The sequence below is a fragment of the Neltuma alba genome, unplaced genomic scaffold (assembly GCF_004799145.2).
Source record: "Neltuma alba isolate B1F8T4 unplaced genomic scaffold, ASM479914v2 tig00012805_pilon, whole genome shotgun sequence".
Lineage (NCBI taxonomy): Eukaryota > Viridiplantae > Streptophyta > Magnoliopsida > Fabales > Fabaceae > Neltuma > Neltuma alba.
Window position 1 is genome coordinate 57,217 of NW_021637202.1, and position 53,956 is coordinate 111,172.

Genomic DNA, 53,956 nt, shown 5'->3' on the forward strand with positions numbered 1-53,956 from the left:
GACGAAAATTGGGGGAAAAAATCTCAATAATGAGGCAAAATTTCTTGGTCATCATAAGGACCTGATGCAACTTTATCCTCAGTGGATGTAATATAATATAACTGAAGATAAGTTGCACATGGTTGGAAAAGAGTTGTCCCCACTCAAATTGATGAAATTAGATTTGAATGTAATAAAACATAACATGAAATGTTGTAAATGAAATTTTATTGTTGAAAATTAAGTTCTTCACTTGAAATCGATTTTGTTAGTAAAAATTATCAATTCTTTTGTCCCCCGTCAAGCATTTAATTAAGTTAAATTTTTTATTTTATACTTTTATCAAGTTCTAATTTTAGTCCATATACTTTTAACACATTTCATTTTTGTTCCTTACATTTAGTGGTATTAACAAAATTAACGATGTTAAACTCAAATCTAACTGTTTGTGAAATTATATGGATTAACATTTTGAACGACATAAAGTATACTTTGAAGATTCAGATTGAATGGTGGTATAATAAGGCCTTCAAGTGGAGGAAGACAAGCATGACTTCCAACAAATACCTTTTTGTTTTCAATGATCTTTTCTAAATATATAGATGGGTATTAATGACCAGTTTGTTTTATTTTTAAGGTTGTGTTCGTGATGAAAGATTCCTTATATATGGTAAGTCGAAGAAAACTGAAAAGTTGCACTTGTCCGTTGTTGTATTATGTGTACTTTTATGTGTCGCTTTGTTGTTTAATTAATTATATGAACCTTTTAAAGTTTTGATATTTTATGAATAATTGAGGAATCTTCAATGTTGTGCTATAGAACACCACATTTGTCCCTGCATTGAGCACAGTCACAGATCAGAGGAGGTTTCCTCCTCATCACGTCACAAAGCTTTATCCTTTTCGTCCAGAACAAATCTTACCTTTACCCTCTTGAAAGCTCAATTTGGTGTGTGTGTGTGTGTGTGTGAGAGAGAGAGAGAGAGAGAGAGAGAGAGAGAGATGGACGTTATATTATATTATAGAATTCGGCAATTTTCATGTCGACTTCATATTCCTGATGTGCATCAAACAACATGGACGGCCATTCGTTTCAGATCTTTGTCTTTGAAGCTCAACCACCAAACCAGTAATATACTTTACTATTTACTCTTCACATAGATATTTACATATATAAGCTCTGTGGGTGGCCCTCTTCGTGAAGATCAGGCTTTCAAGAAGGGTATCTTTGTTATAGACACGAGTTCAAAAAAAAGTCCAATCCTAAAATATTAACCCATTAAGATAAAAAATCTCTTAAATTTATAAATTATATTATACTTGTAAGACTTTCCAATACAAGACTCATAACAAAACATGTGTGTGTGTGTGTGGGGGGGGGGGGGGGGGTGTGATAGTTCAGAGAACCCATGATACAAAACTTGATAAAGTAGCCTAGACAGATAAATACTTTCTCCAATCCTTTTTCTTACAAAGACTGTGTTAACTATTTTTATAAGATTAAGACCGAAATTAGTTAAAAGTAGTTCAGTGTTAAAAGAATTTTGACATGGGAAAATGACAATTTTGCAGACCTACTTAAGAAGGCATTAATCATAAATGTAGATCCGTAATTATTAAAAAATGCAATGCAAGCACCATGATCTTTTTATTTGCAATTAAAAAACAAATGACGTTGTAAAATATGCCTTTATCACAATATTGCCCTCATGAAGTTTATATATGCATCCTCATTTGAGAATTTAAGAATAGTCTCATAAATTGAGACATCATCACTCGTGATTTAGGGTTTGCGAATTTAAGGGTGTATATATCCACACACACACACACACACACACACACACACACACATATAGCCTTGCTTGTAATTAATCTATGATTTAGGAACCATCTCCTATGTTTGAAAATTAAGCCGAGGATGAGGGAAGATCCTTTCATTAGCTAAATTAATTAAGCTTAAAGAAACAAGGACAGATTTTTGAAAATATATCATACTTAATTCTTTTGAAACTTAGAAAATTATTCTTAAAATTAATTCATTAGATGGGGTTGTTCAGCTAGTTAGAAGATTTTTAGTAAGTTATAGTTAAAACTATCAAACCAAATTAGATAACATTTAAAGAAATATGTTTTGGATAAAGAAAATAATTATGTGCATGGTGAAGAATATTCTTTATATATGAACACCCCCTCCATGAACAAATCTTTAGTTGTTTGACTTAAGCTTTTTCCTTCTCATTGCGTTACGCAAGGTTTGAAAAAGAAATACCCTAAAATTTAAGCATATATGACGCTTGATGATGAGACAATGACATAGCTTCGTCTGCTCAATTAATTGATTATAAGCAAAATATTAAAAATCAAACTGTTCGATAGTTTAAATTAGAGTTAACTTAAGTTGGCAAAAAAAATAAAATAGAGTTAACATGAATTTAGACTGATCATAATTAAAATAATATTTAAATAAAAATATTAATTTGTAAGTATGTAGAATATTCATAAATAAATCACAGATAATATACAAAAATAAAGTTATTAAATGATACTCCCTCTGTTCCTTATTATAAGAGACATTTGATGCTTATGGCATGTTCCTATATATAAGAGACACTTACAAGTTGTTTCTACTTTTTTGTGTTAATTTACTATTTTACCTATATTTATTATCTCCAACTCACACTCTCTTTCCCTCCCACTTCTCTTTCTTTTAATAATTTAATTGTTTTCTCTCATGCTCTCTCTCCTTATTAATGAGGGTATTTTTGGAAAAAAATTATACTTTTTACACATTAATTGTTCTTAACTAATTTTAACTGTTTTTTTGATCAACGTACTTCGGTTATTTGTCTCTTATAATAAGGAACGGAGGGAGTATCTTAAGAAGGGATCGTTCCTGCAATCCCCCTTTCTAGAAGTATGACTTTTGTTGTCGAAAACAAAACCACCGATATGATAGATCACTGTTTTTTCAAAACTCAAAGTAGTGATATTTCAGGCAAGGAAGTGTTTGGATATCCCGAAAAGTGCTTCTTAGAAGCACTTTTCCGTAAATCAAGATAAATTCTTCCACATATTTATCTCGTAGACCTTAAAATCACTTCTGAAACTATGATTTGGTTTTCATCCAAATACCCCCTTAATAAAAGGGGGGAAAAATCTAAGCAGTTAACCCGCCCAAACTTTTGAATTGACTCGTAAAGAGACTGGTTCACCCGTTTATTGGTCTAATATGTTAGTTCGGATTGAATTTCAATACTATGGTTATAAGAGTGTCTGGTTTTGGGCGGACATGTAATTAATTTTGACATGCATGTATCAGAGTGTTTGAAATGTTGAATATCTATGGTAAAAAAAATATATCGAATATCTTTCAAGAAAATTATGACTTTGACTTGTATAGTTGATTATACTTGAAAACTAAACGGATCTTGTTTCAAATTGAAATTTGAAAAATGTGCATTATCCTCTATGACATAATTAAAATGTGTGTTCTCCTTCCAAGCTCAAAATTTCAAATCTAATACAAAAATTAAGCTGGACGCAAGGTTGAGACCGACGCATCTAATGCCACTGATGACGGCACAACACTAATGTCGGTTCAAACTTTTGTTTAATATTTTAGGTTTGTATTGTTAATTAATTAGGTGACGTTTTTTTTTAATTTTAATTAAATTTAGGAATAATGAAATATATATTATATTGTTGATAAATAATGGCATGACTTGTGATAATTTCTACATTTTTACATTGATGAGTAGCCCATTGTTTTGAAGTTGTGGCTCAAATTTTCTTACATAATAAGTATATATAATGATGAATTCATAAATACTATAGACTATTAATAGCTATGTAATTAAGAAGACCATGACTTAATTAGCTTTAGTTCTCAGTAATATAGATATAGGCTTGGTTTCTGTTTGCTTCTAAATTAAAGTAATGAAATTAAATTATAGCCGAGAGTTATTAATCTTCACAAAAGTGGCTGGCGTCAGGTTTGGTTTATTCAACTTTTGTCTATTACAAAAATAAATGTGTATATTTAAGAGAATTTTTGTCCATTGCACCTTTATATCCTCAAAGTAGTGACCAAAATTGATTAGAATCCAGAATTGGATTGAAAACCGAACAATTTTCAAGGTTGATGGAAAATTACAAAAAAAAAAGGTAAAAAAGCATATTAAAAATAAAATTGACAATCTTCGGATCATTTGTAGCCATATGGTATTATTTCATTTAGAACTTCCAACATTATGATATCACTGTTATGTTGACAATTAGACTTATTATAAATATATCCATATGATTATTTTATTAACTATGAAAATTATAAACCACCGATATTTCTAGTTTGATATTTGGTTTGGTTTTTAAAATATCAAGTCGAGAAAATTATTCTATATATTGTAATCAAAATACTCTTGATCTTATAATAAATAAATGACGGCCAACTAAAACCAATGAATTTAAATTTTATAAACATTAAAAGGATGATACGCTTAAATACTATGATTAGGACCGGAGGTAATATTTTAAAAATATCTATCAGTACCTGAATTCCTGGCAATGTGAAACATGAAAGAGGAAGGCAAGTGCGTGGCTACTTTGTGATGCACATGACAGCGATAGATTTTTTTTAAATCAGTTTTGATATCAGAAGCTAAAGTCCACATAATTTATTTATTTATTAATATAAACAGAATAGGGAATGAGGAGGAATTAAAAAGGAACACTTGTAATTAAATTAAATAATGAAAGAGAGTGAGAGAAATGACTAAAATTAAATTGAATAATACTGATTATAAGAGACAAATAACTAAATTACGTTGATAAAAAAACAGTTAAAATTAGTTGAGGACAATTAATGTGTAAAAGTATAATGTTTTAACAACGCCCCTATTAATAAGGAGAGAGAGTATGAGAGATAATTAAATTATAAAAGAAAGAGAAGTGGAAGGGAGAGAGAATAGGTTGGAGACAAATAAATAGGAGTAAAATAGGAAATCAATACAAAACTAGAGACAACTTTTAAGTGTCTCTTATATATGAGAACATGCTATAAGCATCAAATGTCTCTTATAATAAGAAACGGAGGAGTAAATAATAAAGTAGAAAGAGGAAGGAGTGGATGGGAGGTGGAGTGGTTGGAATGGGTGGGACATGACAGCTGGGAAAAAAGGGAGGACTTGGACTTATTCAGGTGGGCCCCACCCTGTGGCCGCCCCGTCCCCCTCCCTCCACTACACGACAATTTCTCTCTTTTTGTTTCAAATCTCTCCACAGATCAACCCACTCCTTTCTTTTATGTTATCTTGTTTCTATTGCCTCCTTTCCTTCCCCACTTATATATATATATATATATATATATATATATATATTATATCTCATTTTTTTAATGGATAAGGAATATTAAGTGGTCCAACAAGGATGAATATTTTAAGTTTTTCTTAATACTATAATGATGTTATGTGAATTTTGACCCCAAAAATTTGTGAAAATTTCACATTAGCTGAAAAACCACAATTATAAATGGCTTATTAATACTTAAAAAATTATAAAAGCTAGAATTTTTAATTTTTATAAATTTTTTATATGAATTTCTGAAAATTTGATTCCTGGCTTCCATAGATCTCTTTGTGATCTCTCCCTCATTCCATCAATTCTAATTAATAATATACCCACATGGGACACAACCTTTTTTGTGTGGTCCAAATCACATGGAAGACGGCTTTTATTTAAGTAGAGAAAAAAATAATGCATAATAATTGAGTTTTGTGAATTAAAAACAAGAGCTATGCTAAAATAAAGCTATATATATCATTATAAATGTAATGATTATAAGAAATATTATGTATCATTGGAAACTTGAAACTATTCAGAATCAGTTTAAAAGTTAGATGGTAGTACCAGATATTAAATGCTCATATATAAATATAGTGATTATAAGAAATATAGAAGACCATATAACTTTAAATAAATTAAGAAAAAAAATGAGAAATAAGTAGAAGAGGAAAAATAGGAAAAAGGGTGTCAAATAAAACAAGAATTAGTAGACATCAAACACCAAAATAATTGCAAAAGCTAGCTTAATGAAAACAATCTTATAATTAGTAGCTAGCCTACCATAATGGGGACATCCCATTGCCTTTCGCCAACAATCTTTGATTCACATCTCAACTTTTGCGAAACCTAGTAAATGTTATTGTTCCAACCATCCTGACAGATTCATCAATTCAAAAAGACTTGTTTGTCGTTTAATTAATTGTTCACACCTTGTCGACTGTTGGATCATATTCAGCTAAGAAAAACTCTGGCCATGTGATTAATTTTCATTCACAATACTGAAATTCAATGAATCACTTAAGAAACACTTATTTGATCTTATTTATAAAACACTTTTAACATATTTTATTGAAAATGAAAAAAATTAAACCTCTTTAACTACTCAATCTTGAGATTTTATAATTTTTTTAACTCTATCTCTATTTAATATACTCCCTTCAGTCCACAATATAAGTTACTTTAACTAGTTCATCAATATTAAAAAATGGTGGTAAACTCATTTAATCTGCCACGCAAATTGAATTCTTTTCCAACTTTAGTCATATTAAATGAGGTTGTGAAGGAGAGAGAAAAATATAATGGGTTACGTTTAAGTATCAATTGTAGGGACAATATTGACAAATAAGCATTGATTACTCTCAAATGACTTATAGTATTTTGTACAAAATCATTTTTCTAGAAACAACTTACATTGTGGACCGGAGAAAGTATATACTTTAATGAGAATTCCTCTAACAAAATAACGGTTTACAGAATAATAAATTAGATATTCATATTACAAATTTTAATGATACAACTTATATTAAGGACCAAAAAATACTCCTTTTTTTTATCTCATAAATAGAAGAAGAAGAGTATCGAATCTTTTATCACTGAACTAATTACAACTAGGATTATTTATTTTTAATCGATTGTGAGATGGTATACTTTGCACAATATCTAATTGAGAATGAATAGCATAGGTTTGTTTTGACTTTAAATTGCATATATATAGATTACAAAGCGATGTAAAGATGAATGTTATAATTTCACGTATGTCATGCCAAACATTCATTAAGAGTTGGTGGCCCCTTGCAAAATGGCGAGATTGGCTCCTTCATAACATCCAAAATAAGCTTTCGGTGCCTTCCAAGAGATTTTTTTTTTTGGGAAAAAAATGTTCATTGAAATTAATTCTAAATGTGTGTGTAAACTTGTACGAGATTGATGCCAGAAAATGAATTATTCGAAGAATGATTCATTTATACATTTTCGAATTATAGTCTTCTTGTAACAGTTAATTAACGTACTTTTTTTTTTAACTTTTGGATTTACAAATTTAAAAAGTTTACTGTTGTCTAATTTAACTTTAATATATTACTATTATTATTTTAAATAGTGTGGCAAAGATGGAACTCGCATGAGCAAAGAAAGTGTTAAATTAAGACTGGTTGACAATTTGCACCACTTTATATAGTATAATCATAAATGACATGATATGATCAAATAAATGGTGTAAAAAGAATATACATATATATATTTATTCTATGAATATTATATACTCCTCAGGTACTGTTTATAGGATAGAGAGAAAAGAAAATTTTTAGTTCTATTTATAAGTCACTTCATTAAATTTTTATCGTGAATATACTATTTCATCATTCATTTATTATAGTGTAACTAATTATTTTTTTAAAAAAAATGTATATATTAAATAAGGGTAAAATTGAAAAATTATTATGTTTTAATAAAGAATTAATACATTTTAAGATTTCTTAGTCTGTCTAAAAGTATCTTATAAATAGGATAATAGGATCAGAAGAGTGAATATAAAGCGTGCATCACACGGAAAATTAATTTAACTTAAAAGCATCACCAGAAGATTCTTGAAATCAACGAATAAATAATTATGTTGCTCAAGATTAAAGGAAAAAAAGATTTAATAATGAATCTTAACGCGACTTTTGTGAACAATTAGGAACTTGTCAAGAGGCGTGGCGATTTTTTTTTTATAAATAAAACGACTTGTCAACTCTCAAGTCAGGAATCAAAAGTGCTAGCGTGCGTATCAGTTTTAACAAATAAAGAGTACCAAGCATTATATTGGTCCCCAGAAAACATCATTTAAAAAGAAGAAGAAGAAGAAGAAATGTTTAGTTGAGATTCACCTGTACAGCACATAATAAAATGTCTCTCACTATATATATATATATATATATATATATATATATTGTCCGTACAAGTTCTGGTATATGTCATTAATAAAGAGGAAAATTATACTCATTAGTCCCGCGTAAATCACAAAACAGTCCCAACAAATACTCAGTTGTGTGTGGAGCGATTGTAGTTTTTGACCTCAAAGCATTGGTATTATGGTCATTTTTTTAATATAAATATCTGACTAAGTTGAACTCGGGTAATTATCAGATGTAATTGTAATATTATGACAATTAAATACAGCAAATTATTCACACCAAGCCTTAGAGACTTCAGGGCCATTTGTGCTCTCGTGGGTTTTTTTTTTTTTTTTGCCTTAGAATATATATCCTTATGGGAATCTTCAATATAATTTTCTCGAAAGAGATATGCAAAAACTATATTATTCATTCCCATAAATAATTATTTTATAAAATTATTGTATAATATACATCAATATAGTAACATTGATTTCAATGCTCATTGAAACACTTGTTGTAAATTACAAAATAGGGTGAGATTGCACACGGATGGCATTTATCTTACTATGGAGTTTAATTTGTTTTAAATAAGTTTGGCACTCGTCCATGCTTTATTAATTTGTGAGTAAAATTTGTGCTGGTGACACAGTAGAAAGAATGGTCCACCTACACTATTCCAACTTACAGTGCCAAATATCAGTTTTGATGAATCCAAAAGTAAATTCTCTTTCGCCAAAAAGAAAAAAAAAATCTCTTTCCTAAAGGTCTTATAACCCCAGTGTCATGAAGCTTCTCTGTGAAGGGAGATTGCATGTTTGATTTTGTTTGCGCGTAATCGCAGAGCAGTTAGTACATGTCCTTTTAATTAGACAAAAAAGGTAACTTCTCTGTATAAAACTATTTACGCATTAACATTGATTTAAAGTTCTACTAACAAAAAAATTAATAAGAGTTGGTTCAGTTAATAAAAAATCGATTCATGACTCATAATGTCTTGAGTTCAAATCTTATTGTCAATATGAGAATGCTTTGTTAGTAGGCGATCTACAAGTACATGAAGGTATATGCTGACCCTAATAATAAGCCTTCAAGACCAAACTCAGCTGAACTTTTTGTTATCAAAAAAATTCTACGAAAAATTATAATTTAAAATTTTAAAAGATATACGCGCGTGTGTGTGAAGGGTGGGAAGTGTTGTGCGTCTATATGCATATGTGTGTTGTGTATGATTGTGGGGACTATAAATAGAGGTGGCCAACGAGAAGCAAAGCCACACATTGCGGTGGAAGTAGCTAGCTTTGTCTCAACCTCTCTTTCCTCTCTTTCTTCTGCTTCAGACTCTGAACCTTCTCTGCTGCTTCATAAACCAGCCATGATGACACCAGAAAGGGGCCTTTCTAGGGCTTTCAACGTCACGACCATAGACTCTTCTTCTTCATCAGATGAGACCTTAGTTCTGGCTCATGGCTTCGGCACAGATCAGTCTATCTGGGAAAAGATTGTGCCTCTCTTAACCCCTCACTATCGTCTCGTTCTCTTCGATTGGCCCTTCTCCGGCGCCGTCAACGACCCAACCCTATATAATCCTGAAAAATATGCCTCCTTTCAGGCTTTCGCCGACGATTTGATCCATCTCTTGTCGGAGATGGACCTCAAAGCCGTCACTTTCGCCGGCCACTCCATGTCCGCCATGATCGGTTGCATTGCCTCCGTTAAACAGCCTCACCTCTTCAAGAAGCTTATCCTCATTTGTGGTTCCCCAAGGTATCTTCTTCCTATTTTCTCTTATTTCTTCTTCTTCTTCATCTTCTACCCTCTCTCCCCCTTCCTCTGCGCGCGCGCGCGCGCACACACACACACAACTGGGTTGATTTATTTGGAAACATGGAGAAGCTTGGAGGGATTGTTTAACTTATTCTATTTGCATATTATAGCTAGTTCTTCGCACCAATCTGATGCATATAATATAGTCAGTTATCTTTTTTTCTGACTTTCCGGGGCTTGTTTCTTCTTTGTGTGCCTCCAACTGTTATTGACTCCAATTTCTTGGAAATTATTTTTCCCCTTTGATTGTGTTCTATCTTTCATTTTAGTACTTATAACTCAAAGCTTATTATTATCTTCATTTTTTAAAAAAAATATTAGTTGAATCTAATTCCTGTACAATCCTGGTCAACTCACTCAAACTTAGCACAGGAGATATATGTACATATGGCTTTATTTCATTTACTGTTTATTTTTTATTAGTATTGGACTACTGTAAAAAAATCATGTGAATAAAAGAATTTGAGTAAGTTCAATGATAAAAGCTGAATGAAAACTTTAGAAGTTATGAAGAATTAATAATAATTTTTAAAGAATATTTTTCTTTTTTTTTTAATAATTCTTTCCTTTGGTTAGTTATATGTCAAACAAGCTAATAATTTAGCTTTCAATCCATTATCACTGTATATATATTTTTTATAAATAATTCCCTCCTAGGCCCCAGCTGGCATCAAATCGATGTTCTCCATGTGTTCTCCTTTGTCTCTTTTCAATACAGCTGACGGTTTAAAACTGTAGAACTATAATAGTGAAAACTAATTATTTTATTTTTTGGGATGTTAAATTAGAAGAATATAGTAGGGTCATCTCCCAGAAAATTCCACAGAGGAACTGTACTATCAAGGAATCAATATGTTTAATAAATTTTAATAGAAGAAGAGAGATTAAGTGGAAAGTGGAAACGCACCTCATCCACTCCAGGCCAACAATTTTTTACTGTAGAGTAGTAAATTCTATATTACTAGAAGATTGATGATCTCTCTCTCTCTCTCTCTAACCACACACACGTGGGTGTGTGTAAAGGGACCAATCAATACATGTGGGTTTGGAACTTCGGATAGACTTCAAGGTTTTGCGTTTTCAACTTTGTTATTACTCCATCCGTCCCCTTTTCAACATTAGACTTCACCATGGGGATCAAAAAATTAATTAAAATTGGTTAAAGATAATAAAATGTAGAAATTAGAATTTTTTTCAAATACTTTTATTTATTATAGGAGAGAGTATGAGAAAGAAAATAAAAAATTATTATAATAAAAATAATTATGAAAAAGAGAGAATGTGTGATGGAAAGAGATGATGGTTTGGGACATGACATAATAAATATATTGATTATTAAAATAAGTAATAACTAATGGGAGAAAAATAGAAAATTTGTTGCAAAAAATTAAGATAACTTGTAAATATTATTTATATTTACTTATTTAGGAATAAAAGGAAGATGGTAGTTGTTGTTTATAAAAAGAGATGGACGAAGCATTTTTTAAGAAAATTTTTGTCTGGTATTATTAATTTAGATTCAAGCTTGGGATTTCAACTTGGGGGGGCTAATTTTCAACATTTTCCTCATTCTTCAAAATGGGATTTAAGATTTTATTTGAAAATATCGAGTCATTTTCATTTGAGGGTACGTAGTTAATTGAAATTATTCATTATTGAGGTAATGGATTGGTTGCGACCACAAAATACATGGAACATGCAGACAAATGAAACTGGGCTATTAGAATGAAGCCACACAAGTTCTCTCATTTTTAATTGTCAAAGCAAAACATCACTTTCCCCTTAATTTCTCTCCCTCTCCCACTCTCTCTTCCTTAATTTGCTGACTTGAATATGATATATACTTTAATTTTATCTTCGAAATTCTAATTTTAAAATTTTCTCCTCACATTCAACCACCAAGGCATCAATATTTAGTTTAGTTTAATTTGCGGGCCAACCTTTGCATAATATGCAAAAGCTTCACTAGTGTTCTTTAATAGCTTAACTAAGCTCCCTTGTGATTAGTGTCATATAAATAATAAATCTAATTATATGTGATAAATAATTTGACAGTAATTAATACAAATTCTTAATCATAAGAACAAAAAAACCCCTAAATTATAGAGAGATTGCTTCATTCCTATAATTAATTTCCGAGAAATTAATTATTACTTCATACATGCATGAAATATCAATATGTCATGATAGTTACAGACAATCTTCTATTTTTCCCCTAAAGCTCTTGAAGAGAATTCACTGTATTAAGTTTTCTCATAGATTTATTTCATATATATGTATATATATTCATTCTTGTTATATATAGGTATTTAAATACAGAGGGGTACGAAGGGGGTTTACGGAGAAAGACGTCAAGCAATTACGGAGAAAGACGTCAAGCAATTATTGTCATCCATAGAGACCAACTACGAGGATTGGGTTTCCAGCTTCTCGTCGGTGGCGATCGATCCGAACGACCCCGTTTCAAGGGACAAGTTTCAGAAGAGCTTGCTGAGTATGGGAGGCGAAGCGGCACTACCACTGGCAAAGACAGTGTTTCTGAGTGATAACAGAGAATGGCTTGAGAAGATTGAGATCCCGTGTACCATAGTGCAGCCCTCTTACGATATGGCCGTCCCACCCAGTGTGGGTTTGTACTTAGCCAAGAAAATCAAAGGCCAGTGTAATTTGGAAGTCATAGAAGCTGTGGGACATTTCCCTCAGCTAACTGCTCACCTTAAGCTAGTCGAAGTCCTGAAGGCTTCGTTAGGTTAGATTCTCTTTGCGTTGTTTTATATTTTGTGTGGGCAATTATTAGTCGTATGTTATTATGGTTATAGATGTTTCGGTTTTTGTTGTTTAATTTGTTGTGTTGTAGAAATATAGATCAGTTCATCATGTTTGGTTTTGGTTGTACTTCTGTGTTAGTGTGAAGAAAAATTTATCACTAGTTTTTGTGACTCCCCAGGATACATGTAGGGATTTGGAAATATCCTAAAAAATCGCTTCTTCACTTTACAAGACAAATTTTATTTATTTATTTCGGACTGCACAGAATCACTTAACATAAGATAAATCAAACACCCTAGCCAATTAGAGATAGATAATGCTATTTTATGCTTAACATGTTCATTAAAATTGGCTCATTGTATTTTAATGAAAAATTAGAATTAAGTTGGTAGATTTGATTTTTAGGTTTACAATATTCATTGCATCAATCTTAATTTGTTGTTTTCCTAACTAACTTAGCATTGATTATTTTGCATCTCTAAGTTCAAACTTTGACTCAAACTCTTAAAATACTTTGAACACATAATTTGTTAGTAGACTTTTCATGAATTAAAACTACGGTTTCAATGACTAGAACAGGAGGAGGTGTCCAGTATTTTTGATGAACCTCCGAGGAAAGTTAAAGACCATTTGTACAATGACTTTGTGGGTATCAGTTTCCCACGTACAGTTCTGAAATAATACTTGGGCGATTGTCCCGTACTCTCACAAAAAAAAAAAAAAACTACGGTTTCAAATTTTATGGACTAAAATCAAAATAAGATCAAATTTCAGAAATTAAAAATGCTATATATTGCTCCTAATTAAAAAAAATATTATGCTGTGAAATTTCTGTTCAATTTAAAGTTTACTCAATTCAAATCTAAATTAATTAATAATACCATATATTGAATGGTTTTTTACCCAAAAAAAAAGTTATACTCCCAAGTCCCATGTCTGCAATATCATCTCTATCCCTTAGCTCATAATATAAATTTGTAAGATACTTTCATCAATAAATAATTACTAGCTCAGGCCCTTAATATAAGACATTATTTGACTTTTATTTTGATCCTAAATATAAGACTCCAATCCATTTTGTCTCTCATGTTTATACATTTTTTTTCCCCAAAATAGTCCTTCTAATAATAGTAGTTCTATCCAATACATTTGATTAGTAAGGATATTTTAGGAAAGACAACATCTATTTAGGACAAATAACTAACTGAACTTACTTCCTTAGTCTCCTCAAATTAGTCAACTAGCTCTTACAATTAGGACCAGAGGTAGTATTAAATCTTCAAATTTTAATAATTAGATACTTTATTCCTCTGATATTAACTATAAGACCTATGTTATAATGTAAATTACACTACTAAGTGAGTCTTATATTTAAGATTAGAGGAGTATTTTAATTTGTCACAGTAAGGATGGGAGTTTGCAAACAAACTGTAGTCACTTTATGTAGTAATATTTCTTCCCATGTAATTCTTTTAATGTTCATAGTTGAATAGTCAAAATATAATAAACAATATAAACTTTGTTTAAAATATAAATTAACTAATGCTGAATTTAAAACTCTTATTAATTCTTCAAAATCAATAGTTCTTGTAGATAATTTTCATTAATTTTTATGTTTTATACTGTATTGAATTTTAGGAAGTCAACAATACGTTTTATTCATGTAAAACACTTTTTATAAGCCTTATTCATTACCTTTCCCAAAAGAAGCAAACCGGAGTATCAACAGGATTTTATTTTTTTTACAATTCTTTCTTTATCACTTTTAACATATTTTAATAAAAATTAAATGTTGATGGAAGAAAGAAAAATCAGGACTCAAGTGTCAGAAAAAGAAAGGCAACGTTATCATATATCACAGAAAAAAATCTAATTTTATTAATTATTAATATTGAAGGGCTCCCAATGGGATTAAGTCTAACAAAAAGAATACTTGGAGATGTACTTATATATACTACCTCCAGTTCTTAATATAAGACTTTGTTTGACTTTTATTTTGATCCTAAATATAAGACCTCAATCCACTTTATCTCTCATACTTATATATATATATTTTCAAAGTAGTCCTTCCAACAATAGTAGTGCTAACTAATACACTTAATTAGCAAGGATATTTTAGGAAAGACAACATCTATTTAAGACAAAATCCAACTCAACTTGCTTTCTTAATCTTTTCAAATTAATCAACTAGTTCTTATAATTAGGATGAGAGGTAGTAGTATTTAACAGCATTTTGAGCATGATTAAGGGGGTGTTTGGTAACCCTCAAAATCACTTTTGAAAAGCACTTTTCAGCAAAACGAGACAAGTTCCTCCACATATTTACTTTGGGGGTATTTGGATGAGGCAAAACCATGGTTTGAAGAATAGCTTCTGGAAAATAGATTTTGGAGAAAATAGATTTTGAAAGAATGGATTTTTTGAAAAAGTGATTCTGATAAAGTGAGAGTGTTTGGATTATTGTTGTCAAAGTGCTTTTGATATGTAAAAATTACAGAAAAGGACATAATTTTAAATGATAATTACATGTAAGATATATTTTATAATATATGTTTATTTGAAGTAATAAATTTGTTGATAATATATATATTTTTTGGGTGAAAAAACAGGGTCCCAGCCCATTACATTACACGACTATTACAAACAGAAAAAAACTCTTCTGGGAATCTCAGTTCCAGCTAAGTCTTCCTCGAGTATACTCCGTACTTCAGGCGGTGGAGTGTCCGAGATGATTCTTGGTGATTCAATCTATAGACTAAGGTGAGCAAGTTTGTCCGCTGCTCGATTTCCTTCTCTAAAGACATGACTGATTTTGATTTGCCAATCCCCTTGCATCATCTCCTGAATTTCCTGGAAAATATGAATATGTCGACTTCTCTCTTTGTTTTGCACTAATAGGTCCACCACTTGCTTCGCATCGCTTTCCACTTCAATTTTCTTGAATCCCATGTGTCTGCATAATTTTAGTCCTACCAAGATACCCCACGCCTTGGCCTCCATCACCCCACATCTTTGTAGCTACACCGAGAAGCCTTTTAGCCATTCTCCACCATCTCCCCTTATTGCTCCACCATCTCCCCTTATTGCTCCACCGCATCCTGCTTTTCCTTCATTTGTGCACATTTCGTCCGTGTTCAATTTACACCATCCTAGCTGAGGGGGTTTCCAAGAAATTCGTTCCTTTCTCATAACAATTTCCTTCATGGTTTCCTTTTCCCACCTGTGGTGATAATTAGCCAAATAGTTATAGACCTCCCTTTCCGGCTCGCGCGGTAAGTTGAAGTCTTGTTCATGTATTTGTAGGTTCTGCCATCTCCATATAAACCAGCAGCATGTTGCAAATTTCTCCGCCCAACTGATGTCCTCCTCTTTTATGCTTTTGTCGTTAAGATTCCTTTGTAACCAATCATGCCATTCATCTCCCAGGAACTCCACCCTTTTGTTGAATGGCAATAATCTTCTCCATATGACTGTTGTAACATCCTAAATATTATTAAAAAAAATTTAAATTATTATAAAAAAATAATAATTAAATAATGTAAAATAATATTTTATTATTATTAAATAATAATATTGTATTAATATAAAAAAATAGTTTTATAATTATGTATTAAGAAGAGGTCCTTTCAACTTGGTATCAGAGCCAGGTTTCGATCCTGGGACCTGTGGGTTATGACATATACAAGTAGGATGGCAAGTTGGTGAAGTAGTGCTTAAATATATTTTAAGAAATAAATAGTACTTTAATAGATATAATCACATAAAAAGAGTATATCTCTCCATCCACAACACAATTCATATAAAAGTACATATATGCAACAACACAATGAAATATGCTCTCCCATCACCTTGCTCCTCCTTATGACTCCTTGACAAGGACCTAGGCTTTCTGTGCTGCGTAACCCGGCCAAAGGTCACCCCACTCACATCAAGCAACGGGCCCCCTCCTGTACCTACACCACCTAAGAATGGACTATGGTGCAAGAGGTGTCTACCCAAGAGTTCGTTCTCAATTCCGGGCCAAGGAAAAGGAGGAACTACAGGGGTCTAACAAAAAGGCCAAACACTGGGATCTATAGTGTAGGCATGCCACGCGGGCTTCAAGAACAATTATCCTCCACATAACAAAATCCCAACCTCCACATATGAACCCCATGCATAGTCACAATATATATATTAAAAATCTCATAATTTTTCAAAGTAAGATGATATAATTTCAAACAAAGTACGACACATTTTCATCATTTTTTTTTCAATAACAAAATATTAGTATATTAAAATTCAGCACCACAAGAAAACAAAATTTATAATAAAGCACAACTCAAGCATACTTAAATAAACATATTTCCCACTTCACCAAAATTTGCCATATAAGAAAATATACACTTTATTCACAGGTATAATTTCACAAATTAACTTGAGAAAATAAAAACATAATAAACACCTTACAATCCAAGCATGTATATAGAATAAATTAACCCCGGTTACCTCTACTCCAAGCTTAACCTCACAGCTTGAGAAATAAGAGCACAAATTACAAACTCCGAAGTACAAGATAATCTACAAATAATATAGATATAATTTAATATGCATACAAATAATTAACTTAAATTACATAGAATTTATTATTAATAATATTTATACATATATTTACTATCCAAAAATTCTTACTTCAAATAACAATTTTTCTCTACCCAAAAACTAATTTAAATTATAAATATTTATAAAATATGGTTTTTATCTAATATTGTAAGAATCTCAATTTATAACTTAAGTTTCTAGTTTCAAAAATTTTCTAATAATATAGTCTTAACCTATTTTACATTTTAAACCGATTAAAATATCAATAATATATTAAGTAACCCAAATAAGCTATTTAACTTAAATTTAATCGGTAAAAAATTCTATATATCTTGAATAATACATTTTTCAACTAAAATCTTAGTTTAAAATTCTCAAAACAATCAATAAATAAATATAAACTGATTAAAATTTTAATAATATATCGAACAACCCAAATAAATTATTTAACCTATTTTTAATCGGTATAAATATGATATATATCATAAATGACAGATTTTTCGACAAATAAATTTAATTTTAAATACCATAGATAATAAATAGACAAATCTAAACTGGTTAAAATTAACTACTTATTTATTTCTAAATTTCTACAGTCATATATTGTCAAAAATCATTACTTACTTTGTACCCAGCTCACAAAATTTTCTCTAAACAGTATAGTAATACTACTAATATAAAGCTCTAAATATATAGAAAATATTCATAAAAGAAATCTAATAGAAAGAAGTATTTTTATGTACCTAAATGATCCCCAAATGCTAGCACGTCCTTGCAGAAATCTTCACTCACTCTCTTGTTCTTTGATTTTCTTCCTGCGTCTCTCACCTCTCTTTCTCTACTCTACACAACACTCACACTCTTCTATTTATCCTTTAACAAGCCAACCATCCTTCCTCAATTTTCTTCCTTCATTTATTATTCCTCCCCATTTTTCCTCCTCCCTCTTTAATTACCCGCGTCAAATTCTTCTTCCGTCAATGGTCTTCCCCCATATTCTTCTCCCTCTTAATAACCCCCCCGGTTTTCCACCGAAAGTCGATGGAAAGCTGGGTCAATTTTTTTTTTATTAATTTAAATTTTTTTAATAGTATTTAGGATGTTACAACTGTGGCATACGGACAGTCCCTCAGTGCATGGAGCAGAGTTTTCATTTTCTGTTGACATAAGTCACAGAGCTGATTTCCTCCATTCCACTTACTTGTGATCTCCTTAGTGGCTAGCCTCCTATGAACCATCCTACATATAAATATTCTAATTCTTTCGGGCACTCTGAGCTTCCAAATCTGTTTCTTCCTCTGATCCGCAATATCAATGTCACTCCTTATTACCCCATAAGCACTGGCAGTTGTGAACTTCCTATTCTTTTCAGGTTTCCATCTATACTGTAGCGTGTGCTCTATAAGTTCATTGCTTACCCATCTAGTATCCACATTAGCTTGGAATATATCCCACATCCTGGTCAGATTCTTCCATAATCGAGAATTAGCTCCTTTAGCAATTAATCTTTCACCTGAACTTCTTCCTCTTCCATATTTTCCTATGATCACCTTGACCCATAAGTCCTCGCGGGATGTATGAATTTTCCATAGAAGTTTGGTTAGGAAAGCATCATTCATACATCTCAAGGACTTGATTCCCATTCCTCCAATATCTTTCGGTTGACACATCTTTTCCCATGCGAGTGCATGCCAATTTTTCTTCTCTTTCGAATCTCCCCAAATAAACTTCCGCTCCTCTTTTTCTATTTCTTCTATTATACTATGTGGTATTCTATCATGTTGCATTGGGTACAGTGCCATGGAACTAGTCACAGCTTTAACCAGTGTGATTCTTCCCGCCAATGCTAAACTGGCCGCCTTCCAACCACTTAGCCTTCTCTGCACTCGGTTAACCACATATCTATATTTTTGTTTACTGCTTCTAGGAAACACTATATCAGCACCGAGGTATCTACCAATATCCTCCACCTCCTTGAATCTGCTCCTTTGGCATATTACTCTTTTAACCTGTTGATTTACATTGGGGGAGAAGTAGATATGGGTCTTGCTTTGACTCACCTTATGCCCTGAAATTTCACCAAATTCCTGCAAGGAATCAAGAATAATGTCAATTTGGTTAGTTGATGCTTCTGCAAATAACACAAGGTCATTTGCAAACATCATATGGGAAATAATAGGTCCTGAATGACTAGCTTTTAGTCCTCTCCACTGTTTCGCTCTCACTCGGTTTAGGATTAAATGTGTGAGTTTTTCCATGCCAATCACAAACAAGTAAGGAGATATGGGATCTCCTTACCGTAGCCCCTTGGTCGGTATGAAGCTCTCAAGTTTCTCTCCATGCCACAATATGTTTGTTTCAGCATTATCAACACAAGCCATGATTCTAATTATGAGTTCCTGAGGACAGTTTAGTTCATGTAGCACATTCCTCAAAAATTGCCAGCTAATTCGGTCATAAGCCTTTTCCAAATCCACCTTAATTGCCATGTATCCCTTTTTCCCCTTCTTCTTCCTCATCGAATGAATCAACTCATTGACAATGATGATATTATCATGAATATTCCGCCCCTGGGATAACTAATATAATTAATAAAAAAATTAATGTGTATATATATTGATAAAATAATTGGAAAATGATTTACTTTGCCAAAAAAAAAATTATTTCTTAAAAATTTTAAAGATGAAATCCCATATTTTTTTTTCACAAAATTAAATAACCACACAAAAAAATTTCATATTACTTGTCTTAATAATAGAGGTTGCAACGAAATATATTTGTCCAAGTAGTTTTTTTTAACAACACATTACATTATCTGAAAAGAAAAAAGAAAATAAAAAAGACATGACTATTCTTGTATATAGTGAATAATTTGATCTCTTATGGAGTCACGAAACCAAGCCATGTGAGATGAAGATTCTATTGATGAAGGTATTAAGACCTTGTCTACATATTAACTCTCTAATTAGGTTTTACATTAATGATCGGAACAATAATCTTACATTTAAGACTAATATTAACTCTCCAATTAGGTCCTACATTAAAAACTGAAATAATAAATTTATTAATTTTTTTGCCAACATAATAAACAATGTATAAAAAAATATATTAATTACTATATCCAGTTCTAAATGTAAAAGTTAGTTGACTAATTTGAGTAGATTAAAAAAATAAGTTAAATTAATTATTTGTAATAAACAGGTGTTGCCTTTCGTATAATATCCCTATTAATCAAGTTTATTGGTTATAACTTAAAAAACGATAGACAAATATGAGAAATAAAGTAGATTGAAGTTTTATATTTAGAACCAAATAAAAATCAAATGAGGTCTTATATTAAAAACCAGATGTGATAATTGTTAATATGTGTATATATAATGATACAATATAAGATTGTGTTTTTAGAAAATTAAATAATTGTTTTCAACCAAAAAAAAAATTACCGTAGGGGGTGGGGGGAGAACCACTCAAAAAGCAAAAATCTTTCGCTTATTACAAAACCTTGGTTTTGAAAGGCAAACCATGGTTTTATCATAAAACTATGGTTTTGAAAAATTGATAGGTGTTTGGGTAATTTTTTCCCAAACCATGGTTTAGGTCCCCAAACCATGGTTTGGACAATCACCCAAACACCCCATTTGTAGACTGTAAAAACACTTTTAAAACTATGGTTTGGTTTCCATCCAAACACCCTCTAATTTCAATAAGAGAATGCTTGTGTCTAGGGGAAAAAAAAGGATTAATGGGCTTAAAATACATGACCAGAGCCACAAAAACTAAGTTGATATTACACTCTGTGCGCGTTGGCCCAAAAAAACTACTATGTGCAAATAAAACAAAATATAGTTAGGCCCAAAGATTTCCTCATATCCTTTCGGTAAAGCCTTGTCGTAGCCCATTGGAACACGGGGTCCAAACTAGGCCTTAACATGATATTTTATTTATGAAAAATACATAGTTTGAGTTCTCTAATCACACATGATCATATATTTTATTACTGTATCTAATACTAACTAATAATTAAAAATTAGAAGTAGGCTTTTTGTCCTAATTGTGGGAAAAATTCAAGATAAATATCAAGAATATGGAAATTTTAGTTGAGGATCTTGGGAATGCTCTAATGATCCTAAAATTCCTAGGTAATAACAATTTTTGCATAACAAATTATACGTTTTTATATGGTCATTACAGATTATAGGCATAGTGATAATATTGATGATGACGAACGATAATAATTAGATAATAGTAATTAAAATTAAACAGTTATTCTAGACAAAAAGAAAAAACATAAGCAATTGTTTGCACATATAAATATAGTTACAATGTGCAATCAAAAGATAGAAATGGCTGCTATTGGAGCGATGCACGACACGTACACACACCAAAACAAAACTAGTATATTAAAATGGGTTAATTAAAAAGCTATATGGAAACTGGTCTTTGGTTCCAAAACCATGCTCCCGTCAAGCCAGTTCGTTGGCCTTTGAACCAATAACGTCTTCAACTTTTTTTGGTCTGATTTTTTATGCTTTAATAAAAGCTCTTACTAAATGTCACATAGCACCTTTTAGAAAAAAAAATTATAAACATAAAAGATAATGTCTTATACTATCTCTGGTCTTAATTATAAAGCCAATTAACTAATTTAAAGAGATTAAGGAAGTAAGTTGAGTTAGTTATTCGTTTTAAATAGGTGTTGTCTTTTCTAAAATATCCTTACTATTAAGTGTATTGACTAGAACTATCATTGTTAGAAGGGTTATTTTGGAAAAAAATATAAATATGAGAGACAAAGTGGAATGAGATTTTATATTTAGGACTAAAATAAAAGTCAAACAGAATCTTATATTAAGGACTGAAGGTAGTATATCATTAAAAACAAATTCTTTTACTAACTTTTATATTTAACATTGGAAAAAATTTACTTATATAACATACAAAAAAACTAGTAAGGATTGGTTTTACAGAAGAGATTAGTCTTAATATGACAAACTAAAATTCGAATTCTTGTTAGAAGAGATGTCCACGTTTAGCGTCTCATGAGATTTCAAATAGAATTGCATGATATTATGTGTTTGATAATGTATCAAAATATATATTCGTTACTATTTTTCTTATAAAACATTATTATGATTATGATTGTTCCCCATGCTTATCGTGAGAACATTTGGGGCCCCAATTTAGCCTTCCATGACACAATCAAACTAAAGCCCGTGCACGTAATATATGACAACTAGTAGGGGCAGAGACGTCAATAAGGCGAAGAAATATCACCCCTCGCAGGCTCTCCGATTTACAGTGATCAATCACCTGAAAAGCATGCGAAGCATACTTGGTGGTGGTGGAGCTTCTCTTCGTGTCCTCAGTTTCCTCTGTTACTCTTCTCCCTCCAAATCAACCAAACCATCGCCTTCCTTTCTCCGTCCCATTGCCACGATGGCTTCTTCCGTCGAAGAGTTTGTGAAGGGCAGCGTTCATCCGAACGGTGTCGCCGTTATCACCCTTGATCGCCCCAAAGCCCTCAACGCCATGAATCTAGGTTTCCCTTTTCTTTCTTTTTCTTTTCGTCGTGTTGTCGCTCTGACGCTCGTGCTTCTTGCTGGTTTATCAAATTGTTGTTAAAACAATATGGAGCCTGTGACTTACTGCGAAGTAGAAGTGGGATGAATTGTATTGGTTTTCCTGCATTGGAGGAGATGATAATGTCAGGATCTTTTATTGACATTAGGAAGAATGGTGTTTGGAGACTTTGAAGACAGACTGTTTGATTTTATGCGTTGGGAATATGGCGTGTTTCTTTCTTTGCTTACCAATTACGATTTTAAATTCATCCTTGTTTAGGATTAAAATCAATCACTTCTTTACGTCTATAAGATTTATCTTTACCTTGACTTGGATAATTTGTGAAGCAGATATGGATTTAAGATTTAAGAGTTACCTTGATGAATGGGAAACGGATCCCGGAGTTAAATGTGTTCTTGTCGACAGCAGCTCTTCTCGTGCCTTCTCTGCAGGTATGATTGAATGATCTATAGAATCATAACATTTTTTTTAACTGAATATTTTATTTTGGCAAATTGTTGTTTAGCGTACATGGAGGTTAACTTCTCTACTGACGATACTGAAGTTAGCTTTTCTTGCAAGAAGTAGTTACCGCTTCCGGGAGGGGTTGGGGGAGGGGATCTTATACTATTGTCACTTTTGAATTTTGTTGAGATTTCATGCTATTTGTTGTTGAATGATAGGTCAGGTTTTGAGAGTTACCTTAGTTTATCTATGCAGGAATGGATATCAAAGGCGTTGCCGCTGAAATCCAAAAGGACAGAGGCACTCCTCTGGTGCCGAAGGTTTTGTTATTGTTTTCTCCTCAAGCGTATTCAGATATATTCATGTGATCGCAACGATGATATGTGCACCATTGAGTATACTGTTTTTTAGTTGTCCATCATCAACGTAGTTATATTCCAATGCATATTACATCAAAATGATGGGGGAATGAAGGGACTTATTCTAGCCATAGGAGGAAATTCGAATTTAGCTTTATTATTGTTTCATGTAATCTCTGACTTTTATTTGTCTATTTATGCTGACTTTGCATTTATGTTATTTTCCCCATATTTTGGTTTCCCTTTGAATAGCCCAAGAGTATCAGACAGGTTGAGCATCGGTTTAATAATCATTTTTTCTTTCTTAATATCCTCCCATTTTCATCCTTTTTTCTCTGGTTGGAAATTGCAAAATTGCATCTTTTTAAAGAAATTCTGTTAACAATATGTCAATCCTCTTTTCCTGCATCTTGCATTATAGCATTACCCGTTAGTATAATGTGAAAATTATGTTTTGTTGTAATGCATGTTTCAGGTGTTTGCTGCTGAGTATTCTTTGATTTGCAAAATTTCTGAGTACAAGAAGCCATATATAAGTCTCATGGATGGTGTAACAATGGGTTTTGGAATTGGTCTATCTGGTCATGGCCGCTTTCGAATTATAACAGAGGTATGCTGACCTTGTGATGGTGGCCTTGTTTTGTCATATTGTATGTGTAAATATATACGTGAAATGACAATTTTAAAATTGCAAACAATTAATTTTATTACGTGTTACTTTCCAGAGAACTCTTCTTGCAATGCCAGAAAATGGAATTGGCTTGTTTCCAGATGTAGGTTTTGCTTATATAGCAGCACAAAGTCCAGGAGGAGGATCTGTTGGTATGTTTGATTGTTTGTTACTTTAGGGTAGAGACTTCCTCTTTGTTTATTATATTTATTAGACAAGTTGATGAAGATCAGAAGGTTGGCATGCTTCCTCTTTTTGGGCCCCCTCTTCCTTTGTGCACTATTTTGTCCTAACTAGGCCTTCAAAATACTCATCACAAGACAATTGAGAAGTATCTCGGTATGGTGGGTCATAACGACAAGTTCTACCACTTACTTTCTTGTCTAATTGCAGGTGCTTATCTTGGATTGACTGGAAAAAGGATATCTACTCCTTCAGATGCTATATATGTTGGAATAGGAACACATTATGTGCCATCTGGAAAGTTAGGTTTATTCAAGGAGGCCCTTTTGGGAGCTACCTTGTACGTATCAGCGTGGTCCTTTATGACTCTGTATTTTCGCCTAAGGAAAAATGAAAAAGAAACTTGATAAATATACGATTTCCGTTTTACATATTTGTGGGAGTTTCTCAGCCGTTGCTTTTATTATTGGGCTTTGTGGAATTTGGAGACCATTGTATTGTTAAGAGTCTTGTTTGCATCAACTTTTCAGATTAGATAGGTCCATTTAATACTTTGTAGATATGTTTATTTGGATATATAAGTCAAGTACTGCATACACGAATAGTTCATTGACAAGGTATAAGCTTGTTCTATGCTCATTGCAAATATATTAAATTGTCAGATAATTCTAGAACACTGTATTTGTGAGTGTATACTTGGATTTTAAAAAAATGAAGATCTTAAGGAAGTTCATTGATTGTACAGTTCTGAGGACCCGCATCAGGACATCATATTACTATTAGCCAGATATGAGTCCAACCCTGAGTCTGAGGCACAGTTGAAGCAGCTTTTACCTGAAATAATTTCATCATTCGGATCAAATAAATCAGTTACTGAGACTATTGAAGAGCTTAAAAAGCACCAATCAAGTGATGATCCTACTGGTATGCCTGTTGACCTAAAGTTTGTTAATGTCATACTGTATTGAGTGTATTGTCTGTCAAATGTGATCAAAATAGTGTGTCTTTTTTTTTTGGGCTTATTTTTTCTGTTACTAAACTGTGATAGCATTTTCCTATCTCTTTTTCTAGTTGTGGAGTGGGCTAATGAAGCCCTCCAAGGGCTAGGAAAAGGTGCGCCTTTTTCACTTAGCTTGACACAGAAGCACTTCTCTGGAGTGGCCTCTGCACTAGGACAAAATGATAATGAGTTATCCACGGTGAGTACGCAATTGCTAGAATCATCATGTGTAGCTTTCTCTAAATAGTTTGTGTGATCACTCTTCTTATATATCGCCTGCATTTTTGCAAATTAAGCTACATGGTGTTATGAAACGTGAGTATCGCATTGCCTTGAGGTCTGCACTTCGACCTGATTTTATGGAAGGTGTTAGAGCTGTGTTGGTGGACAAGGATCAGGTTCCTTCTTTTTACTCCATAATTTTAATATGCTTGAGATCATTTGGCATGCAAAAGGAAATAGAATAGAAAGGAAAATAAAACCTATCAAACTTGTGGTTTGCTGGTTAGGGCGTACTGGCTTCGCTTTGCAAGTTATGAGTTTGATTCTGCATGCCCCACTCAGAAAGGAATGAATTAGAAAGTAATCAATAAAGGAAAAGTATTATTAAGTAAAGTGAGTAAGAATGTAATGCAATTCCGTATGTACTGAGAAAAAGGAATGTTTTTCCATACTTGTTTCTAAATGGCCTGTAGAGAAACTGTAGCATCATTAGCTTAGTTAACTAGGATAGTGGAGGTTCAGTTTATGTATATGAAAATAAGTGTGGGTGTCAGCGAAATCTGTATCATTGGGATGCTTCTGGTATAGATCAAATCATGCAAGACCATGCTTGTTTTTTGAGCTCTCTGAAATTCCCGCTTCTGAAGCTGAATATCTACAGTTGAAAGTAATTGTAGTCAGTTTTCTGTGCTAATATAATAGTTCATTCTTTATACTAGTAGTCTCGTATAAGGAACCTTGATTGTCGTACTGCCTTTTCTCGAGCCACTTGTCTCTTATTACGTGATATATTTACCACTCCAATCAGTATTGTAGGAACTAAACATATTTTCTCGTCCACTGTAAGGTGTAAAGAATGGACTGTACCGTATATGACTTGTTAAATAGATTCATTTAATTCATGGTGATTAATACAGTTAACTATTTACTACTTGAATGGGGACTAAACATATTTTTCCATGCATTATAAAGTGTATAAAGAATGAGCGTATTGTTCATAATTTATGAAGAATGTGGCTTTGTGATAGATTTTATTTTACATATATTGACATTGTTGGTATGCTGATTCTGTTGCAGAACCCCAAATGGAAACCGTCGAGTTTGGAGGAAGTGGATGAGAAAGAAGTTGAAGCCGTGTTTGAACCGCTGGGAGCAGAGGTTGGTGAGCTGAGTTTGTAATGTGTGGGTGGGGATATGCACTTTTCTCTCCATTTACAAAATCGATCAACGTGATCCAATAAGCAGGCGGGTTGTTATTTTTCTCTTTTTGCTACACATTTTTTCTTGCTCTGCCCTCACCTTGGATGATAAACATGGGTTGGATGATATAGGATTAAAGTTGTTTTGTTAGTGGAAGAATGAAAGTTGAAGCCTGTTTTCTCATCTGTTATGGTTTCTCCCCTCTTGCCCCTTGCCACAATTCAAGTAGATTTTGCTCATAGCTTTTGCGGTATATTCCCTGGGATCCTTATTATTATAAGCTTCAAATGATTAGTTCATAGATAATAAATAATTAGTTTAAATTAGTTAAAAGTAATAAATGAGTTAGAAATATACTTTTATTTTCAAATACTTTGTCTTTATAATAAATGAGAGAAAAAGAGAAAAAAGAATGTCTGAAAAAATGTGATAGAAGAGATTATGACTAAAAGTAAAATTGAAAAAATATATTAAATGTTAAGATAAATTCAAATTGAAGTTTATAAAGTGGATAACATTTCTTGTCAAAATTAAAGCTTATAAATAGAACAAGAATAAGTATTATTTTGGCATGAAGGTTTGGTGATGATGATGCGCATGTCAAAACATCTAAATTCTTGCTCCCTCCCGATCTTATTATGGGCAACTTGTGTACTCAGACTATAAAATCATTTTAAGACATTAAAAAATAAAAAGTACAACCTTAAATATTTATTTTTGAGACCACCTTGGATTGAATTTTCCAGAATGTTGCCTTTGCCTAAAGCAATAAAAATTATTCATTTTAAGTTGGTGATTTTAAACATTCTATTCAAATATTTTAAAAAATTAGTTTTAGTTTATAATTTTTCATATCTTAAATTAAAATAATATAATTTTTTTTTATAATTTAAAACTGTAAATTTTAACGTTATGAAAAAAAAACTGTAATTTTTAAGTTCTATTACTCCCGCTGACTAGGCAATTGATAGGATGGGACCAACCTCGAGTCCCTCTTGCTTGAAAAATAATACTCTTCTGGTCTTTAATATAAAACTCATTTAACTAATTTGATTAGATTAAGAAAGTTAGGTAAGTTAGTTAATTATAAGTAATGTGACACGTTTTTCCTAAAATACCATAATTATCTTTCTTAATACCCCATCTTCCTCTTCTACTTAATTATGGTTGAAGGAGTATCCATAGAGATAATTTAGAGAAAATTGATAAATATGAGAAATAAGTCTTATATTTAAGACCAGAATTAAAATAATAATTGAGTCCTATATTAAGGACCAGAGGAGTATTTAACAATTAATGACCTTTGCCAATTTTTATTGAGAAAATCATAACTTCTTCCTCAATACTATTATGTCACACTTTAATGGTTAATGCTTCTTGATTGATGCCCAGCTCCCAATTTTATTGAGAGTATTTCAAGTGAATACATACAAATCCTTAACCCTTGAGCACTATTGGAAGAAACTTTGTGAAAGACTATCCCAATATTAAATTTGCAGAAAGATTTGAAAACTAGAAAAGATTTGCTGATTTCTTGTTTTGAATAAGGCTCGTCAATTTAAAGAAACATTCACCAACAAATAAATTAATGAAGTATTATTCCTTCTTCAAAGATTTCAACGGAATTAATGCGCATCAAATTACTTTTATGTTGCGTTTGGATTGGAAGTATTTAAATTTGTAGTTGAATTTCGACCAAATCCATGATTTAGATAGATAAAAAAATCATGAATTTTATATTTCCACTAGAAAAAGCAAAGTTGATTTGTAGCAGTTCCAAGAAATTGGAACAAAAGTGATCATTTGCAGCGGTTTTCTTCGAAACTGCTACAATGTATCTAGTGGCGTACACAGTAGTGATCTTGGAAGCAGCTCAAGCAAAAGAAAACCATAATCCATTTGTAGCGGTTTAGAATCTTCCATATAGGTGTTGATATTGGATATTACACTTGAAAAAATTATACAGAAATTTTTTTAATAAAAACTTGATTAAAAATTAAGTGAAACTATAAACACTGATGACTTAATGCATTCTTATTAATTATTTCAAAAAGCATTTCATTGATACCATACGTGGAAGTCTAAGATTATATTGATAAATTTGAAAATTAATCCAGGTTTCAATTTAATTTACGCTATATATTTATGTATTAAGACTTGACTGAGAGAGCCTCGGTTGAGAGTATTCAAATCCATCTCTTTTTAGTTTTTTTCATAATCTAAAATACTCTATATATGTGCTTGCTTTAGTTTTATGATAGAAGCAACATAGTTTTTTTTTTTTTTTTGCCTGAAGAAGCAACACAATTTTCATTAGCCCAAAACATTTTGAAATTTCACTACACTCTTAGGGATAAAAAACAAATTAAATTTTGTGGGTGTGAAAAGATATTATTATCCTTATAGCCTTATTCTGATTATAAGAGGTCTTATTTCTCTTATGAATCATCTTATCTTGGTCATAAATTTTTGAATTTTACTTGTAAATCTTAATTCCCTAAGTTATTAGAATACTAATTCTATTTGTAAATGGCCTTATTGTGATTGCAAATGATTTTATTTCTTTTGTGAATTATATTTTCTTATCTTGACTATAAATTCTCATATTCCACTTATGAATTCTCTTTTCTTGTTTCTCTCTACAAGGTTATTATTGATTTTTTTTTGCTCTCAGAATTAATTTCACTTTAGCCTTAAATGGGTGCAGTGAAATTTTAGTTATACAAGGGCGATTGAAAATAAAGTACTTACAAGGGGCTCAATGAAATTCTCCCTAGCTTCTGCTATCACTACACACCCCCGGGGGGGGGGGGAACCTGTAACTAAACCTGTTTTCCTTTTTGTACAGTGTAAATTTATTGTTGAAACAATAATTTTTCTTATAGCTTATTCAAAAATTAAAAAAGTCAAAGGTTTTTAATACATAAAAATAAAATTTATTACCATAATATAAAATTATTAGGTGACTGAACAATTAATGTAAATGGATCCTAAAATCTCATTCTCTTAATTGTTGTAGTTGCTTTCTGCCATACATTCAACATTAATACATTATGGCCACCGGCCAGGCCAGAAAAGTAACACAAATGATCCAAACCAAAAACTTTGCAAACTTCTATGAAATAATCCATTATATTTTGAGCGGTTCAGATATCATCATGTGATTGATTGGTCATCCCACTTTATCTCAGCCCTCCACTATGCAGCATGATCTAAATCGTCCAAATAATCTAATGGTCAAAAGCAAATACTCCTCCGGTTCTTAATATAGAACTAATTATTAAGTTGATTTTGGTTCTAAATATAAGACTCATTTATTATATTTATTAATTTTTTCTAAATTATCCCTATAGATACTCCCTTAACTATAATCAAATAAATGATGGAAAAAGAATATTAAGAAAGATGATTATGATGTTTTAGAAAAAACATGTCATATTTTTTATAGTTAACTAACTTACCTTACTTTCTTAATCTAATCAAATTAGTTAAATAGATCTTATATTAATGACGGATAAGTATTTGAACAAATTTTAAAAATCCCATGCTCCATGAGATTGAAACAATAACGTGGAATACAAGATTTGTAAGAGTCACAGTCACTGAAGGCATTGTGAAGTGAGTCAGAAGAGAATATTTACGTTTCAAAAAGTAGGAAGCCACTGGGCATAACGTGCACACAATCGCGAAGCTCTACAAGAAACCAATAGTGATAGGCATAAGCAAATCAAAGAGAGCTCTGATCCCTAGCTAGTTTTCTTACTAAGCAGCCCGCCGCCATCTTTCTCTTGAATCCTTCTTCTCCTCTCTTTCTGCGTCATTGTTTCAAATCTCTCTCTCTCTCTCTCTTTTGTCTCCTCTCCTCTCCTCTAGAACTCTTCAGATATCCGCCGTTTCTTGCTGATAAAACAGATACATTCATCGATCAACTTAATAATGGATCAGAAGTGGTTGATGCTGGTTGTGGATGGAAGCAAATCCCTGGGGCCTCACTGGCCTCACATTTTCTCCAACTACGTCCAGAAAATCCTGAGGTCCATATAGCTCTCTCTCTCTCTCTCTCTGGTTATCAATTCCTGTATTTCAAGTTTTTAGGCCAGGTTCATCTATGAATCTTGGCTTCTTCAATTTTTCTATGTATCAATGATGGTGTTAATTTCCTTGATGCTTTTTGCCCTTATCCATATATTGGGGTTTTTCTTTTCTTTGATTTTATACATTTTTTTCTTTCCCTTTAATTTCCTCTCTCTCTCTCTGTGTTAGTTTTGGATTTGTGTGATGAGATGATAAAGATATACATACATACATACATATATGTGTGTGTGTGTGTGTGTTGATCTACTCAGTCAATAGCTGAAGTTTACAGACAGATCAAACTTATCTTTCCGACAATGTACTAATTAAGTTCATGATTCATGAGATAAGTAACTGTGGGTCTATATACGTACATAGATACACACACACGTGTGTGTGTATACAGTTGACTTCCTTCTGTACTGTGTCATTGGATACAGATATATTCCGTTGGATGTACGTAATTATTAATCCCTTGTCGTGTTAATAACTTCCAACACGGACACAGTTAACTGTCATTGAAGAATATAATCCTCCCTTTTTATAATAAGCTAAAATTTACACTTTGAAAATATCTAAATATTTAATGTAATTTTTTGTTTCAGGGTTTTGAATTAGTTGATCTAGTATGAACTCTGAAGCTCCAGTGTCATACAAAATGATTAACCAGAAACCCGTTTCGTGGTTAAGTGCATAAACCCTAATATTATATGTGTGTATATATATTTGTTACTTTCATATCTATCACAATAATTCAAGGGAAAATGACAGAAAAAGACTATGAAAATTGCTAAATATCAAATCAGGACTTCCTATAAGAATGTGTTATTATTTGCAAGTTAAGTGTTATTAAAACTAGACATGTTAAAGTGTGGTAATGAATTGTGATTGGAACTTAGTAATTTCCAAAGTCTTTATTTGTCATTTTCCCATAATTCAACCTAGCCAACGAGTTGTCAATTATAATGTACACTAAAGCAGCATCAATTCCCCCAGAACCAATTTCATTGTTTATCGCAATGATGAGCACTCCAAACTCATCAGATCTGACCCATCTATTTGATTTAAACTGTCCAGATTTAAAATATTTAATAATTATTTTTAAATAAAAATATTTTTTTGAAAAAATGATTAGTTAAGAGATTATCTTTATTTTGAATTATATATATTAAAATAATTATTTTGAATAAATAAAAATAAAAAAGAAATCAAATCTGGATCTCTAATGAAGAGTCCATATCTGATGAGTTTAGAGTACTCATCATTGCGATGATCACAGAAACTGGATCCCAATTCCCTCCCCCAAAAAACATGTATATATTTCCATGTGGAATCCAGTTGAAATGTTTTTAACGAAGTGGCATATATGGTGTCTTAGGTTAATTTGGTCAATGTCGCCTATCTTCAGGCGACATTGAATGATTGGTTGACATATGTAGTTTCTGAGTTTTGATTCTCTTCTTCTATTTCTTTTCTCCAGCTTTCTTCATGCGCTTTAAAATAAACTTTATCTTTACCTTGACTTGGATAGGTCTGGACTTAGAGCATCGTTTTCAAGAGTCATAGGACGTGGAGGAGTAGAACATCAAGATGGGAGGACAACTGCTGTCCATGACAATAAGGAATCATTTGAGCTTCGCAAATAGTGTAGTTTTCATTGGTAAGCTCGATGGAAATGAAATGAGGTGGGGAAGATGAAACAGAGGAAACGTGAGATGGTGGAAATGAGACTGCTATGGGAAGAAAGAGTTTTGGAAGATGAGGAGGAGGAAGAAGAAGAGGTGATTGAGGGAGTTGAGGACATCATTGTCAAAACTCAAGAGCTTGCGGTCTGACTTTCCTTTGTAGCTCTGATACCATAAAAGAGTGTGGAGATCAAAGTAAGATACAAAAAGTGAAAAGATCTATTGCATTGAGTAGTGCAGTGCAGTATTTGTAAAGCTACCAAAAACTAAATCGGTAAGTAAGTCGATACAACTAGTAGGCTAAGAGTCGGTGGGTCAAATTGGAGTCAGACCAGTTATGATTTAAATAACATAATCTTATTAAAAAATTATCTTAAGGCTGAATATTTTAAATAATACGAATATCTTATATTAAATTTAAAGTCCACTTGAACTTTGAGACTTGAGAGAATGTTGAGAGGCAAAACATCACATCTTATTAAAGAGTCATGAAGTCAGCCAAGAAAGAATTGAGGCCATCGAGGGTTTTTAATAGTGTATACATCATAACACCTTGATTGGTGTGAGTTTTTATTTCATTCTATGTTATGTGATAGCTGTTTTAATTGTGCGTATTGTACCAAATCTTCCTTTCCACTCTCCTCTCTTTTCTTTCTTTGCAGAAGAGTGTTTCTATTTTTTTTTTGACAAAATGTTAAACAAAATAACAAAGAATAAAGCATATCCGAAATGGAAGAAAGGTGAAAAGCAAGAAAAGGCCTAATCATGGATACACTTGAATGGAGAAAGTAGAGAAGGCATGTAAAAGGCGGATGATGTCTTGTATGGCGACTAAATATTTCAAGACCGATAGTATGTGTTGCCGTCTCCAAGCTATCATCTCCTATAAGTCTTCCACCATCATCTTTCTTTTCTTCAACCTCCTCCATTTTCCCTATCTCCTCTCACCTCTTTCTAGAATTAGTCACAATTCATAGGTTTCTCTCCAGGTTTTCTCTTCTATTTCTCACTCTCTTTAAAGATTTCTTACTTATGCCTCAAATTTGGGTCTTTGAAATCATCTTCCCTGCTTACATTTCTCTTCCTCCTCTTCTTTAACTTTCACCTCCCTTCTCGATGGACTGTGACAAAATGTTTAAAACATAACTTGATTAACTCAGCTAACCCAACGGGTTACCTGAGTTATGAGTAGGTCACATCGGTTCAATTTGGTTTAGGCCAGGTTGCTTCCTTTTCTTTTTTTTTGGTTTAGACACTTAACCAGACCGGACAAGTGGCCGGTTTGCCAGTTTGGACTGGCTGGTCCAGTCTGGTTTTCAATACCATGATATTTATAGATAAAAGAATAAGAACAAGTGCTGAAAATTTAGGAAAAGGCAAGGTAAACTTTGTACACATAGCCCTAGAATATTGTTACAACGTTGGGCTTAAACGTCGGATGAGAATTAGATTGGGCTTTTGCTCCAACAGTTTTGTCGCGGGCTGGTAATCTTCTCCCACAACGGCTCTGCACAACGCATCAACGACTTATCCATTAAAACTAAAAATTAATAAAAATATATACATATAAAAGAAAAAATGGATAGATTTTTTATGAGTGAATGTGAGGTGCCTTCAAAATTTCATATACTGAATAATGACATGTAAAAGTTGACACTCGCTTGCTCTCCCTAATTTTCGTCTTCATCTCTCCCGTGTTCTTCGATCTCTCAATCATCACTCTTCATTTTCTTTGTTCGGTCAGGTCGTCATCTTTTGCATTCATTGCTATTCCTCATCTGCTCATTCAAATTGTGTAGTTTTTAAGAAATTTAAGAAAATGCTCAGAAATATTTTCATTCTATTAGGTGGTTGGATTGGTGTTGTAATATGATGATTCCCGTTGCAATGATAATGTGATTGATGAATTATTTTGATTGGAATGGAACCTCTTTTTCCTGACTTTAAATTTGAGAGTGTGATTGATTGTACTATCAATTAACCTATTTTCTAACAGGAACAATTACAAAGAGTGCATTAATGTAATATATGGTCCCCCTGTAAAAAGCTTCAAAATTTGGCATACGTATTATGAAAATATTTAGTATTATGTTTCATCATTTTATGACCCTTTTGTTGAAATGAAGAATTAATTCAATTTCCTTATTCCATCGGTAATACATTATGTTTTTTCGAAAGAAAAACTGAAAAGTAATGGGATAATGGCCAGAGTTGCTGTATCGGAAAGTGAAACTCAGTTTCATTGACCTCTTTTTGGTGTTACTAAGACATAGTAATTATGTTGTTGAATTAAAGTATTTAGCTATAACTTTTCTTTCATCCAATTAGCTTTCATGTTTCTGGCACATTTAAATTTCTTTCTTCGTATTAGTTAAGGTCGAGTCTTGAACATAATACTAGCAATTCTTAATCATGTAATTCATCTTTAGTCAATGAAAGTTGAAGCATCTCAGTAGTAAACCTTAGCAGCAACAGGGATTGTCAAGCTTATCAGGAGGGAAAAAAAAAACTAAGCCAAACCCCTCATAACGAACTCCTTCACAAAATGGTGTCATTGTTTCAGCAAAGCCCTTCTCTGTAGGTTTCTTTTCAATACGTTTTGTTTTTTAAAATTTTTCTGGCAACTTGAAGACTTCCATGTGTCAGTCTAAAATGGCGGTTATGTAAGTGCTCTTAGACACATCAGCAGATTTAACAGCGTTAGTGCCAGCTATCAGTCCTCAAAACAATATTTGAAAGTGGAGGGAGTAACGGTGCCGACGGAAGAAACTTCAAGGAGCTGATTCAAAAATATTAAACATTAGGGACTAAAACCAAAACTGTCCCAAAACTGCCTCAAAGTATAGGGACTAAATGTTTCATTTTCCCTTATTATTATCATTAGGAGCTCTAATCTTTTATTTATTATACATTATTCATCTGTTGATTCCAGCGCGCAAGGGTCTATCTGACTTAACAGACGTTGATCTTAACTCCTACCTCTGAGCCATCCTGCTCTGTTGGAACTTGGAACACTTTTTGAAGGGATATGACACACTTTGTACTCCTTTGATCCTTTTTATTAAAAGACAGAGAAGATTTTTCTTAGTCTTATTTATAAGTCGTTTTATTAAATTTTTAATATAAATATACTACTTCGTTTCTTATTATAAAATCTTTGTAACTAAATTGTGCGGTTTAAGAAAATAATTAAAATTAGTTAAAAGTAATTAATATGTAGTAAATACAATTTTTTTCCAAATATACCTCTATATATAAATGGATAGATGTGAGAGAGTAATAATGAAATCACTGAAGAAAGAGAATGTATTAACTGTATTAAACTAGGGGTAAAATAGGTAATAATACATTAAATTTTTAGATAAACTCAAAAAGGATCTTATAAGAAGGGACAAACTTGTTCAAAAATTGGATCTTATAATAAGAGATGGATGGAGTACTATTTTGTGTTTCATATATTATAGTGTAGATTGTTATTCTTTTGAAAGGTATATATATTAAATAGGGATAAAGTTAGAAAGTAGTTATATTTTAAGAGAAATACAGTTCAAGGTTTTCTTTGATCCGTATGAAATATGCTAGAAATACCCTATAAATGGACCAAAAAAGTGTACGTATATTAATGAAGAAACTGGAAAATTGTTTTGGGAATAGTTGGCCAAAAACAGGAGATGGGTCCATCCCGATCATATTGGGACGGGATGGACCCATCCCAAAATTCTTTTCGAGATAGGATAAAAAACGGGATGAGGATGGTATGAGGCCATCCAGTCTCGGTCTTGTCTAGGTAGTAATATCTTTATATTTTTTTATCAGATTATGATTATTAAATGTTCAAAATACAAAATGTTTAAGCCATATGTAATACACAATGTTTATATTTGTAGCTTTTAGCATATATGTGGTTGAATGGCTATCATTTATTTAGAGCTTTTATGGTTACTTATGATTTTTGAAATACTGAAAATGAATTTTGGAGTTACTATGTTACTGATTATTATTTATTTAAGTTTTTGTTTAAGAGGGCTAAGCCTAAAGAAATAAAAAAGAAAACAAAAAGATGCTTTCAAAAGAGCTAAGCCCAAAAAAGTAAAAATAGAAAGAGGAAAAAAAATCAAATTCCATTGCAATAGCCCCAGTCACAAGGCAAAAAACATCTTTTTTTTAAAAGGGACATCTTGATCCTATCCCATCTGACTGGAATTGAGACAATGCCAAGATGGGACTGGACACGAGATAGATTCCTTGTCCCATCCCTATTTATTAGGACAAGACTAGGATAGGCTTGTCTAGGTCTCATCCTATCAGTGAACAGTCCTAGACTTAATCACTAACTGATATTAGTTCTAGTGAAGAGGATTATAATTATTTAAGCACAAGGTTTTAAGTTTATGTGTAAAACACACATTTGAGAAACGTACATTTAATTGAGCTAGACAATACTTAAATTTGAATAAGTAAGACCAATAGTGGATATCAAGTAGCTATATAAAAATATGGGGAGCAACTTTCATCCTTTACTTTTACCATCCACTTACTGTCCGTTGCTTGGAATGATATTGTTTTGTGGGAAAGCGGGATCTGAGTCAAATTAATTGGACGACAACATTTAACATGAAATCGTGTTTTCTTCTTCTATTCAGCAACACGTCTATGAAACTCATGTTTGTTCTTCAACAACACCACCCCTTCTTCAACAACATAGCCCCTTCAACCCAAATTGGCATGTGGATTAGAGCAAAGCGAACGACTTAACTGCACATCTCCCCCCTCACCAATTCAAGAGCTTGAATCAGGTTTTTTGATTAAATTTCAGAATCCTCAAAGTCCTTTAATAGCTCGAACCCCTTTTTCAGTCATTGATCCTTCGCCTAGATCTCACTAATCGACAAAGCGAAGAAACTCCAAATTTGGTATCTTGATCTCTCACCCATTCAAGAGCTTCAATTAGATTTCATTGCTTTGTTTCATATATTAAATCTATACATATAATTATGTAAATATATTTTGCTATCTTTTGCAGGGGGATGTTCGAAATTCTTCTTGATGATTATGGAGAATGGTTGTAGAGTTAATTGGTAGTGCCTGAAGGTAAAATAATAAGCCTAGTATTTTTGAAAAATTTGTATATAAAATCATGCAATTTTTAGACTAAGCCTACTGATTTCTGATGTTATATTGATTGATTTTAAATGAGCAACTCATCTCTTATACAAGATTGGGTGTTTGTATCTCGTTATTTTTCAAGCTATATTATTGTGATGACGACAATAGGTTCAAGTTGTATACAAGGATGATAAATCCAATGGGAACAATTCAGCAACCAAAGAGGAGTGTTCCTATTAGATAATAATCTCATGGGAATTTTTTCTTTCCGTAGTTGAATAATTTGGAATATGAGATTCACTATAATTTGTATAGTGCTAATCACATGAAAAGAAACTATATCAAAGGGAGCAAAGGTAAACATGTCAGGAATTTAGTGATTACTGTTTGTAAATGATTAAAAGTTTATATTTGTTTTGCTTCTCTTTATCCATATGGCCTATTCTGTTGTCTACTTGTATCTAATTGTGGGAGGGTATAATGGACTACTATTTATGATAGTTTAAATCGAACACTTTACTTTTAATGGACTTAAAGTAGAAGGAGCTCAATTAATTAGCTTTATTATAATGTATCGGTTCAATGTTTAATATGTATTGAATTTTTTTGCATCCCCTTATTCTTATAGATAGGAGAATGGTCATTCTAATTGCGTATTGTAAACGTTACAGTATTAAGCATGCCATGACCTTGATTTTGCATTATTTAAATGCACCCGTACTTGCCCCATCTAATGAGAATTTTTTAGGTACAAAATAATTGTTTATTGTTCTCATTATCATAATAGATACATCAGTTGTTACAGCTCAAAAAAAAAAATTCAAACTTCTCTTGATATTTTGAATCTTATATTTCTCAACTTGGTGACTTGCTTTCCTCTAAGATCCAAGTTTGTGTCCAACAATTAATGGGAATATTTGTTGTATAGAATATCAGTTTGACACTTCACGTACTCAAGTCCAACAGGTAAATATTGTGATCAAGCCTTTATTATTATTGATGTAGATTGTGATGGCTCAAGGTTTCATGAATTTGGTATTTGAATTGATTCTGGAATTTTTATGCGTTTTCTAGGTTGAGAGCATACATCAATAATAAAGGAAAAAACATGATCCTAATGATTAATAGCTATGTGATTTTGGCATGTCACGTATGAGGTTTTGTTTAAAATATACAATTCTTTTTCAAATGATTGATTCATCATATTTTTTGAGGAAGAAATTTGGGCATGTTGATAAGTCTTAAGCAAGCTCACATACTGATAAAATAATATGTTTCACATTCCATTGTTTAAGGCTGCATTCACACTATTCACACAAAACCAATACCTAATTTGCTGCATGGATATATATCAAGATGTTTGAATTGCAATAAGAAAGAAATATTTTAGCATGACAGAATTTGATGTTGCATAACAGGTTACAAGAACAATGAACAAGCTTCATCAAAAAACAAAGCCAGCTCAAATAAAGAAAATGATGAGCTTGATTGATCAAAATAGAGAGTAACACATAAGAACAAAATGATGAGCTAGCTTGACCAAAAAAGAAAGTAGCCCAAAAGAAGTTGTAAACTATATAAAAGAGCTGGACAAAATAAGCTGAAATAGATACTTCATGTAGGAGGATCGTCATCAATCATTGAACCTGTATTAGCAATAAAGTGTAACTTTGTATTTGCAAATTGTCTTGAAATGAGACAATGCTATGTAAAAAAATTCAAATTTCAATAAAAGTGACTAAATTGTTTTCCTCTATTATCATGATTTTTTATGGTTACCTGTGTTATATGTTTGGCTAAAATTCAATGCTTCAAGTGATAGGATGTCACATTCAAGCAATGCCTACGATCAACAAATAAGAAGAATGTCTCACTTAGTTGTATATAAACAGACTAGCAGATTGTGTTGTTAAACATTAAATGACATACTATCAACAAATTAGTAAAAGTCATTTGACTCGGTTGTGAGTTGTCTAACATTTGTGAAGCTTGGCTTAGCATTTTCATTAATTATGAAGGATCATGTTGCACTTGAATTGATGAGGTGGATTTTTCAAATTCATTTTGCTGCCCCATTAACAGATTTGGAAAGAAATAAACATCTAATAACATAATCAATAAAAAGTTAAATTGATAAAAAATAAATAAATCATAAATATAGTTGTGAAGTTTTAAGTAACAGTCAAACTTGTGGAGCTTTTTTAGAGGTTTTAGTTTTCCATCCTTTTGGACCAATTTCAATATTGCTCTTTATTCGTCTACTTATTTTTCTACCATATCTCTTTTTAAGCCCAACAACTTTGCTACCATCAGTACCACCATCATAATTCCCCACACCATCCTCATCTAACAAGTATTTTATATGAAGCTTGGTTACTTTCTTACTAAGTTCCAACACAGCTTCATGGACAAAAGAGAATGATTCTGCACTTTTTGATACATCACTTGATAATTTAACAAGCAAGGGGCATAATACTCTATATCAGTTTCACATTTGGCATAACTTCTTGTAGTGTTCGTGCCATAGTAACATCTTGGTCAATAAAAATGGTTAGTGGCCTTACATTCTTGTTTGCATGCAAAAAAGTCTTAGAGCCATTTGAAAGTCTCAATGGTCTCATCATATAACAATGCCACTTCGAAAATCACCTATCTTTTGTAATGATTGAATCCAGAGAAAAATACAAGAGGTTTATGATTATTATTTGTGCAATAAGTTATATCAAGTGAAATGACTTCTCCAAAGCAAGCATAGTCAACCCACACATGTGCATCAACCCAGAGCACATTTGTCACTTTCTCCTCTAAGTCTATTTGGTGAGCATGAAAAAAAAAGGATTTTTTGCTAATTGTTGTTCAAATAATGAAATATATATCCAGCGTCACTGTATTGCGTGGCACATTGCCTTTTTGAGTTAAGATAATTTTTCACATCACCTTTTGTATATCCCAAATTGTCTCGACCTCTTGCATATTGGCTTTGCAAATTGAATGCTAATTTTTTTTTTAATTAATCCCAGCTTTTTCAGCATTTTCTAATTCATAACATTGAGCTGGTGTTAATCCTCGATATGATGCAGGTAGGTGAACAGCTTTAGGAAGTTGAAGAGCATGATTATGATCTAGAAAAACTTTACTTATTCTATATTTTTCATTTAACAGCTTAATTTTCATTCTAGTTCACAACTCGTTCTTGTCTCATCTCTAGGCTTCCTAATTTGCGCCTCTCGTTTATCTAGTTTTTTCACCTCTTCTTTGTTACAAACATATAGATAAGATGAATATGTTAACTTATCTTTTTGGTTCTTGTTAAACCTCTGCTTTCGACACCAAACACCAAAACCATTCTTTTACCATATGCTCTCCAAAATTCCCAATATGCTTCTATATCATCAATCAAATTCAACATTAAGTGTAGGAGTCAAATTTGTTGCCATGGTTTAAGCCTCCTGCAAAATTGAAAAGTATATAATGTTAATTAATGATAAATGAATAAAATAGTTACAAATTGTGTACACACACAAATAAATATATTAAATGAGGCAGAATATACACACACATATACACCCACAAAATCAAATCTATTAACTAACAAAGCATACACATAGTCCCGAAACTCTCTTGAATTCAATTATTTTAATCTATCTTTCATTAAAATATATACGCCCACATTTGCACAGTATGTTGCTGATTCAGGTGGTTTGTTTTTTGACTTTTTAATTCAAATACTCACACGCACATGAAAAGAACACGCAAGAAAGAGATGAAAATGGTGGTTTCCATTGCTATATTTTGCTTCTCCTACATTCTCAAAACTAATTCCTTTTTGGATTGACTCAAAACTGATTCATTTTACGAAAAAATTTAAACAGATACGAAAGAAGAGGAAACTTGTTTCCTTACCAATCTTTAATATTCAGAACCATATATCTCTCTTGTTGAAATTCTTCAAGTCTTCTAAGAAACCTTCTTCACTCCAGTACCTTCAACTTTCCCACGCTGGTGGAAGAAGAATGGAACACGGGAAATTAAAACAGGATGTGCTGATGAATGAAGAGCCGAAGAAGGAAACATGATTTCATATTAAACGCTGTCATCCGATTAATTTGACTCAGATCCGCTTTCTAACCAAACAATGTCGTTCCAGGCAGCGGACAGTAAGTAGATGGCAAAAGCAAAGGAGGAAAGCCGCTCCCAAAAATATGAGCGATGAGCCTTGAGTTACTGATTTTGCTTTTGCTTTTTGCAGGGTCCCATTGAAGATGAACAAGTGGTGCATTGTGATTTGCCAAAGTGAAATTAGCAGGGGAGAAGGATACCTTAAGGCCTTCTATGGAAGCTCTCAAAGTGGAAAATATGACTAAGTTTGAATTTGCATGAAAGCCAACTTGAAGTTTCTGCCAATCCTCCTAAATTAGGTTGAATAGATACATCAAAGTTATCAAGGCTCTTAATTTAGTTTTATGTAGAAATACTGTAAAAGCAGCAGATTATTTAGCAAATTTTTCCCAGTAAAAATGAACCTTTGATTCCCCCATCTTTTTCTTTGAGCTATTTGTAATCCCTTTGTAAACATTACTCCCTCTTTCTATTTATAAAAGAATGTTTAGGCTCTTATTTTGTCTCAAAATATAAGAGAATTGAAGTTAGGTGTAATTAATGCACATTTTTCATTTTTCCTTCATTTAGTTAGCATGAATTAATCAAGGTGGGACTCAACTTAATGACTTTATTAGGAGCATTTTTGTGAACGGAAAAGAAATTGCAGCGTATTTAAAGTATTTCACTAACAAAACTTCCTCTTTCTTGGTACTATTAAGAGATGATTGTTTGTTTCTGATATTGAGAATAGAGGAAGTAATTTTATATTTCATTCAAAACAAGTTACTCAGAATAAGAAATCACATATTTGATCATAAATACAGTACATATTTAATTACGGGAGCACATTCCATACTGATCACAATGATGAGCATAGAATGCTCATTGTAATTTGAACCATTTAGATTGATTTTAAATGGTTCAGATTGAATTTAAATTATATATATTTTTAATCAATATTTTGATTAATAGATATAGAATTTAAAAACAATATAATATTATAACTAACATATATTTAAAAATAAATTTACCATTGAAAAAAAATTATATATTAAAAATTTTAAATCAGATTTTAAATGGTTTAGATTGCATTACAGTGACGAGCACATGATGAATAAAGACGAATTTAATTACATTTAACAAATCAAATGTCAGTTTCTATATTTATTGTTTCAATGGAAACGCACTCTTACATCCTGGTAAGCAGCGACTGTTGAAGTGGGTTTGTAAGGGAATCGGTACTCTAGCTTCGATCTTTACTCTCACAAATAAATCTCAAGTGTTGAAGCTAAAATTGAAGTAAACCGTAGTAGAAAAACTGTAATCCGAACATAATGTTCAAATATGAAATATGGTATCAAACCAGATTGCATTACAGTGACGAGCACATGATGAATAAAGACGAATTTAATTACATTTAACAAATCAAATGTCAGTTTCTATATTTATTGTTTCAATGGAAACGCACTCTTACATCCTGGTAAGCAGCGACTGTTGAAGTGGGTTTGTAAGGGAATCGGTACTCTAGCTTCGATCTTTACTCTCACAAATAAATCTCAAGTGTTGAAGCTAAAATTGAAGTAAACCGTAGTAGAAAAACTGTATCCGAACATAATGTTCAAATATGAAATATGGTATCAAACCAGATTTGCAGCCACTCCAATGTGACTCTTCACAGTAAATTTCTTCTTGAAATATTTGGCCAGCAATAAATATCCATTCAACGTCAAAGTATTCATAACAAACCCCGTCAAATGAAGGAAAAAGGCAATAAATAACTAAACTTTATTCATTATTAACGGAAATAAATCTAATGATTATGCAGTATGAGGTAATAATGTAATATCCAAGTGTTCCAGCCAAACACTTACATGGTAAACGATTGCGAACACCAAACGACATCATATAGCTTCATTCTCATGCCGTTCTTACATATGGGTTACAATATATTACAAAGGAACCGAATACATACATATACATTATACATACATATTATATATTCAAGCCCACCTTTCCTCCAACCAAAGGGTCAAAAAAATATAGATTTGAAGGAAAGATGACCACACAGACTGAGCACCTCTATGATTAAACAGGTTTGTATAATCGTCAACAGTAGTGTGGGCGTGTCATAATATATATATATATATCTATATTTATATATATAACATTCGACATAAACAGTGATCTCTGCTATAGATATGCAAACCTGCCATAGATAATACCACTATACCTAAATATACATATACAATACCTGCCATAAACAAATACACAGCAGTATGAATAATATATAATATAATTATAAAACTCAAATGTGCATTTCTTCCATCCACTAGTTGCTAACTTGTCCTTTCTTCCTCGACTTCAGGGACCTCTGATTGGCTAGATGCTTTGAATTAGGATCCACAAGAAGCAAGCGTGACATGACATAGGATAAGAGTTCCTCATGGTGGGAGAAGGTGAAGTCAAATTCACTATAGGATACATCCACGCCAGCATCCTTCATCAACTTATAGTGCCTTCTAACCATGGAAGGTCTTATCACTCTGTCCTTCTGCCCGGCAACCAGGTCAACAGGAATGTCAATAAGTCCGTAGTGTTCACCCAAGTCCAGAGGCTCAGGTGAACCATATGCCTTCATATTAGCAGATGCACTCCCATAATCAAACAGTCTAAATTTCCTGGCTTGCTTAATCTGTGCGAGATGGAGAGCAACTCGGAATGATACTCCTGGCATGTCATTCATGTTGTAGTGGGGTAACCCTAACACGCCAACCCAGTTTGAGCTGTCCCCACAACACCATAACTCATTATGGTTTGAACCAGTCCTCCAACTGCTGGTAGGTTATGCAGGTCCCGGGCTAACTTGTTGACAAGCATTCTGAAAAATCTGGTTGGTATGTAGAAAGCAGGCACAAGAGGAGATAAAATAGGAGCCAGCAGAAGTAATACATGCTCCGCAACAGAAAAAACTATGTTTGAGTCATAATGAAAACCGGCGGGTGATAAACAAATCAATCTCGATAGCCTGTGAGGTTTTCCTTCGATTCTGCGTGTAATAACATGCATAATCATGCCAGCTCCTCCCAAACTATGGCAAATTGCGCAAAGCTTGTAAGGGTGATCCTCATTAGTTTCTTCTTCAAAATCAGGTTTACTGAGCTTTAATTCTGCAGTTTTTACTTCATGGATTTTTTCTATCATGGCAGGAATATCCTCAATCCCATGCTCGTTGATGGAATACTGCCAGTACCTGCATATAAAAAATAAAGGAAAAATTATCATTTATATGACAGGCCAATAGTGCATAAAATATCATAAGATGAAAATCTAGATTATATGGACATGAAAACACAAATGAGTTCGATAGTTTGCTTTGTGCACTTACTGACGTGATGAGATGTTCTTGTTGACATGTTCCCTTGAGACCAAACCACGAAGGTTCCCCAGAAATACATCATACCCTGTTAAACAAAAAAAAAAAAAACTACATGTAATTATTCTGGAAACAGATGCATTTTCTCATGAGTGAAAGTATGGTATCCTGACAAATATAACGAACCTTGATCATAGGCTGCAAAAGCTGGAGATCCAACAACTCCGTTCGATACCCAACTGGAAAAAAAAATATTTTGACTTTTTAGAATATATAATTTACATACTTTATCAGCTACAGAAAAGAATTTGAAAATGAGTTCATAGTATCATGGCCACATTATAACTCAAAATCCAGGCAACTGGGAATGAACATAATTGACAACTCCATCCATTTTTCTTTATGCTTACAACAATGCAATGCGGCTTTTATCACTGAAAGAACAATGGAAAGTATAATGACAGGATAAATAACCTCCTCAACAAACAAATGAAAAGCAACACTAAACAAAGTAGCAAAATATACACCACTCCACATGCATGCCTAGTAAACAAACCCCTTCAATAAAACCGAGGACCAAAAGAAAAACAAATAAACAACTTTTGCATCATAATAAGGGTTAGACATCCTCTTAAGAAACACAAGCTTTAGGATGCAACCAAATGAGTTAAACAACAGCACGTGTATAACAAACAATAATTCTTTAACTCCCTACACATCCTCTGATATGAATCAACAGAAATATGTTCATATAGAGCAGAGCCTGGATTCAAATGCTTTTTAGATGCTAAGAAAATAGTGTCAGATGCTTGAATTTGAATAGTATTGAATCCACGTGCTATAATTACAGCCACAACGTTCCCTCAAGTGAATAGTTCAAGTGTATTTGTGTGGCCACCATTAGCAATACAAAGAGATTGAAGCATCACTGTCGATTTTATACTTAGGCAATATGATTGAGATTTAATAGTTCAATAGCATATTCTTCTTTAACCATCTCTTTCTCCCTAACTTATTTGCCCCTCCTATTTTCTCGACATGGTATTAAAGCACACGCATCAACCACCATCAATCCTAACATGATAGCACTAATCTACAAGAAAAATAAATAAATAAAAAAAATAAAATAAACAGAAACCTGGGTTATATTTTGTTTGATTAAAGATTTGTGAGAATTTTTTTATATCTCAAAATGTGAAGGAAGTATTTATAACTTGAAGTTGTTCATGTTGAATTCTCCTTAACTAGTTTTATTTATGTCTATTTTCTAAACACAAACAGAGACACTAATTATTGAGCTCGATCCCACCCAACAGCTATCAGGGACTCATTCCCATTCTGATAAAATGCACGTAAAAACATATTATTTTCCTTAAAATAAATATCCACACCACCAACAACTCTTCGCACAACTAAACCTTTAATCGTTTACCATTTGGGATAGATTTCTTTGATTAACTAAAATATTACCCCTTCAATCCAACCATTCATTTGCTGTAGTATATGGTAATTAAGGTAGCACTACAAGTACAACCTCACAAATAGTGAGAAAGTTCGTTCAGCAAAATCCCAAAATCATACTCCTATTTTTAAATGAAGCTAACAGGAAATATCAATCTCTAACTATGTTTAAACAATTAATAATTAATAATAGGACTCATGCAGTATACCAAAATAATAATAAGAATAATATTAGGACTCATGAAGATGCTTAAGTAGATAAAGCAAAACTTAGTCAACCTACTTTACTGACTATGTGGGGGCTTTATGAGCAGTTATATAGTCATTGAACGGGCATCAGAATTTATATGATCATCCTCACTGCTCAGAAATAATAACTCCTCCAGAGAAAAAACTACTGTAATAATAGGAGTTTTTCAAATGAAAATAAACCATCTGACTTTTTAAACTTCTCATATAAGCAAAAATCATCATGGAATCAATGAGAACTAAGCAAGAAAGAGACAACAGTATGACTCACCCCATGGATGAATCTAAAACTCCATGTTGAAGATAAACCACTTTTCGTGCATCTCGCCTGCGACACCAGATTATAAGTATTAGACCCCATGTACCATGTCCAATTTATAGCAGTCTCCATCTTTTTAAGTTTATAGCGATGCACTCTAACAATTCACTATATTCAAACATCAACATTTCTTCCAGCCTCCACAGTGCTTTCTGCTTCTGCACATAATTTTTTAAGTTTCCCATGTATTATTAGTTTATTACTATTTCTAATGAATCATACCTTCCGTTCAAAAAGATGTCTGACTGACAGGAAAAAGACTAATTCCCGATGGTTCCCTTTGATTTGTCAGATGTAATTCATAATCAACACTAATAATAGAGCTGAGATATTAAATATGTCAATTACACCATGCATTCTATCTCCATATTTGTCATGATTCACAGCAGATTCCCAGAGAGCATGCTTTTAAATTTCAACTTTGGATGGTCAAAGTCAATTCAATTATCAAAGAGGGTTAAATTTGCTTCTAGAGTCCATTTACCTAGGTATTCTTTCCAAGAGAAGAATATATCCATCTGCAGTGATCACATGAATAGCTTCATATGGATACCTATCAAAGGAAGGAGTAGAAATTATGAAACAGGCTGACAAAATTTCAAAATCAAAAGAATAGGATAAATGAAGATATGAAAAAGCTTTTACCCAAGCTCTGTTATGACATCTTGACATGTCCGGGCATCTGTATTCAAAGACTCGTTAAAGCTGGTATTCCTCTCTGAAGGTTTCGGGTCATCCTTCCCCAGTACAGCTGTAGAAACAGAAACATCTGCAACATCATGATCTTCCTTAATGCCACTCTCATGAGATGAAAACAGCCATTTTAACGCCCCAAAGGCTTCTGAGGGAGAGAGAAGAAGGTGTGCGGCCTTGCGAACGACATCAAATATAGCTTCTATACATATCTCTATGAATAGATGGAGATCCTAATTGATTGGCAATAGAATTTTATGAGCAACACACAAATAACAAGGATGTAAAATCTATCTAGAGATATTTACAAACTAACAACAAAACACAATAGATTGCAAGTATCACACAACCTCAATGACTCCACGTCTCCGATCAGTTGCATGGTGAATAACATGGTCCTTGAGGCTTCGCACTCTCCTCGATGAATGCAAACATGTAGGACGTGGGCTTCCAGGGATAGATGGGCTTTTTGAGAACCTAGAATAGGCTAACTGAAAAAGACGAATTGGAATTCCCAGAAAAAGCTTGAAGGGGAACAAAACCCATATCATGATATACTGGATCCAATTCATCTGCTGCCAACTGTGCTTGGTAAAACTAGATCTAGAGGCCCTAGAACTTTGTGATACAGGAGATCCAGCAGATTCATATCCAGAACTATCTTCCTCTCCAGATAAGGTGTCCAGGCTTGAAGTATCAGTATCAGAATCCACAGAAAGTTCATGAATGAACTGGTTGAAAGAGGACACACCACTAGGGGAAGAAAAGGCAAGAAAAAACACGTCAAAAGCAGCATTCAAGATTAAAGGTGCCACGTCATTAGGATAGAATGATAAGCATGTGTAAGAACAATATAAGTTCATATTCTAAACTGCAATTTTCAAAGATATAGAAGAGAACAACAATACAAACGTAAATGATACAGAATTGTAAAGAATCTAGACTAGAATAATAAAACTGATGTAAGACCTTATGCTTTTGTACAAAACCGGAAGAAATCTAATACACTAGAAAGTTTAAATCAAAGTAATTCATTTCCTAGATCATTGATCCCTGGACTTTTTCCTAGTTCACTCTAACTTCACTCTCTAGACTTCATTATTCTTTATCTCCCCCACCTCTCCTAATTCTTTCTCGTAGTTCTGTCATTTAATTTTGATCCTAAATCACAATTCATGGTGATCTGATGCTTTCTTTTTGTTAGTTTTGATTCCTTTCAGAATTTGCCAAATTCAGTTCTGCTTTTTCTATTATAAATTAACCAGTATCATTGACAGCGCCTTGACCAAAACCAAAAGGCACAATGGGAAGGCAAAGACTATAATCTTTAACGGCAACTCAAATAACCAAGGGAAGATTCAGAGATGAATCCTCGCTGTATCAGAACATGCACCAAAATGAATCAATACCTGTATACACAACCCGCATGAGGTATGTGATAGTGAAACAGGAACCACAACAACAAATATAATATTGGAATAGCCATTAAGAGAAAGCTTCTCGTAACTAAACCACTGACTTTTACCAAAAAGAAAAACTAACTTTGGTATTCCTTGATTATAGCCTATTACTCCTCCACCCAACCAAAATTGACAGGAAAAATTTCAATCATGTAAATCATCCAGGGGTTATCATAAGTACACACAAGCTTTATACATTTAAAAGTAAAATTATGATAGAAATTACTAATGTCAATCTGCAAAACTTACTTTTCCATCCAACGTGGAAAACGTGGTCCACGGAAAGCTGGCTTGAGCTCCCAACCATGAATACCTTCAAGTATAGTTGCTTTCCCAGGTAGAAATGTCAACAAGAGAGCGGAAATTCCATTGATCAGCCTCACAATATTGTTCACGGACTCATAAGTAAATGTCTTCACTGACCTGAACTAAAAACCAAATGCAAATGTTCATCCTCCAGCCACTTGATTGAAAGATGTTAAAGTATATAATAGAAACTATTATGGGTTTTAACAGTTAAAGCTTCTGAGTTGAATTAAATGTTATACATAGAAAAAAAGTCGCGCATAATTATTCCCCTAGTCATTGTGGGGGGGGGGGGGGGACGTCAAGCTCCAAATTAGAGGGCGAAGAAGAAGAAGAATTTAGCTGATCTAACGAACAGCTGATACACAATAGAGGGTGAAAGTAAACAACCCATTCCCCAGGACCCATAAAATTACATGAATTCAGATTCAAAAAGCAAACTACATTGATCACGTGCTTTCAAGACAAATAACAAGAAATTACAGGCAGTGACAAATTACACGGACCCCCGGGGGGGGGGGGAAGCATTCTAGGGATCGAATCATTTTCGCCGCAACGCCGATTGCCTAGCTACATAACAATAACGAGCAAACACGAACATCCTCTCAATTAAGGCAAATATAATCAAGTATCATGATTTAATTCGCAACCACATTGCTTAAAAAGTAACATGGCCTTCGTCTTGAGTGACAGTCAATTAAGCGATATACGATCAAGTACCATGACATTCACAAAGATTCCAAACCCATAATGATCAAAGCATGGCCTTACTCTTTAGTGACAGCGAGGACGGTGTCAACAAACCGTTGCATCATACGCTACAAAATCTCAGGTTGCCTTGTATTCCAATCAAATCACCCAACAACGAAATAGAAACAGAAGAGTTATACGAAATCCCAAAATTCGCGTCGCAATTGAAGGCGTAAATTCAAATCTGCTTCAACGAAATCAGGGGGGGGGGGGGGGAGTTCGGAACCGGGGACCTGGAATCTCAGGAAAGACGAAGGGGGCAAGTTACGAGTTACGACCCTTGCCTTCATGGAGGGGAAACCATATAACAGTTAAGTATGAAGTTCCACGTGGAGGGCATTGACTGGCCACGCTGCTATGTGTCGCTATCTGGTAATTTTGTCGTGGATTTGAATTACACGTAAGCCTAACGCGAAGCAGGGAGAATTATTAAATGATTATCAAATGAATCCTGCCATTCTTGGCTGTGGTAGATTTGATATTAATTAATAATAGTTACTCACCGTTGTTATTTTTATAGGACACTACCCCTCATATTCAATATAAGAGTTAGTTTCCAGTCAAAAAAATAAGGGATAATTAATCTCCAGGTCCTTATAGTTTCATCTGATTTTTAATTAGGTCCTTATAAAAAATTTTCTTTTTATCAGATCCTTTTACTTTTGTGTGTTTTTAATTAGGTCCTTCTATTTTTTTTTTCTTTTTATTAGGTCCTTATAGTTTCACTTATTTTTTAATTAGGTGCTTTGTAGTTTTTGAAAAATTATTTATTAACTTTATTCTTTAAAATTAATTTTATTTTAAATTAATAATTATATAATTGGACAAAATAATTAATATAATCATTTAGTAATTAATAAATAATCAGAATAATAATTATACTTAAATATAAATTATTTATAATCATATTTTAATTTTAGATAAATTTATTATTATAATTTGAATTTTATAATTATAAAAATTCGAATTGAAAATAAATAATATATTTGTTTAACCAAAAATTTAAAAGAATATTAAGATAAGATTGTTACAATAATTTATTATTTTTAAAATTTTATTATTTGTAAAATAAAGAATAAAAACTACAAGGACCTAATTAAAAACAAAGTAAAACAATAAGGACCCGATAAAAAGAAAAAAATTATAAGGACTTGATTAAAAATATATGAAAGTATAAGGATCTGATAAAAAGAAAAAAAATTATAGGGACCTGATTAAAAATCAGTTGAAACTATAAAGACTTATATATTAATTATCCCAAAAAATAATATAAGAGTTAGTTTGATTTTTTTATTTGATCCTAAATATAAAATCTTAATTTATTTTATTTTTTGTATTTATCTGTTTTTTCAAAATAGTCTTTTTAGTAGTTAGACATGTTAAAAATTCTATCAAATAGTAGTTTTAACTAACATAAATGATTAACAAGGATATTTTAAAAAAGACAATACTTATTTATTACAAATAACAAATTTAACAAACTCCCTAAATCAATACAAATTAGTCAACTAACTCTTATATTAAAATTAGAGATAATACTACCTCCGGTCCTTAATATAAAACCTTGTTTGACTTTTATTTTAGTCCTAAATATAAGACTCTAATGGATTTGTCTCTCATATTTATGTATTTTTTTCCAAAGTAGTCCTCCTAATAATGATAATTATAGCTAATACACTTAATTAGCAAGGATATTTTAGGAAAAACAACACACATTTATTATAAATAACTAACTTAACTTCTTTTCTTAATTTCTTCAAATTAGTTAACTAGCTCTTATACTAGGACCGAAAGTAGTATTAACTAATTTTAACTAATTCAAGTGATTCAATAATGTTAACTAATTCACACATACTAATAAAAATAGTTAAAAACATTAATTTTGTTGTTAGTAATGTTCAAGTGATTCTTAATATTATCTCCCTTAACTACATTAAATTTCAGTACCATATTAATTTCCATTATGCTACTAGTCTTATTAAATATCAGTATATATGGAAAAAAAATATTTAATAATCATGGAAACAAACGTAGGGTCTTGTAAAAATGACAAAAGAAATATCTTTGGGAAGAGGTCTTATAAATAAGAACAAGAGGGTAGGTCGGGAATGATGAGATCTTTACACAAAATTTTATGAATAATGAATTGAAATTCAAAAGTTCCAATTATAAATAAGATATTTAAGCTATATGAATTAATAATTGTAATTTATGTTGCAGAAAAATTACGAGGACCTAAACGTCATTAAATCAATATTTGGGAACATAACTGTCATTCTACTTGTAGATCTTTAGATAGTACGGATTATTGATTATTGTTTTTTTCTCGTGAATCTTGGAAGTCGGAACAATCTGAATGGTTGATAAAGACGGCGATGGAGCAAAAGAACGGTTCAGATTGGAAGGTCAACGGCAGCGGCACACAGTGGATTTAAAGGCAACTTCAATCAATTTATCTTGCGAAAAAGGGAGATAAAATCAAGTGAGGCCACGGAATCCAATTTAGGTTAAAATGGAATTAAGGACTGCTTTTAAGGAAATGCGTTTCCTTTTATGGTCGGCAACATATGCTCCACGAAAAACATGAAATAAATTAAGTCGGTGTTCTCCATCAATCTCAATTTTTCCGGATTTCAATCTTCTGGTGAATAAATCATCATCATGAGGGTTATTCCATTCAATTGACTTATAAGAATGATGTGTGGGACCCATGTAGGAAGCATGAGTCACAAGATATATTTAGATCTTATTTGGATTATTGTTAAAAGTGACATTTATCTTGCCGACTTTAGATTACTCCTCCGGTCCTAATTATAAGATCCAATTGACTTATTTAAGGAGATTAAAGAAGTAAGTTAAGCTGGTTATTTATAATAAATAAGTGTTGTCATTCCTAAAATATCCTTACTAATTAAGTATATTGGCTAAAACTATTATTATTAAAAGGATTATCTTGGAAAAAATGTATAAATATAAGAGACAAATTGGATTGGGGTCTTATAATTAGAATCAAATAAAAAGTCAAATGGGGTCTTATAATAAAGACCGGAGGAGTATTATATTTCTTGGTTACGTTCTATATGTTAGCATGAGATTTTGAATTTATTTTGATGAAATATTGAGAAGTTACTGACAAAAAAATTCAAATGACACAATTTTTTTTTTTCACTTTCATATTACTTTGAGGTAAAAAGTCAGTTAACCCTAAAATCATACTACCTTCGGTCCTAATTATAAGAGCTAGTTGATTAATTTGAGTAGATTAAGGAAGTTAATTAAATTAGTTATTTATGATAAATATGTGTTGTATTTTCTAATATATCCTTGTTAATCAAGTGTATTGGTTAGA

General features: G+C 32.3%; 1 protein-coding gene and 2 pseudogenes across 2 annotated transcripts; 2 read left to right on the forward strand and 1 right to left on the reverse strand.

Moving 5' to 3' along the window:
- The first annotated feature begins 9,496 nt into the window (after positions 1–9,496).
- On the forward strand, positions 9,497–13,016 carry LOC114731123 (strigolactone esterase D14-like; annotated as a pseudogene).
- A 9,657-nt stretch (positions 13,017–22,673) lies between these two features.
- LOC114731113 (3-hydroxyisobutyryl-CoA hydrolase-like protein 3, mitochondrial) lies at positions 22,674–27,215 on the forward strand. 2 transcript variants are annotated; one of them, XM_028918233.1, is made up of 10 exons: positions 22,674–22,908; positions 23,282–23,383; positions 23,652–23,716; positions 24,231–24,365; positions 24,481–24,577; positions 24,819–24,948; positions 25,354–25,532; positions 25,680–25,807; positions 25,905–26,006; positions 26,908–27,215. In XM_028918233.1, exons 1-10 carry the CDS (start codon positions 22,689–22,691, stop codon positions 27,007–27,009), a joined length of 1,260 nt encoding a protein of 419 aa, XP_028774066.1. In that variant the 5' UTR covers positions 22,674–22,688; the 3' UTR covers positions 27,010–27,215. The 2 variants fall into 2 exon arrangements, with proteins under 2 accessions (XP_028774066.1, XP_028774067.1); XM_028918234.1 differs by having other exon boundaries at positions 22,770–22,908; positions 23,639–23,716.
- Positions 27,216–44,317: 17,102 nt separating this feature from the next.
- Positions 44,318–50,809, reverse strand: LOC114731114 (uncharacterized; annotated as a pseudogene).
- Positions 50,810–53,956: the final 3,147 nt, after the last annotated feature.

Excerpts from the sequence above, each read along its gene's own strand:
- LOC114731113 (XM_028918233.1), top strand. The coding sequence starts at position 22,689 with ATGCGAAGCATACTTGGTGGTGGTGGAGCTTCTCTTCGTGTCCTCAGT. Across the intron at positions 22,909-23,281 it reads CCTCAACGCCATGAATCTAG|ATATGGATTTAAGATTTAAG; the intron begins GTTTCCCTTTTC and ends TTTGTGAAGCAG. Across the intron at positions 23,384-23,651 it reads TTCTCGTGCCTTCTCTGCAG|GAATGGATATCAAAGGCGTT; the intron begins GTATGATTGAAT and ends TTATCTATGCAG.